Here is a 72,089-nt window from a genome sequence, read left to right on the forward strand (position 1 = left end):
GTAGAACAGCATGGGCCATACTGAAAGGAAAACAAACAACTGACAGCCCATCTATCATGTGTATGGCTTGTCCAGGAGCCATGCATATTATGGACATCAACATACACAGAAATGCTGTCTCTCTCTCTCCCCACCCCACCCCACTGCCACCCCCATTGCCACTCACTTCTGCTCCACAAATGGTGTGAACAGAAAGCCTGTGTTTGTGAATTAAAATGTCTGATTTGTCTCTCCTAGTTGTTATTTGTGTGAAAACATACCTTGTAGGCTATAAAACACAAAAACACAGTGCGAAAAATGCAACACAGTGGTTTCAGTCCAGAAGAAAACAAATAGGCATATCCTGGACTTGTTCAAATCAATTGAATGTGCACCCTGATTTTATTCATAGTTACAGGGGAGTTAGACTAGACAGGAAACTAATTGTCTGAATCAAATTTTTTGTTTGTTTTTCTTAATGTAAATAGCAGTTTCTAGAGCAAGCTCTTGCCACGACCTGTAGCAGGAGGGATGGAGAGATTAATCTTCACCACTATAGTTTTATTTAAAGGAAGTGTTGTTTTGCACATATCAATTACAGGGGGTTATTGTGATGTTTTATTGTGTTTTTCAATTATGTGTGTTTATATATTTTTGGAAATTGATTCTATCCTTGTAAACTGCTTAGAAACCACAATTAAGCAGTGAGTAATGTGACTTCCCTGTGCCACCCACCCACCTCTTGATGGATGGGACTGGGTATTCTGTATCCAGTCTACCAGTCATACAGTCTGGAGGGGCTTGCCTTTGAATGCACCTCCAAGGTGCCTATGAGGGTTCAGCTGTTCATCTTACAACCCTTCCATCTCCCACACCTACTTGCTTGCAGAAACCAATTTGCAGACACTTCCTATTCAGTCCTGCACAACTGACATCAGGACTGCATTGCAACCCAGTGACAACGGGGTGGTGGCCAGAACTTAAAAGGAATGGAGATGGTCATGGGCTTAACTAGCCCACCAACCTATGCTGCTTTGGTGACCAGAGCATGCAGTTGCATGCAAAATCTGTATTAGCTTCTGGGAATAATATGCTCTACTGAAGCTGTAACCCTTCAAGTAATATGACAGAGACCCTCAGGTTTGTAAGATTTTTAATGCCATTGAAAATACATAGTTTTGCACAGATGTCCATTGCCATTTGATTGTTGTTTGTACAATCTCATGTTGATAACACATTTCAAGATGATTCTGTGATTAAATTGCTATGAGATACACCTGTAATCAGGAAAGTCTGTGATTAGGAGCAAATCTGTGCAGGTATAATCAGCACGAGTTGTCATAAGGCATCGTAAAAATGTGAAGTAATAATCTTCAACCTTTACCCTCATTGACTAAGGACAGTTCAGAGGCTTCACAGAATTAGTGACAGAGGGTGTGCAAGGGATGTGTACTTTAATTATTTAAGATATTTATATATTTTAAATCTTCATTGCAGAATCAATGGCTTCATAAAAGTAAAGGTAAAGGTACCCCTGACTGTTAGGTCCAGTCGCGGACAACTCTGGGGTTGCACACTCATCTTGCTTTACTGGCCGAGGGAGCCAGCGTTTGTCTGCAGACTGCTTCCGGGTCATGTGGCCAGCATGACTAAGCCGCTTCTGCCAAACCAGAGCAGTGCACGGAAACGCCGTTCCCACCGGAGTGGTACCTATTTATCTACTTGCACTTTGACGTGCTTTCGAATTGCTAGGTGGGCAGGAGCTGGGACCGAACAACGGGAGCTCACCCCGTCATGGGGATTCGAACCGCCAACCTTCTGATCAACAAGCCCTAGTCTCTGTGGTTTAGACCACAGTGCCACCAGCGTCCCACAGCGGCTTCACAGAGATGCTAAATAATAGCACTGGAGACACAATGCCATGGGGCTGAGGTACAAGTGTCCCAATTTTACTGTCTTGAAACAACACTTTAGGTAGCAATAGGACTGACCTTCAAAGATGACCAATCTAGATAGCATGTTCAATGGTATCGAAAGCCACAAACATACAAAGGAGAATTGACTGTTTGACACTCCCCTTGACTCTTTCACAATAAAGGAATGAGTGAAAATGACCTCTCACTTTTGCACTCCCATTAATAGGTTGCAAAAAATGGTGGTTCTTTTGGAGTATTTTGATAGACACAGGTGCATGGTTTCTGTTGTGTTGAATTATCAAAACTCCCTCACAGTTCCAATGGGATGGTTGTCTCTATCACACACACAAACCCCTTCTGATAGACATTCTGATGGACATAGCGTACCACAGAAAAAAGATTGGTCCTACTAGAAACCATCACTCTCCCTCCCTAAGAAGACTGGAATAGGATCCATGGTATTTTGGAGACAATAAATGATGTATATTAGCCCAATGGAGCTGTGAGGGACCCAACAGAAGCTTGCAGGTCCTCCACCCCCACAAAATAGGAGTGGGGATTTTTTTCAATGACTTATTGGCAAGACATAGTCTGAGTGCAACAAAGTATGATTTGTTCAGATCATAGTATGCCTCCAAACTAGAATGAAAATTTAGCTATTTCTCCTAAGGCCCTGTGGGTAGAACAGCAATACAGCTGGTAGTGAAACACAAGTATCGTAAAAATTTGATCTTTTTTTATCAGATTACCTTTTCCCTCTCCCAACTATCCTGCAAGATAAGTGTTGAGTTGCTTTTCACAGTGTTTACATCCAATCTTCAAGCACCTCCACATGTTCCTTAACACTACTGGGCTTTGAGTCACCCCATGGTGATCAAACATATATAATTTCTGCAAAACAGTTAAGGATTGAAATGCGGGTTGAGAATAGTATTTAGCCTTAGACACAGAGATATGATCCTGCTGCGGCTTCTGGTGGTCCAATACTCCCAGCCACTTACAGAGTCCCCACCCCCACCCCTCTGATTTTAATAGTGATTGGCTTTTTTATTAGCAAACTTCTGAGAAGGAACAAGCATACTGAGCAGATGTAATTGTATTTGTGCTTAAAGTCAGCCATAAACATGGATGTGGGAAAGAAAATGTCCTTTTGCGACCTTGTGGAAGAATGCCTAAGGCACCCCACAGTGGCAACTGACATCATTAACAATGACTGGGAAGCCTGGGCTCCCAGAATAATCAGCCGTCGGAGGAACGTTTCGCAGGGGGCACATTACGGATGTCAATCTTTCATACACTCATTATGATGCCCGGTGTGTTTGATTATGTGCGAACAAGTGCGATCTACCTTGAGGCATATCAGGAACTCCAGCCGGAGGTATTAGCAATCTTGACAGAGTAAAGCAGCGTATTAAGAGCTTGCTGCAGAGAATCCTCTTAGAAACCAAGACTCCGGGTCTCATTTTACTTAGAATGTTTCATCTAAGACATCAAATATCATGTATCCTTAGCCTTCTGACTGATGAATTATTAATTCCTTGTTTGAACTAGGAAACACAATTATGATTCATTTTTAAGAGACCAAATGGAATTCATTGAGCCTTGTGCAACATATTATTTTTTTTGTCCCTGCTTGTGAAATTTTACTATAAAATGATCTGAAATAAATTTGGAACAAAAGTCACCCATACAAAAGAAACTCTGGTTCACCTCCGATAAGCAAGCGTTGTTACATTCACACCAGACATTTAAGGCACTTTCATACCACTTTAACACTTGTGTCTTTCTTCAAATAATCCTGGGAACTGTGGTTTGTTAAGGATGCTGGGAACTGTGGCTCTACAAGGGGTGCTTCTGATCATGTAGTTGATGTTTTATGTTGTGATTTTGTTCTGTGAATTGCCCTGAGACCTGCGGGTATAAGGCGGTATATAAATTTAATAAATAATAATAATAATAATACTAGTAGCAGCTCTCAGCATCCTTAAGAAATTACAGTTTGCAGGATTATTTGAAGGAAGACATGAGTGTTAAAGTGGCATTAAAGGGCTTTAAATGTATGGTGCAAATGTAACCCAAATTATTTTATTTGCATCAGCGCAGAGTTAAAGCTACAATCGGAAATATTCTTCCTGGAATTAGGAGCACTCAAGAATTAGGTTTAGTCTGCATTTTAAAGTGAACCAGCCTATTTTGTGCATTGGAACAGTTATAAGCAGCTCCCTCGGGCCTTTTCTTTCTCAGCTCTCAGCTGTGGGCAGCCATTCTACCAGTAATGGAGATGGGAAGCAGGACACAGTCTATCAGCTTTCCTGAAAGCCCAGTTCCATCAGGGACCTCCTACCCCTGAACTTTGCCACATTTGGTTAAGATCATCTGTTTAAGAATTGAGGCCTGAGATTGATTCCCCCACCCTCTTCCCTCCCTGCCCCTTTCGCCTCATGTGTCTTCTTCTTCTTCTTCTTCTTCTTCTTCTTCTTCTTCTTCTTCTTCTTCTTCTTCTTCTTCTTCTTCTTCTTGTAGGTCTGTGGGCAGGAACTGTCTTCTTTTAATTGATTGCATGTAAAAACAAAGTCTTTACAATACTGCAAATTTTCATTGTTAAAATGAAATTTATATTTAATATAAAGAAAGGTTACTTAGTTTATCGACTTTTTATTTATGAACACAACACCATTGAAAAGAAGGTTGGAGTCTTAGCTTCAACCCATAATAACTGGATACAATATTTAATTTTCTAATTACCAATTACAGCTTTCATTTTTAATTAATGTGCTCCTCCCCCCTTAAATTCACAGATGGATGCAGAAAAGGCACAAACTTGTTGAAGGATACATGCCAAACTGGAACAGAAGCACATCGATCTGTCAATTCCTATTGATGTTGTCTATTTCTGGGGTGAGGAGTCTCCAATCCATGGCTGAAGGCTGCATTCACTAGTGAGAAAGACCAGAAGCAAAAGTGAGTGGGGGCAGAGGCAAATGAGAGTGGAGCAAAAGATGTAACTCTTGTCCTTTTATGATTGGTTACATTCCAATCATAGGAGCCAACTCCTAGGGGCTGAGGTCCTTTTGCCCCCCCAAAAAAAAAAATTTGAGGGGGCTGGGCCCCCCCCAAAGTTGATGGGCATTGCCACTCAAATGGTGTGTGTGTGTGCCGTCTTGTGATCGATTTTGTGGGACAGAGTTTACCTGCGCCCCTCCCCCCATTTTATTCAAGTTGGCACCCGGATTCCAATCACACAAAAGTCACTTGTTTATAGACACACACTCAGACATTCCTCTCTATCCAGGCAAGTATGAAACATTATCATGGTTCAAGGACACATTCCACTAGGCAGAAACACATGAAAAGGCATGGAGCAGGGCTGGTGAGAGCCATGTCCTGGCAAGAACTCTGAGGCCCAGAGAGAGACGGGGGAAGGAGGGCTGCATTTGGCTTGAAGGTCAGAGGTTCTCTGTCCTTGAGAGAAACAAACTGTCTGACCTGGAAATAAGGTAGCTTTCCTGTGGAAAGGTGTCTGGGGAAAAAACACACATGTATTGCTGTTGGCTGACTGAAGCTTCCTCTTTCTTTCTTTACACACACTGTAGCTTCTTGAATAGGGGACAGTGGAACTAATTGACTTTAGCCAGCAGGACATGTTCTTGGGGACAACAGTTCCCTTGCATTTTGTCCCAAATGCACAATAGAAACTCTGTCATGTTATTCAAGAGCAATTATTATAAGCACATTTCATTTTTGTCTAGTCATTTGATTTCCTTTCTTGTTGCAAGGAAGCCATATAAGTTAAGGTTAATGACACAATTAACTTTACTCATGATACCAATCACATACCATTTCCTACTGTAATTAACCATGGTAGCTCCCTCAAATGGTTCTTACTATACATAAACATGATCTGCAAAAACTGTAAGTTTTCATAAACATTGACAGGGTTTTTTTAATGCAGTGTTAGAAGGGTCACATAAATCAAGGTGTATTTGGTGTGACCCTTTGATACTTTCTAGTCCTCTGCAGTTTGTGCACTAGATATTTAGTGTTTGCATTGGAGGACCAAGCTACGTAGCACATAGTGCTACTTGCATCATTTCCTCTGACCTTTTCTTTCTTAATCATAGAGCAGCCTTTAGATGAGTGACAGCTGAAGACCTCCTGCTCAGCATGGGAAAGTCAGAGATGGAGTTGGTGCTGATGGGGACATTGGGCCAGGATCATGTAGACTTGTGTTCCCTTCACATTTTCTACCCACCTGTAGATGCCCAAATAAGGATTAAGAAACCTGCTGAAAAGGGGAGCCAGAAACCAATTTTGAAATACCGTATTTTTCGCTCTATAAGACGCACCAGACCATAAGACGCACCTAGTTTTTGGAGGAGGAAAACAACAACAACAAAAATCTGAATCTCAGAAGCCAGAACAACAAGAGGGATCGCTGTGCAGCGAAAGCAGTGATCCCTCTTGCTGTTCTGGCTTCTGGGATAGCTGCGCAGCCTGTATTCGCTCCATAAGACGCACACACATTTCCCCTAACTTTTTAGGAGGGAAAAAGTGAGTCTTATAGAGCAAAAAACATGGTATGTTAAAAGTTGTTAAGCTCTCTTGGGCAGGGGGAGGGCAAGGCCAGTGGATGCTATGGGGGATGAGTGACTTATTTTTCTGAGTTTCAAATACAGTATGATTTTATTCTGTATATTTTTGTGTTTGTTCTGAAACTAAATGAAATTATATTTAAAAAACAACACAAGGGGAGTCAGCTATGTTGGATTAGGTTATTAGTTCCATTTTTTCTTTTTCTGTATCAAGTGACCACGTACTTTTTCCAGTTGCTATGTCCTGCAAATCTTTATATTTACTTATCTGCATTCCTGATGTTTTCTGGTCCTGGTGGGTTTTAAGGTAATATATCTCACTCCAAATTCTGGCCTTTCTTCACACCAGCCTTCCCCCAACCTGTTGTCCTCCAGATTGTTTGGCCTAGCATCTCAGACCATTGATCAGTCTGTCTGGGGCTGATAGGAGCGATAGGCCAAAATTTCTGAAGGGTGCCAAATCATAGCTGTCAACGTTTCCCCTTTTTAAAGGGAAATTCCCTTATTCCGAATAGGATTCCTTGCAAGAAAAGGGAAAAGTTGACAGCTATGTGCCAAATTGGGGAAGGATGATTTACACAATTCAGAATATAATAGTCCTATTGTCATGCTTGATGTGGCCCAGTAGAAAGTAGCAGACGTTTATTTTAGGTTAGGTTAGGGGAAGTGTGGACTTAGTGTGCAGACTGGCAGACTTACCCAGTCACCTCTAGAGGACAGTGGCATATCCTCCAACAGTTCTCTGATGAAGATGGGGCATCCTATTCCGTAATAATAGAAAAACATTTTTACCATTTCTACCCCACCCATTTGACTGGGTTGCCCCAGCCACTCTGGACAGCTTCCAACATATATAAAAGCATTAAAAAAAATTCCCTACACGGGGCTGCCTTCAGTTGGCTTGGGATTTACATAACTCCATACCCTCCTACATTTCTCTTATGAAAATAGGAACGTCCTAAGGAAAAGCAGGATATTCTGGGATCAAATCAGAAACTGGGACAGCTTCTGTAAATCTGGGGCTGTCGCTGGAAAATAGGGACACCTGGAGGGTGTGCACCACAGACCCTCTCGATTCCAGAGGGAGAGTACAAGCAAGTGAAGAGGGGAGGAGAGAAAGAGCAGCAGGCTTCATGCCTTCATGCTTTCCTGACCTTTCGCTCTGGGCTGGAGGTGACAAGGGACAATTCTGGTATAACAAAGAGGGAGAGCAAGTGGATTACAGCAGCAAAGGCCGAGTAGGATATGTGCACCGAGGACTTCTTGCTCAAGGGCCTCCCAAAACATAGAGCTGGCACTGTAAACAGCAGAGAGAAGAGGAAAGGGAGAGATGTAAATCAACTGGCAAAGTGTCAGTTGCAGCAAACACGTGCATGATCTATTGTGGGATTGCTTTCAGAGCTACTCCCAGTTCAAGTAGAATTCAGGACTAATGGAATGCTCGGCATGGCAAACCCACGCAGGACAATAAAAAGATGGGTTGAAGGAATTCTGCTCATAGTATTTTAACCCCATATGTGCAATTTCAATTCATCTTCCATGAAGAACATCATAAATTGAAATACCAAGGCAGTTTATTAAGATTTTATTCCTGTCCCAATATTCTTTCTGTAATCGGATTTGTTACAGGGTGAAGATTAAATTGTTACTCTTCAACATATAACAGCAGAATCCTTAGTCACATTGTGTCAGGCAAAATGTAATTTAAATCTCAACTTTGTACGTTACCATGGACCACTGGCCTTTGTGCAGGCATACAAATTTATTGCTGGATACAGCTTTATTAGACTCGAGACATAAAAAAAGGGGGGTAGAGGAACTACCAGTGTAGCAGGAGATAACCCTTTACAATATTAATAAAGACCTCCTATATTTACTATATTTCTCTGACCTATAATGTCAGAAATATAGATTATGTCATTAAATCATGAGGCTACCTTGGAAGGTTATTCGCTGTGCCCCGCAATGAATATGTCCAGCTTTTTTACAACATCTGGCACGTTTCTGGCAATTAGTTGTGGACAGACTTTAGTGCTGTCATTCTTGATTGTGATGTCCAAGAACGTACACAAATTATGATTACTAATGATTTATGCAATGACTAAGTAATTCATCTTAGTCATTTAGGCTTTAAAGCTATCAAAGCTGACAGCTCTGACTGTTGCACAAATGTTTTCTTTGATAACGTTAAAGCTTTCTTTAATAAATGTTAAACTTTGAGAATGAATAAAGGCAGGAGACAGTCAGTGTAAATATTATGCCATAAAGCTGGTATTGTTCAATGACTGGGATTCCTTTAAATGGAGAGGTATACCAAGATAAAGAAGTTCTGCTTTTATTTCCTTGTCTTGTCACAGCAGGCAAGTAAAATTGCTTAAGCTATCATTTTCATATTGCAGTGACATTTGATAAGGAAGACTCATTGGAAGTTATTTATTAATTTATTAATATTTGATTTCTTACCTGCCCTTCACCATCATGTTCCAGAGCAGGCTACAACAATTTTAAAATACAAATAAGTCAAAATAATAGTGTGGACCCTCTAACACACACACACACACACACACACATATGGTGTCAAAGGCCAGGGTCGAGAGGTGTGTCTTCAGAAAATGACAAAAACTAAATAATGAAGATTCCAGACCTTCAAAAATGGAAGACCAGCCACCAGAATTTTCAACACAATAAACTTTCCATTTGGTTGGAGACAATTAAGTTCTGCATAGACCCATTGAAATTAATAAACCTAAGTTAGTCATGCCCATTAATTTCAACTAGTTTGCTCGGATCTCCTCTATCACGTACACAGCCCAACAAGGTAACGACAAAACTCTGCCAACAGCATGCAAACCAATCTGGCTAACCTGGTTTTTAAAAAATAAATAAATACACACTCACACACCAATCACATCCTAAGCCACCATCTACCTCTCTCATCACCAAGGAAACACAACAAGTGAATAGTAAGAAAACCCAGACAAGTAACGCTGACACACAATCCCACACATACACTAAATAGAAGAATAGAAACATAACCACCTGACCCCACTCCACCCACCACTCCTCCTCTTTCCCCCTCTTTTCTTCCTAACCTAACATTGTATGTATCATTAATGTCTCATAACAAATGCAACTGAATTGTAGAAATCTTTGGATGGGAAATTATATCCAAACTTGGATTCAAAATTCTTACAGCCATTCTGACATTCTTTAATAATGGGCCAGTTTCCCCAAACTCAGAGTAGATTGCTTTGGATTAAGCTAAACTACCCCCACCCTCCCCCCCCCAAATGAAATGGCCTAGCTTAATCTAAACCAGTCAGAACTGATATGCAACCTATCATGTCATCAAGTACCATCCAGTAACACTTTCTAGAACTGTGTGTCCCAAAGCTAAAGGCATCCAGCATATTGCATAAGGGTGGAAATTCCCCTATCCTTCTTCCAACCCACTTGCACTACTAAAGCAGCAGCATAGTCACCTAAGTGGGTGAATAGATGGGAGAAAGGAGTTTAAGGACTGGGGGTTGGTGGAATGAATGGCTGTGTGGGCTGGCTGGCCTCAATTAGGGATTCCTTTCTGCTTTACCTTACATTTGAATTATTCTCCAACTAAAATTATCCTGCAGCCACAGAAGAATTTTGCTCATAATGCTTGTCTTGTCCTGGCTATATTTTTGTTATCTACTGTGCCATCAGCAAATTCATTCATTCATTCATTCATTCATTCATTCAATTTCTATACCACCTTTCACCCAAGGATCGCAGGGAAGTTTACAACACCTGCTTGCAAGTAATGAACACATGTAAAATCAAAATATATTGCCTCCACATGCCAAGCCCTGCCTGGTTTTACTAGTAAAATGTGTGTGCAAATCCATGTCATTAATATTTAACTCCTTCACACTTTTGTTGTGAGCAAAACATAAGGATGATTATTTGGTTATGCAACTTTAAATAGGTAGATTCTCTATAGAAATGTACTGCTTGGGGAAGCAGAGCAGGCAGCTAGAATTCATCAGAAGATTTATGCTGCTTGTTTAAAATAAAATCATATCATGAGCAGTCCAGTACAACACAGGTGCAAGCAAATCTAATCTTGTAAGTGTCCATTGTATTCCTGTTTCTGCTATTCCAAATCTGTTAAGCTTGGTAGTTCCTCAAATACCAACTGCCTATCCCTGAAGATCAGTAGTGGAACTCTTTTTGAGGTTCTGTTATTGCTACTGCTGAACAGCAAACTTTAATGTAATACGTGCATTTCTGTTATGTACTGAGTTGAATAGGATCCAAACTGCAGCAGTCTGATTGGTCCTAGAACAATAGGATCCAAAATGCAGCAGTCTCATTGGTCCTAAAACAATAGGATTCAGAATGCAGCAGTCTGATTGGTCCTAGAACAATGCAGCAGTATGATTGGTTGGCAGGAACCACCCAATCATGCTCCAGATAGAGGTGAATCCACAACCTGATTGGCTTACAGTAGAATTCCGGAATTAGCCAATCATGGGCAGCCCATTGTGTAAATAATGTATATAAAGCAGATACTTTGGGGGGACATTCATTCATTCTTCCTCACCACTATGAGCTGAATAAAGAGCATGAAATCACTTTGCGACTCTGAATACATTTCAATTTCCTTAGAGAATCTGCGAGTTCAAATGTGTGCAGTTCATTCAATAATTTCCAGCTCTCAAGCCCCCATCGCCATGTCTTCTGAGTATATGCATTTTTGGACACATTATTTGGCTGGAAAACTGCATTGTAAAACTTGGAGAAGTGCAAATTTCAAAGGATGACTATATGACTATTTCTGGTGCTGTATTGATTTGGAACATGTGAATTTGGTGAGTTCTCCTGTCAGTTCAAACCAAATTGAATTTCTCACCCACCTCTACTCACTTTTCAATGGTTTTGTCATCAACACAGTTCAATCAACTTCTATAATTTCAAAAGTAGTTTGGCCCCACATTAGTTTGATTCTCTGATAGATATGAAATTGTTCTTCAAAACAAACAGAAGAGCCTCAATAAACCAGACAAATCATCCTGGTTCTCTAACTGTCCAATCAGATGCCTCTGGGAAGTCCTGAAGCAGAAACTCTCTCTCTCTCTCTCTCTCTCTCTCTCTCTCTCTCTCTCTCTCTCTCTCTCTCTCTCTCACGCACACACACACACACACCTCATTGCTCCCCAACAACTGGCATTCACAGACAATTCAAAACTGTGCTGTTGAAATGTCATTATATATTTGTATTATGGATTTTTTGCTTTTTTTGCAAGCCACTTCAGGGGACATTGCTGGTAAGCAGGATAAAAACAAATCAATTAAACAAAGAAACAAATGAAGGGATTTGAGCACAAAACTGCAGCACTGTCAGTTTAGGGGTAAACCAGAAAGTTCAGTCAGCTTCCTTTTTTCCTCTTGAATACCCTGCTGTCTACAGGGCCTGATACTGACAACTGAAGACTTGCCATTGTTAAGCAAAGCGTGCTTGACACCTTCTCTCCTCCATTCCCTAGGTAAAGGCAATCATTATTGTATGACCTCTTCAATATTTTTTTTCCCATTGTCAAAAGCCTACAGAGAGATTTGTGCATTTGCAATTGCCTACATTGCTTCCCTATATGTTGTGCTGTGGCTCAGAGGCCTTGCCATTCCACGCACTTGCCCATAGGGCAGCCAGGGCAGCTTTGAAAATCAAAGGGAATCATTGTGCAGTGCATTAAAGACACAATTTAATTGCTCAGGGTTCAGAGAAAAATATATATAAAAGGCGTGAAAAATGTCACTCTTTTTTTTTTTTAAAAAAGGAAAGGAAAATGCATAAGATTTCAAAATTTAGGATCTGCTGGGACAAGCAGATCTCTGGATCAGCTAGCTGAAGTCTCTCATATAAGCGCTACTGGGGATCAATTGTGGTTTAGGCAGGGCTTAGCTGACTCAGTTGAGGCCACGGTAAATCTTTGTAGGGTTGCCATACGTCTGGAATTTCCCGGATATAGCCGGAATACTGCAGTCAGAAGCAGTGTCTGGGTGGAAATGGGGGGTGTCATTTTGGGCTATTTTCTTTAAAAATAGCTCAACAACTTTTGTGTCTGGATTTTCACTTTTTGAAATATGGCAATCCTACAAAAGGGACATTCCAGGGGCGGGGACTGGATGGCACAGAGGGAGATTATCCTCTAGTCCAAACTTTGTTCAGCTCCATCACATGATGTCAGGGGCTGGACTGAGGAGGTATGGTGCCCCCCCCTTCTCCTGAACCTTCCCAAGAACAGGAGGACAGTATAGATTTAGAACAGTGGTTTGCAGAAGGACATAGTTCAGAGACTGCAGAGGGGGAAAGCTGGGAAATATTGAGAGAGAAACAACAGGAAGAAGAAACACTGGGGGAGAGACAGCTGACAGACTCAGTGTCTTTCGAGAGCATCCTGAGCCCTCTCTCCCAGGACTAGGCATGCATTGAGATTAGAAGTACAGAAAGTGCAAAGACAGAAAGCCCAGATTAACCAGCACAGGAATGACATAGGATAAGAGAGGGGATTGGGCTTTACTCGGAGCAATGCCATTATAGAATAAGGACTACATTCCTTTCTCTCTGTGAGTGTGTTAATACTGTGTATGAATACTGAATAAATTTCATGGTAAGGACTCTTCGTGTTTATCTGCTTTTTGGCCACACCCAGGGGAGGGATAGGAATCTCTGAACCTTGACAGATGACTTAGCAACCCAAGGGAAGCAAGCCAAGCCATATTTTCAGTGTTGGTTTTCTCTCCACCAGGGTCAAGCTGACTCAGCCAGCAGTAGCCCCATTCCTGAATGGAGTTTGTAACAGGGGTAGGTTACACTGGCATAATTTATCCCAACATTTGTTACATTGCCTTCCTAAGCTATTGATATATGCACCTGAAATGACATGTTGCCTGCATTTGGCCTTGTGAATGATTACCTAGAACTAGGAATCACTAGATCATATGCAGTTAAAATAAAGCAGAGTGCCTCTGAGCAGATACCTTTTCTTCACACAGAACCAGTGCAAGACACAGCATAATTTGAGGAATGGGAATCACAGTGTGCTACTTCCCCCAACTGCCACTACCTGCTGCTGTTGTCTGCTCACTTCTGAGCACTGGTGAAGACACTGTCTGCATTGCTATAAGGAAGGGTTCCTCTTTTAGTGGGGGTCACTTTCGGTGATCTCACCTAGATAGCATAGGTACCACTTCTGCTTTGCCATGAGTGTGGGAAATTCCAGTTTTTAAATTAGCTCCATCATGGCAATGTGGCAACTCTCTCAGCAACGTTGCCCACAATGCTTCACCCTAAGGAAGTGCCTCTTTCTCACAGCAAGGCAGAGAGTGCCCATATATCCACCAACTTTGTCACCAACAGGAAGGCAGGCAACCAGTAGGGGGTGTTAGGTTAGCACTGGCAGCTGGTCAATCATCTAGCCAGCTGAAGTCATGTAGATGTTGGGTGTAGGAGGAGGGTGTAACTTGTTAGGATTCTTGCCCCACGCTTGCAGTCATGGGATTGCTTTATCACATGACGGTGTATGTTTTCATTCCACATTGTGGGAAGTGATGGAGACAGGATGTTTTTATTACTGTGTTCCATGATGTGGGACTGTTATCTTTTGTTTTTTCTCTTTGTTGTCTGATGAGAAAGAGGAAGGAACTACTGTAAGTCAAAATACTCTGAGTGCATTACGTGTAAATAAAGTAGTTTAGCCAATATTGCTGTGCTGCTGAGTATGTCATGCGAACTGCTAACACTCTGCTGATCCTAAAGTGTACTGATGCTTCTTGGTATCAGTCGCTGTGATGTTCGGGCTGGAGAAAGCTTTTGAAGCTCCCAAACCACCCACCAGGAGTGTGAGAACATGCCAGCCAGGCATGTGTCTCTATCGGATTCCTACTTGCGTGTACTGCCCCCTCTCCCATAGTAAGCAGCCTTTCGCCGAGTCAGACCATTGTTCCATCTAACTCAGTATCATCCACACTGTCTGTCAGTGGCTCTCCGCAATTTTAGACAGGAGTCTGTTCCAGCTTTAAGTAAAGATATGGGGGATTGAACCTGGGACATTCCTTGTGCAAAGCAGATGCTCTACCGCTAAGCTGGCTGCCCTTCCCCCATCAGTGTGTCTCATGATGTGTTCAGAGTGTATGAGGGGAGAATCTGAGCAGTCCTGCTAGCCCCATAATATATGAAAAGTTGTGCTTTCAGCATCCATTCACACATTGTTTTAGATGGTGCAAGTTAGGTAAGTAAATGTGAACCAAATCAAATTTGTCCCCCATTGGTAATGATTGTCAGTGAGACTGATGTGAAGCGGGCTTAGCTGTTCAGTCCATCCAAAATGCAAAATGCAAATTTCATTTATTAGTGATATCATGATGCTGGAAATGGATGTGTATAGAATCCTTCTTTCCTACCATGCATGAGCCACACATAGTTCCAATTAATAGTTGGAGAGGATGCCTGCAATGTCAAATATGGTGATTAGTCGCACTTAAATATAAGAGAGGTTTCTGGGAAGCCCCAATCTCTCTTTGACGGAAGAGAAATCCACCATATGGAAATGTCTGTATAGTACCACACACAGCCGCTGCTGAAATGAACCTTTTTAGCTATCCAGACCTGCAAGACGATAAAAGGAGGAATGATGAAAAAGGAATGGCACCTTGCAGCTGACCATAAAAAAAGCATAGACTCCTCCTGAGACTGCTGTATAGAAAAGATAGGCTTCAGTACTTTCCCAAGAACACAGTATCGTATTAACTTATTCAAATAAGGGGCTAGGTCTCTGTGTTTAGGCTTACAGCTGTCCCACAAATTCCTCGATAAGGGGAAATTGACAAATCACACTTTTGAATAAACTCATTTTAATCCTTTCTCTTTCTTTTGATGTCATAAAAATCCCCTTGTCATGCAGTTACCATTGCATTTAGCGGTTGTCATTTAACAAAATTGTTGGGGGAGCCTACTGATAGCACACATAATGCCTTCAAATATGGTTAATAGCATTTCACGTGAGGGGGGAAATGTCTTTTTTGAACAAAAATAAATGCGGCTGCTCTGTGATTATGAAGAAAAATGCAGCTGCCTCTCCTATTACAATAGAGTGATAAGAAAGGTTAGCTCTTTTCTGTCCTTTCTATAAATGCAGAGTAATGCATTAAGCAATCTATACTATGATGCTCTTGTTAAGGGGTGGGTACGTAGAGAAGGATATTTCCATGTGCTTTCCTTTGCATAAAGGGCCTATCTTCATCAGATGGATTTTTTGAACACCCTTCATCAGGCAGTTTGGAGAATAAAAATATCCAACAACCCATTGTTGTGGATTGATTTACCGCTGTGTAAGAAGCAGTTACATTGTACAGCTGATGTACTGCAGTAGCTAAAACATGATTGCATGCATTGCTCACAGACTAAAGCAGGTTGGTTCAGCCTTGTCTCTTAGGAAACCCCAGTCTATTGCTGTTGATAATGGCATATGCACCTTTGAACCAGGATATCCACTTTTATGGTCCTAAATACTATATGTGGTAATGCAGATGTAGTTCAGTGCCATCCTGCCCTGCCAGCCCCTGGTCACTGGCAGGGGTCAGTGGTCCCCTGGTCACTGGCATCAGGCTCAGAGTCCAGAACATGGTCTTTCACCTTACTGGGTGACACTGGCCTCCAATATGGAGTCAAGATTACTGCTGGACAACAACATAGGCAATGATGTTTCCATTTTCAACATGTTCATGAAGTCAGCCATGCTTGGAAAGCCTATTTTCAACATCAGATTTGGGGCAGTGCAGATGCCCCCCCCCCCGAACACCAAACCAGGGGTTAATGATGATGATGACACCTATAATTATATGGGAACCTACTGAGAAAATCCAGAAAAAGCAACTGCTCCAAAAGGTGCAGAAGTTTTTTTTTTTCACAAATTGTGAAAAATTGTGTATTTTACATGCTCTGGTTTTCTTTTTATAAAATACATAAATATTGTAATGGTAGGCCTCATTTAAATGTGAAGTTTTGTGCAAGTTTTTTTTTTTTAAATGCAGATTGAAATGTTAATGCAGCTTAGGAAATAGCATATGCAAAAGCTGCCATGGATTTGAAGACTGATCTGTCCATCCTTCTTAAGGAACTATGGGGCATAACACCTAGATCTGGAGGCGAACATTGCAACTCGCCAATATTCATATGCTGAACCAACAAAATATGAACTTTCTCAATTTTCCTGTCAAAAATAACATATGCTTCTTTATGGTGTGCTGTTTAGAAACATACACACATAATAAGCAGTTTTCTATGGAGTCAGACCATTGGTCCATCTTGCTAAGTATGGTCTACACTGACTGGCAGCTTCTCTCCAGGGTTTCAGGCAGGAGTTCTTACCTGGAGATACCAGGGATTGACCATGGGATCTCCTGAATGCTACCAAGTCCTTCCCTTGTACAAAATTTATCTGGTGATATACAAGAGCATATAATGTTACTTACACCCAATGTACAACTTCATACTTTTAGCTATATCTCTGTTATTTATTCATTTTTACATTAATATTGTCAGGGACTGGAATGAACATGAGGAATGGGAAATGAGCCCTTAGTTTGATCAGCTCCTCTCAGAAGAGGAGGATTGGGAATAATAATAATAATAATAATAATAATAATAATAATAATAATAATTTATTTATACCCACTGGAGAAGACTCCCTGGAAAAGACTCTGATGTTGGGAAAGATTAAAGGCACAAGAAGAAGGGGATGACAGAGGATAAGATGGTTGGACAGTGTTCTCGAAGCTACCAACATGAGTTTGACCAAACTGCAGGAGGCAGTGGAAGACAGGAGTGCCTGGTGCTCTGGTCCATGGGGTCACAAAGAGTTGGACACGACTAAACGACTAAACAACAACAACATTTATACCCAGCCCTTCTGGCTGGGTTTCCTCAGCCACTCTGGGCAGCTCCCAACTGAATATTAAAAACGCGATACAGCATTAAACAATAAAAACTTCTTTAAACAGGAAGTCCCCGCCCCATCTCCAACAGTTTCAGGAGAAGAGGGAGACAGGGATGATGTACAGCTGAATGAGGAAATGCCTAGTTACGAGATAGTAGGAAGGTGGGAGAAGGTAGAGAGCAGACAGCAGAGACCTCCCTGGAGAGTATGGGAGACCCTCCTAGTCCAAGGGCTCGCTGATCCCTCCGCATTCAAAAACAGAGAATGTGGTGGGATATGACTCCTGTGACTTCCCATAGGTTTCCGGGATGTTGTAGGAGATGGAAGAGGAGGGACTCAGAGTAGCCAATGTCTCCTATGTGTGCAGACATGGATCTTTTGACTTACAACCAGATGACTGAATAAAAATACGAACTGTATGTTCTTCTTGCCTCTGAGGCTACCAGGGGAGGAGAGGATACTCCACGCCTGACAAGTATCATAATAGGCAAAGGGAAACTAGGCATTCTGAGCCCTTGGTAGCAAAAAATATGTCTGTCCTGTATCAGTCTGTACAGGCACAGCAGGCAGTGCAACTTTCCAACAGTTTGGCCTCAGCACAAAGACGCTGCCCTTCATTGTCTCCTGAGACAGACGGATGGCAACAAAACTGTCATAACAAACCTGAAGCCACAATGCTGTTTTATAGTACAATGTATAACTATTTTCACTGCAAGTAAGGGATAAAAGGATTTGCTTTTCATCATAGACAAAATTAAAATTTAATTGCCTGTTAAAACATAAATGTCAAATGCAAATCTTCCAGCCATGGTGGTGATCCTCTCACATAGTGTGTTTCATCTCCATTTCATTCATACACACAAAAGAAAAAGAAGAGAAAAGAAAAGAAAAACATCCCAGCATATATTAAAGTGCTGTTTTGAAACATTTGCTTGTGCTACACCTAGGAAAGTGGGGGAACACACAACCAACTAACCATTTGACAGCTTGGAAAGATCAGGTTTCCGTTAAAAAAAATGTTTATTGTTGAAATAAAAGTTTTCTATTTTAACGTTTTCCATATTTGGTGAGAATACTGCTTGTCATTCAGATTGCAAAAGAGCAAATGAAAATGAGCAATAAACAGTGCAGAGAATAAGTATTGACCCTGAAGAACCTGAACATTAAATTATGTTTTGGAAATGTCAGCACACTGATTTATGGCCAGTACTGCAGTTTTGAGGAGGAATTACGCTTAACAGGAAAATTAAGCACTTGGGTATGTTCTTTATGTTTGCAACCTTCCTATTCTGCCTCAGTCCCATTGACTGCCTAAATACTCTTAGCAGGCCATGCTTTAGATTATTCTGAGTTTCTGAAAACAAAAATGGTGACACCCAGTACCAAAGCATGGCAACTGACATAGGTCAGACAAATTCATGGAGGAGAGGGCTATTGAAGGCAATGCCTTCACAGCTGAAGGCAGAAATGCTTCTGAAAAACGGTTGCTAGGAACCCAGGAGGAAAGACTACTCTTGTGTTCACATCTCACCTGCATGTGTCCCACAGGCATCTGGTTGGCCACTGTGAAAACAGGATGCTGGATTAGATGGGCCATTAGCCTGATCCAGTAGACTTTCTGGTTTTTTTTTTCCTGGCAGCCTCTCCATAAATGAGACCAGGAAGTGACTACAAATACTCTCCCACCTTGACCTTTTTAAGGCTATATGGAGGTGTGAATCCGATGCAGAGAAAACCAAGGTTCTTTCCTCAGTCTTCTAATATGCTTAATTGATATGGATCACCTTTAAGTAGCTGTATAATCTGAGACTTTTTTTGCATTAAGTGGACACCTGACAATTGCTTTTCATTAAATTGTTGGTCACATACTTGTTTTTCCTCATTTGTTCTGCTTATTAAAACATTCACTGTTAGAGGTGAAGAGAAGGTCTACATTACACATTGATGTGCCTATGTGGTATGTAACTAAAACATAAAAACCCTCCTTAGACCTTTGAAGGAATGCAGACATAAATATAATTATTTAGCCTCATTCAATTATCATTCAAATATGGCATGTAATTGTAGAACTTATGGAACTATAAAAGTGGAAATTTATAATGATGCCATCTTAATTTCATTAATTTAATGCATAAAGTAGATATTACACCAAGACAGACATCAAATTAAAAACTCTAAGACTCTAATTAGCTTTAGAAGTCTCATGTCTAATTGATATGGCTGTCATAATTAATTTAAAGACCAATTTCAACCTAGTCATAATACTGAAACCCTGTGAAGTTTTGGAAGTAATGGGGTACTTTCCAAAATTATGTTTTATTTGCAATGCAAGCACTTTTGGGGTTTGCTAATTTTGGGTTGGTTCTGTTTATTCAGAATTTTATCCATCCTATGTAAAACAACAATATTTTGTGATTAGGATTAATCTAGATTACAGATGGAGGGTACATACCATAGCAAATAAGTTCTTGATTATTATTTTTCAAAGACCACTTGAAAATTACTGGTCAGGGAAAACCAAAACAATACATGGTGATACATTGGGTAGGAGTCATATAGCACTCCCCCCCCCCCCCTGTTTTACAATATTTTGTTGTTTCATCTTGAAAATTGGAATCCAAATCACTTGGGTGGGTGCAGGGAGGAAAAACAATAGTGCAGCACCATGTGAAAAGACCTATTTTCTGCTTGATAGGTGTAATAAAGAGTTTGCATATGAATAGTCATTTATCATGCAAATGTTTGGAGTCATTTGTTAAAAAATGAACACTGCACAGGAATGAAACACTACGCTCTCGCTCTCTCTCTGCCACACACACACACACAAAATAAAATTATCTTAATTCAAATGGTCACGAGAGTCCTTCAATATTTTTTTATCTAAACATTCCATTGGTTTTTGAAAGTGGTTGGGAGGATGGTATATTCACACCATGAAACTGCCTATGTACTAAGCTGAACCAAACTGTGGTATGTTGGTTCATGGAGGATAAAGCTATGAGTAGCTGCTTGCCTTAATAGCTTTGCTGAGAGTGAATCTGCATTTCTCCTCAATCTGTGGAATTCCATATTGCTTTAGGCATATTTGGGTGTTCTTAAAAACTGTTTAATATCTTTGGGAGTTGGCGGTGGTTGTGGCTCAGTGCAGGGCTGCCAGAGAGCCTGGGGAGAAGTTGCCTGTGTGGCCACCTAGCATCAATAATGGCTTCGACCAGCTGCAGTGGTCTGGTCTATCAAAAATTCTAAATTTAAGTGGGCCAATCAGCATCCCGGGGGGAAGGGGACTGTGCCCTAGCAGCAGACCTGACAGTCCCAGTCTTTTGTTTGGTCTGCTGACGAGGCATAAAAAGTGACTGCATAGTCAGAATTGGTTGCTCTACTTGTCCCCGCTATAAGTGTGGCACAGTCTAGAGGTAAGCAGGCAGAGAGTGTATTTGGCCTCACTTTGAAATTACCGTATTTTTCGTCCCATAGGATGCACCTGCCTATAGGACGCACCTAGTTTTTTAGGGGGTAAATAAAGGAATTTTTTTTCTTTATTTCCCCCCCAAAACCAGGTCGGGGAACAGCGGGATGACGGCGCTGCACCTCCCCGCTGTCCCCCTAGCTTGTGGGGCTGCCCGATGCCTTCCCGAAGCGCGGGGCGCTCTGCTTTCAGCGCGCCCCACACTCCGGGAAGCAGGCTGCTACCCGCAGCCTAGAGAGCCCTGCGGGAACTCCCCAGCAGATATCTGCCCGGCGGTGAGGCGCTCTGCTTCCGGGCGCCCCGCGCGCCCGGCAGCAGGCTGCAGTCCGCAGCCGAGGGAGCCCTGCAGGACCTCCCGCGGGCTCTCCAGGCTTGCTGATAGCTTGCTGAAGCCTGGAGAGCGAGAGGGGTCGGTGCGCACCGACCCCTCTCGCTCTCAAAGCTTCAGCGAAAGCCTGCATTCACCCCATAGGACGCACCCAGATTTCCCCTTCATTTTTGGAGGGGAAAAGGTGCGTCCTATAGGGCAAAAAATACGGTACTCAGTCGCCATATTTGGGGCTAGAGAGGAATTTGCCTACAGACAAATTGTGCCTGTCTGGGGGTTTGGTCGTCCTCATAGCAATTGTCACAGCTTATGTCAGAAAAAGGCATTGGGTTGGGTCCTTAGTCAAAAGGAGGTGGGGGGGTTGGTGCTCTACCCCCAGATCCATAACCAAAATTCAGGGTGCACCAGTAAAGCAATCCTGGGGTAAGTTTCTGTCTGAAAACCCAGACAGGTGGAAACGGGCCATGGAACATCTCAAATAGTGACCTGGTGGTCTCACCCTACTTGATTTGTGTCATGGGACGATCTTTAACTCCAGGATCAATCCTGATGGAGTTATCAGCCAGCAATTGAGTTGGCTGATTCAGGATACATACCCAATGCCTATGCCAATGCCATTTTAAATCTGTAATCAATAAAGTTGTGGCCATTTCAATCTCAAGCCTGTGTCTTGTCTGTCTTTACTTCTCTGATACTTCCAACCCAGTCTCCCCTGGTGGCCTCTGGCCTGCTGTGCATGAGTCCATAAATTGTAAACATGGAGAGGGTGTGAGGACTATCTTCCACCCTCTCTTTCCTATCCCTTCCAGTAGTAGTTGTAGTAGTAGTAATCTCAGTTTCAATTTTATATCCCGTCCTCCTTCCCAAAGGAACATTCATTCTGATTTGTATATTTATCATTTATTTTGGTTTGTTTAGGGGGCATTTATATGACAATGGCCGGTCATCCTGGTTTTCTGGTGGATTGTTTACACATTCTGTTAAGCATTTGTCAATTTCATATTAATCAATGCATTTCCTCATCATTTTCCTAACCCAGAAAAGAAAAGAAACATTGGATTTGTTGTACTAGGGTGACATAGCACTACAGTATAATCTACTTTATTAGTGCAAAGCTAAATTTCTGGCCAAAATTTCTCTTGCAAAATAGTGGCCATCTGGATGCCTGTTAAATTTCAAAGTAGGAAAAGGTTGATCCTAGAATGTCTTCCTACAAAGAAGGAAAATTGTTCAGTCTTGATTTCTTTCCCCCTCTGCAATAGGAAATTAGTATCTCAATCCTTATTTTCCCCAAGATGAGAATTCAAGCTTTCTGTATGCCGGTCACAATGTATAACAAAACCCATAGCTCATTCTTTGTGCCACTAATGTGACCTCTCTCTCAGGTCTCTCAACATTTCAGAGTTGGGCAATATTTCAATCACACAATAAAATACTGTGGGTAGGTAGTACTTATCAAAATTCCTATGGTGTTCTGCTGTGTCTTTTTGACTGCAGCAAAATTGACAGGCTGCATTGTTACAGCCATCATGATATACATGACTAATGCACTGTGTGGGGCCATGGGGGGCCATGGCATTTGTAATATATGGACTAGAGAAAGCATGAAAGAAAATCTCCTACCCAATATGGTGTAACTTCTGAAGGCAAAGGGTACATGAGCTCCTAAAAAGAGGCAGAAAGTGAAGCCATTAAATTAGTAGCTAAGATCATATTGTAAATGCAAGTCAGCAGTGCTCAGAATAAGAGAAGTAAAATTGAATATATGAATACATTATGCTCAGAATCTAGATGTGGCTGTGAATATGATCAACATGCTTTTGAATTTTTTTGGGGGGGTGTACATTGAAGTGTTCTTCAATTCAAGCAAACACACATATCTAAATATTTCAGAGTTTTAGAATAATGTTTTATTATCAGTTTGAGGAGAGAGGTAAATATTAGACCATCTCAACATACAAATGCACTGAATAAAAATGGCTTGGATGGAGACAGGAAGAACCCCTGGACTTGGAATATGAAGATATTTGAAATGTGCTAAAAGAAAACACATTTTAATTCTTGGTTGCTTAGAACACAGATGGATGATTATATAATGCTTCTTCAAAGAGAACTGGGGCATATTTCATTACAAATCCTTCTTTGCCAGTATACCCTTAAAGAAGACATAATAAATCTAGGCTGGCGAGGCCCCCTAGATTTAGAGGCCCGAGTTGCCCTGCCCTTGCATGAAGGCTTGGGTTTGCAATTTTGGGAGAGGGGAGGTTGCCTGCTGGGGAGCAGGTGGGCTATTAGCCTTTACATAAATCTGGCACTGCATAGAGGATCTGCAAATAAACACATTTAGCTAAATCAAAATATAGTTTAGGCAGGCAAGTTCCCTAAGTTGGGAAGGACTAAGTCTCTTCATACTATTAAGCATGGTTACAGGTTTCGCCTGTTGTCCTGCAGCGAAGAATTGAAATAAGAAAATTATTTCCTGTTGCTACATGAACCTTAGGTACGTGAACCTTGGATATGTGAACCATTGTCCTGCCAGGTCAGCATTCCCTCTGATGCACCGTCTAAGTCTAAAGGATACACCAAAGGACCCAGCACCAAGGTGGCTTGGTGCTGGATACAGTATTTACTAATGCTTTAGATATTTACCCCACCAGATCTGAACTAGTCTTTCCTGCCTGGATTGAAAGCCAATTTAAACAATCAAAAACACCATTCCAATAACAGGACTCACAATAATTTGGAGTAAGTGAAAAAGGGCCAATCGGGCTCTCCACAAAATTCCTACACAGCCCACAACAGGAAACTAGCAGCGCTCATACTGCATAGCCTGAAATGTTGTGGGGAGGGGAGCCAGCTTATAAAGTCTGGCTTTTTCCTCATCTTGATTGGCCCCAACTCCCCACAACAAAACCATTTTTAGTGGGGAGCTGGGGCGCAGCAAATGCCCCCACTAGAGGGTGGGAGAAGCACCCCAATTTTGACAGGTGACTTTATAGCAAGGGTGTTGTTCAGGACAGCTGGACAGCTCTACTCAGCATCATCTGAAGAATGAGGATAAAAGCATCTCTTGCTCTTTTAAAATTGCATCTTCTTCAGAGGATTCCTCAGATGATTTTTCTTTTTTCTTATCTTATCCCTGATTGCACTTTGCTTTGGGGAGTGTTCACAGGCCCAAAGATTTGCCTTGAATATGATTTTGTGCTTTAAAGGAATAAACTGAACTGTTTCTGAGTTTATCTGTGCTCTGTCTGCTTCAATCTATGATTCAGGTCTGATAAAATGTAGCTCTGAGTTCCTCTTTCAGTCTTATTGGGAATGTAAAAATGGCTATAACTTTTCCTCCCCTTGAGGTAAAAGCAGATGAGTTTTGCCAGCATAGGAGATTCAGGGTCTTTTTGGGGGTGGGGAAGAATTCATTTCCCCTCATAATCCATATTAGGATAATGCCTTCATCAGGTCAACTAAAACTCCAAAATCCTAATTAGTTTAACATGTTTGATGGATAGGCAGGGGGTTCTCCCTTTCTTTTTTTTTACCTTGAACTAATTCCAAGTGGTGGCTGTCTGGCGTGTATTATTGTTTGAATCTCTTTACATAGGTGTGTATGAGGTGTTAGGAGAGGGGTAGTACCTCTGGTAGGCGACATGTTGTGCTCCTTTTGGGGTAGATTGTCCACCTTTGGTTCTACGCTGCACTCAACTTTCACCTGTGTCTCATAGAAGCTGTTAGAATGCAACAGCAGCCATACCATGGGAACAGCTTCAATTGGCCAGCTAAACCAAGTGAGGCTAGCTGAAGAGTTTCAAACCCTCGGTGAGTTAGAGACTCCCCCTGAATGTTCCAATGGACTGAGTGAATGAGACCAATAGTGGATCCAAAGGTCAAGAATGTGGTTTCTGCATGTGCTGTAGAAGGAAGTGAGGGGTAGATTGGGCTCGCAAACCTAGGAAAAGGAAAAAAAACTCTGATCGTAAACTTCCACTGGCTTGTGGAGTAAACCCTACACAAATCCAGAGTGGAGTCACGGTTGGATGGTACCTTCTAAGCCTCCTTCTGGCAAGTCCTGCAGTCAAGCTGGTGCCAAATGTATTGCTCTGCTTTCCTTTGGACCACATCAATCATGCCAAGGAGAGGCCTTGTCACCTGTGCAGCCTAGGACCTCCATACACACTGCTCAGGCTTGTGCTCTGGGGAGGGCACTTAAGCGTTGCTAATGCAGCAGTTTGACTTACGTCTATTCTCTCTCAAGACAGATGGACACCAAAAACAATATGTTTATAAATGTTAGCGTCTATGCACTTGTCTCCCAGTGTTTGTTTGTGCTGGGAAGAGGCATCCTCCAATAAGCAGTTCATGGTGAAGCTTTTAACTTTATTTAAAAAATATCCAGATGCTCTGCTTTAAACAATAGATTATCCAGAGCTCTTCAGTGTTCCACAGGCAGCATTTAGAAAGTCTCTGCTAGCAAAGCTTCTAAATTTAGAGTAGAGAAACAGAGATATAACTTTCACAAACGTAGAGGCTACAACTCATCCTGCTCAAGCTACTTTGTTGACACTGTGGTCCAACATGGGGGTGAGGGTCAAATCACCTTGATTCAGCTCATCATTCAGCCCCAGCACACATCCTTAATAACTATTAGCAATAACTTGTATTCAAAGCCTGCATAAGAACTTAAGAAGAGCTTCCTGGATCGGGCCATTGGCCTCTCTGGTCCAGCATCCTGTTTTCACAAGGGCCACTCAAACGCCTTGCAGGACCCAAGCACAAAAGCACTGTCCCTTCTGGTGGTTTTCAATAACTGGTATAACAGTACTTCTACAGTAGTTAAGTATGTGAGAATGACATGTTGTGTAAATAACCTCAGAGTATACTTCAGAACAGGTGTTACTGTCCTTCAAAAATGAATGTAAAAGATAAATGGGAACTAATTCCACCATATTCTTTTATGCCTTTGAGTTTTCATATAATCACATTGTACGGTTCTACATTTGGTCTCTCTTGGATGGTGTTCTTTTTGTTCAATTGCTCCTTCAGTATCACAAGCAAGCTTGTTTGGGAATGTAGAGATAGATCCAGTACAATTGGAGTGGATGCTTATGCAAATTATGCTGTCATTTTGACTCTCCCACAAACACATTCCTCAAGTTCTTTGCAGTACTCTACTGCATCAAGATTCACCTAGAGCAATACTTTGCTATTAGAAACCTTAACATTGCACTGACTGAAGCACTTCTTCTCTGTATAGTTCCTGGTAGAAAATTGTAAGAGGAGGATACAAAGCCGACAAATTGCCCCCCTTTTATTATAGATTTTATTCTTGTTTTTCTTATACTGTATTGGCCTGAATATAAGGCGCATGCACAAATAAGCCACACCTTTAAAATTCAAGGGCGGAAAACAAAAAAGTCAATACCCAAATATAAGCCACTCCCTTAAAATTCCACAGGAACTCACACCTGTTAAAAGTCAAATTTTCTTTAGTAAGGTTACGAATTTAGCTTTTCAAAGTCGGAATTTGAAGGGGGGGGGGAAAGTGTGGCTTATATTTGGGCCAATACAGTACTTAAAAAGAATATCTTGAACAGTTCAAGAAAAGAATTGCAGCCAACAGTTCACAAGTTAACAAAAAAATACTCTGTGATACTCTATCAACTAATATTTAAATATTCTAATTTGCATAGGATCACCATTGATTTTATTATATTATACCAACCACCATTGATTTTATTATATTCAGTATTGTATGACATGAGAAGAGCTGTGGTTGATCGGACCAAAGGCCCATCTAGTTTAGCATCCTTTTGTCACAGTAGCCAACCAGATGCTGATGCTAAGTCTGTAAGAAGGACCTGAGTGAAACGTCTCTCTCCACACTTGAGACACCCAGCAACTGCCTCCAACAGTGAAGAAAGAACATAGCTGTCATGGCTAATAGCCATTGATGGCCTTATCCTCCATGTTTTTGTCTAATCCAATTTTAATTCCATCCAAGTCAGTGATCATTACAACATCTTTTGGGAGCAAATTCCAAAATTCCTTTCAACATTTAGCTTCATTGGATGGCCCTAAATGAGTGAGTGACTGAGCAAAACTTTTCTCTATCAACTTTCTCCATGCATAATTTTATACACAGTACATTTATCCTGGATGTGCCCTTTACTCACCTTTTCTCTAAAAGGCACAATTGGAAATAAAGCATTCTGGGTACAAAATTGTATTATAGTTTCCACTTCTTCACAAATAAGCCTATAATCGGAGTGTTTTACACAGCTTTACATAGCTCAACAATGGAGTTATTGCAGCATACTCCCACATTTTAATAACAATATTCTATCTTTGGTATTTTTTCTTGCTTCTAATACTTACACATAATAACTAGAGATCTGTTACCACATAATTGGCCACTTCTGAATGTTCCTTTTTATTGCATCTTTTACATAAGTTTGTAAAAATAAAAGAGTCATGCTTATAGGATCTCCCTGTATCCCCCCCCATAATTGTCCATATTTTATTTTAAAACTGCTTTGCTAGTAGCCATTCAAATAAAACTGTTTCAATCCTTCTGTTTGCTTCAAAAAGAAGTTGTGCAGAACCTCACATTTTATAGGTTTCTGCGGCCTTTTAAGGTTAATATTCATATGTTCATTTTTAAAGGATTTGCTAATCAACTATAATTTTATAATTCTATAAAGACTTTTAGTGAAATGTTCAAGGTGACATATGTTACAGATATCCAAAGGAAACAATCCAGCCAGAATTAGGCACTTCTAAATTCCCTGGGCTTCATTTGCTTAACTTTCTCATTTAAATCAGTGAATATTAAAAGTAGTGATGCTGCCAAAACTCATAGTCAGGCTATCCTGCAAATCTAGCCTATCTGTATGTACATAATCAGCCTTGACTCTGATACACCAAAACTGTAATTTGTTTCTAATTAGAGCATAGATTTATCATATGCAACGTTGCTTTTCCCATGCCTGCTACTAGTTCCATCACGTAAGTGCCGACTCCACTGGCGGCGCCAATCAGTTTGTCAAGAAACGGCACACAACAGTCAGAACCAGCTCTACCATTAGGCAGAGTGAGGCAATCACCTCAGACTGGAAATATTGGAATCATCATTATCACACCCCATTATCACATCTCATTATCACATGTGTACCACAAGGCTTGTCATGCACTCTCTAAATTGCCTGCTGCTCTCAGGTTCAGTGGAGGATGTTGTGGGCGTGCCCTTTTCCTCTGGCAGCACAAATGTTTTATGCTAGCCCTGGCAGCAATGTCCAGTAGGAGAACAAAGTATCATGGCAGCAAAAGAACATGCCTCACCCTCCAAAGGGTGGAAAGCAATTGCACACTAGCACATTGTATTTCCAAAGTTTGCTTCTATGATGTGCATATCCTAAAATAATAACCATGAATCCAAAGTTTGCAATATATAAACTTTCACCCAGGCTTCAGAAGCTGAAGTAGACTAGATAGTCTAGTACATGATGCATGGATTCTGTAAAAAGATAACTATGTTTTTGGTTATTACAGAAAGGGCCCCTGACCTACAACAATCACTGAGGTGAGCAGGAGTGGGGTTGTACTTAGGGTGAGAATAGATGACTGCTCCCCCCATGCTGTGACCCTAGAGCAGCATACAAACCCTTGCAGTGATGGGAAAGCCTCATGTCATCACAATAACTTGCATCAAGACAATATTTCTGTTTCTCATTAGATTGGGAGGATGTATATAGGCCCTCTTAGTTGAGAGAGCATGACCCACCCACTTCCCCTGTACCCCAAGTTACAACTGATCATTCTTTCGAGGGCAATGATTTTTTTTTAATGCTATGAGGATTGGTTGAGGAGAAGGGTGTTTTTTCCATCCTTGTTGGGCTATATCAGGTTCTAGCCAAACCTATTCCTTCTAAGAGTATATCCGCTGAAAGTGATGGATAAACTGAGTAATTTCAATGTGCCTTTTCTGAGTAGAACTCATTTGGTTACAACCCACCAACTTCAGTAGTATACATACCGCCTTGTGCTGTGCTTGAATAATCTTTCACACCTTTTATGCTTGGTGGAATAATGTGCGTGTGTGTGTGTGTGTGTGTGTGTTTTGGAGTCTCACGTTGGGTTAAGTGAGATGCCTATTGTTAAATGCTAGACATAGGACAGAAATCCACCAAAGGTCAGGGAAGTGCCTTTAAACAAAGTTACCAAGGATGAACTAGGAACCCTCACATAGATTTTAGTTTGGGGCAACTGCAGGGTTAGAATCTGTCTTTGTTGAACCAAAGCCTCTCTCCCCTTGTGAATCGACCATCCAAACACCATTCCAGCACTGAAGTCAATACTTTAGGTGGATAAGAACATAGACACCAAGGCATCTCTCACAGACATTTTACTCCATATCATATAATTGACATGATTGCAGATGCAAAAAGTAGTGGCCATTATGCCTCAAGACTGGTGTCTGTCACCACAAGCCTCCCATCCCCCAAATCTGAAGTGGCAACACAATTTTTCACAGCCCACCACTCTGTTTATTGTATAGCACTATGCAAAAGTTTTGCCCCAAGCTTTGACTATTACATAGAAATAAGTCTGCTGTCCTCTAATGATGAGAGTGTCCTGAACTATCTTTCTTCAAAATTTCAACTTTCTGGGTAGTTTGAAAATAATTTAACCACCTGCAAAGTGAGGTGATATCCTTCACGCCCCACTTTCAAGGAAGAAAACTCTCTTTCTGGGTCTTTAAGCAACCAACCTTGCTTGGGCTACATGTGCTCCAAATTTCATCTTTTTAGGTAGCCTGAGTTTATCTTATCCATTTGAGGGTGCATGCTGAGTACTCTGTTTTGAGTAAGAGAGGTACAAATGCCCAGTTTCCTGATTTATTCAGTAGGCAGAGTGCCCTGAACTTATGCATGTAACAATATTTGGCTCATTAGTACTCTAGCAATGCCAATAGTTAGAACCACTGTTTTCCCTTAAAATGAGCAGAGAGAAATCTCTGAGCAACAGTGATCTGTCAGAATAAGCCAGGCACTAGGTGGCACCGTAATATTGTTGTTAGTATGTCCGAAAATCTGTGCTGTTCAGTTAATGCAGGGTATAGCAGAACATACAGGACTGCTAATTGAACAGTTTATATATTTATCTATGTCTTTATTTGTGTGTGTGTGTGTGTGTACACACATCTGTATATACAATCATTTTTAATAAACAGAGCAATAAATTTACAAAAAATGCCATTATTTGCAATAACAGAAGAAATGAAATAAAAAAGTTTAGGGTGCCTCTAGTGTGGCTGCAACATCAGAAGAGGGAGTAGTGGAGAGCAGAACTTCATACTAAAAAGAATGAGAAGCAGGGGGGTAGGATTTCAGACACTTTTGTTAACAGTCAAGCCAATTTTGTTAACAAACTGAATAAAAGGATATCAAATTGATATAAATTGATCAGTTTTGATTGAGGGCCTCTCCCCCTCCCACCCATGCCTTTCTCTTCTCCTAGATTCACTTTTCATCCAAGGCTAGTTGGTAAACTCTATTGCACCAAGTTTTAAGAGAGAGATGTTTTGCTCCTCTCCCATTCCATGGCAATTACTAGCTGTGCTGCTGCAATGAACTTTGTGACCAGAGGTTTATAGTAAGTAGGAACATCCACACCTTCCCTAAATATAGAGAGGAGAGCTAAGGTTGGTTCAGGAACACTCATTTGGCCATTTCAACACAATACAAAACAATAATTAAGGATTTGTAAGGATAAACAATAAATAAGGATTTGTAAAATAAAGATTTTTTTAAAAAAAAAAAATTGCAGGGGGAACCAGAAAACCCTCCCCTACCTTGTAAAGTTAAGTAAAGTATGCAGCAACCCCCAGCCTAAAGTTTTAGAGATATTCATCACCCTCAAATGATAATTCAGGAGAGCTTCATTTTAACTCACTCACCAAATGGTCAAGTAAGACATTTCCTGTACATTGCTAGTATTTATACAAATCACTCAACTTCCACTTCTCTTTCCCTCTTTCTCGTTCTCTCTTACCTCCCCACCCTTTAAAGCACTAAATGGCCTCGGCCCAGTATACCTGAAGGAGTGTCTCCATCCCCATCGTTCAACCCGGACCCGGAGGTCCAGCGCCAAGGGCCTTCTGGAGGTTCCCTCACTGTGAGAAGCGAAGTTACAGGGAACCAGGCAGAGGGCCTTCTCGGTAGTGGCGCCCATCCCATCAGATGTCAAGGAAATAAACAACTATCTGACTTTTAGAAGACACCTGAAGGCAGCCCTGTTTAGGGAAGTTTTCAATGTTTGAAGTTTTATTCTGTTTTTAATCTTTTGTTGGAAGCAGCCCAGAGTGGCTGGGGAAACCCAACCAGATGGGCGGGGTAGAAATAATAAATTAGTAGTAGTAGTAATAGTAGTAGTAGTAGTACATTAACTGATCATTTGAGGGTATAATGCAGGGTATAATGCAGCCTTTCCCAACCCAGTGGCACCTTGGGTTACATATGCTTCAGGTTACATACGCTTCAGGTTACAGACTCCGCTAACCCAGAAATAGTGCTTCAGGTTAAGAACTTTGCTTCAGGATAAGAAGAGATATCGGGCTCCAGTGGCGTGGCGGCAGCAGGAGACCCCTTTAGCTAAAGTGGTGCTTCAGGTTAAGAGCAGTTTCAGGTTAAGAATGGACCTCTGGAATGAATTAAGTACTTAACTCGAGGTACCACTGTACTTCCAAGTGGGCCACACTGGCTGGGGTTAAAGGGAGTGATAGACCAAAATATCAGGAGGGCACCAGGTTGGGAAAGGCTGGTGCAATGGGAAGAGAGCCTATAGTTGTGGTGTCCAGTAGCTATGATTATATAAATTAAAATGGCATGTTAATAATTTAAATGTAAAAGTCTGTAATTTTTGGTAAGAGTCAAGTATTTAATCTCCAGCTTTCGCCTAATAATAATAATAATAATAATAATAATAATAATAATAATAATAATTCCGTCCTTTGACAATGAAACAAAGCCTCATGAACCACTTTAGCTGCACTGGAGTCTGAAGAGGATTCTAAATGGCTGACCAAGTACTCGTTAACATGATGTGAAATCTCAGCCCTGCTACTTAATTGATGAAAAGACCTATGAGGACTCAAAAAGCTTGTATGCATTACTGAGTTCACAATTTACCCAGCAAGATTTTTAGTGGCAGAAGGTTTTAACATGGATGGGTGGTTTGTAGACAAGTGACACAGATTTAAGTTTCTGTAGTGCCCTTCAATGGTATTTTCGACATACAGGATAAAATTTGGGTCTCCAATGAAATAAATCGTTTTGTCGTTGTTGTCCTTTGCACTGCAGACCGTAGGCATTGTTGTTACTTTTATAATCTCCAAACTGCTCCCAAGAAAAGTCATGCAGCAATTACACACCAAGTACATTGCATAGGGAGAGCGCAGCTCATTATAACCTCATATCATCATCTAAACCACTCATGCTGGGGCACATTACGGCACTACAAAATGTGCCTTGTGGTCTTGCGCGAGAAATAAATTAAAGCTCATGAAATCATATTTGAATGTTTAAATATTCATTTCAGGGAGGAGGGAACCCTCTCAGTGCTTTCCATAAGCAGTATTTTAAACCTGTATGATTGTTATTATATGGGCATTAATTAAATTTATTGTTCTCATACAAATAGGAAACTCCTGCACAGAATTGTCATGGGCCAGTTTAAAGTGACAATAGCAGGGAAACTGTTGGGAAGTCATAGTTAAATGTCTACAATCAAAACCTTGCCTGGGGCTTTCATGATGTTCCTGCAGCCACCCATACATGCACTCAACATATTACCACCCTGGGCAGGATATAAATTCAATAAATAAAAGTTTAGGAGAAGGTGCGCATCGACCCCTCTCGCTCTCCAGGCTTCAGCGAAAGCCTGCATTCGCCCCATAGGACGCACACACATTTCCCCTTCATTTTTGGAGGGGAAAAGATGCGTCCTATAGGGCAAAAAATACAGTAATTTATTTGTCTAATGCACAGCCTGTTCTGAATCTGGTCCTTCCCAGAATCCTATACTCACTATGATGGGAATTAGCCTGCAATCCTAATCTGATACATCTCAGAGAAAACCCAACTGAATTCCATAGGACATTCAAATGGGTCCTGACAATGCGCCTAAAAAGGCTCACAGTTGAAACTGGAAGACTGTCCTACTTGTAGTGTTCCCACTGACATCTGGTTAGTACCTGTAAGAACAGGATACTGGACTAGGAGAGCCTTTGATCTGATTCAGCAGGGTTATTCTTGTGCTGCTATGATTTACCTGCACCTTCATGGAAAGAGAATTCCATAGCTCCATTGTAGCAACAGATAATGTCTCTCAGCATTCGCTTGGAGTTGATATACAGATGGAATAATCAAAAGGGAGCCTTTGGTTTATTTGAATGGTTGCATTGAGGCAGAGGTGACCTATTTTGTATTTGATGGACATGATCAAAGCCTCTAAAGTTAGGACAGATGGAGAGAGATAGTATATAAATGCAGAGGAAAATCCAACCCTTTTATCACTGGCAGAGAAGGCTAAATGGCCTTAATATAAAGAGAGAGAGAAATGTTTGTGCTAGGTATAGAAAATGCAATGCATTCAGAGTAACCTTGTCAGGAACATCTACTTCAGAATGAAGGGGTACACTTTGCATAATCTAAGAATATGCTTTAGTGGCAAACATCTACATCTAATAGCAGTGCAGTTAATATGGAATAAAGAAAAAACAATGCTTTCTTGTGAGCGCAAGCATTTATTTAGTAGCAGGGACAAACTTGCCTGATCCACATGATGCATATGAAGGGGTCACCATATGTAGTCTGTGGGTGGTATCCAGTGCTAGTCCTACTCAGTATAAACCTATTGGATTTAATTGAGATGACTAATTCAGGATCTTAATTTTAAGTGGGTCTGCTCTGAATAGGACTTATGATATTATACTGCATCATAGTTGGATACAGCGTTATGTGCTGGGGTCTTATGTAGTTTGTATTCTCATTTTGCATTTTTCTGCTGCATTTTTCTGCTGCAGAATGCCCTGGGAGCATCAGATGAACGGCAGCATACAAACAAACAACAAACAGCATACAAACAAACAAACAATAAATAAATAAATAAAACATGGATAATATTTTTACTGGGATCGCAGGTTATTGAAAAAAGCCACTTTCTTTATATACTCCAGACACTCACAACCATTTCCTCTGGCCCATGGACTGATTGGACTGATGGAGATAGCTACCATCTAGAGTGATTTAAAGAAGCCCCTTTTTCGTGGTTTTGATATACTTTCTTGCTCTCAGATGAACCAAAACAAGCACAATGTTTCACAGATGTGGGATTGCCAATTTCATTATCTGCCACTAACTTTCAGGACATGAAATAACAAAAAAAATTCCTTCCAGTAGCACCTTAAAGACCAACTAAGTTAGTTCTTGGTATGAGCTTTCGTGTGCATGCACACTTCTTCAGATACACTGAAACAGAAGTTGCCAGATCCTTCTATATAGTGAGAAGGTGGGGAGGGGTATTACTCAGAAGGGTGGTGGGAATGGGTGATTGGCAGATAGCTGTGATGAGCCTGTTGACGACTCTTAACAACTGCAATAGGTCTTACAGGAAAAAGCAATGGGTGAGAATGTGAAAAATGGCTTTGTCCGAATAAACGGACATAAATCTGACATCAAGAATCACAAGACAGAGAAACCAGTAGGAGAACACTTCAATCTCCCAGGACATTTTATACAAGATCTCAAAGTAGCTGTTTTACTACAAAGGAATTTCAGAAATAGACTGGAAAGAGAAGCTGCTGAATTGCAACTTATTACCAAACTTAAAACCATGGAGAGACCTGGTCTGAACAAAGACATTGGATCCTTATCTCATTATACATGACAAAGCCATTTTTCACATTCTCACCCCTTGCTTTTTCCTGTAAGACCTATTGCAGTTGTTAAGAGTCGTCAACAGGCTCATCACAGCTATCTGCCAATCACCCATTCCCACCACCCTTCTGAGTAATACCCCTCCCCACCTTCTCACTATATAGAAGGATCTGGCAACTTCTGTTTCAGTGTATCTGAAGAAGTGTGCATGCACACGAAAGCTCATACCAAGAACTAACTTAGTTGGTCTTTAAGGTGCTACTGGAAGGAATTTTTTTTGTTTTGACTATGGCAGACCAACACGGCTACCTATCTGTAACTAGGACATGAAATGTTATCCTGCCAGCCAAAGCTGTTCAGCTGATATGAAACTCAAGACATAAGAGCAAAGAAATTATTAAGGCCAGGATGGGATACCTATCACTTTCCAGATGTTGTTGAACTTCAAACTGCTATCAGCACTATCCAGAATAGTCAATGATCAGGCATGATGGGAGTTATAGTCCAAGAACACTATTTTAGGGAAAGCCCTCAAAATATGCCTTTGCAATAAAAACATTAAAATGAACCTTTGACTTCTTTTTTTTAAGCAAATGGTTTGGCAGAAAGAAAATTACAGGTGCACTTAAAGGTCATCACTAGAGTTCTTTGAAGAGGGAACTCCACAATTGGAATGGCTCTTTCTCTGATACAAATGAATCTGATAAACCTTTGTGGTGGGCTTGACAGCAGGACCTCTGAGAGGTTCATATAAATATGGGACTTTGTTGTAGACCTACCATGTAGACAAGTGCTGGGGTTGATTTCCCAAGTCTGTTGCCTTCCATATGTTTTGGAATCCATGTCCCAGCATCCCAGAAAATGTGGCCAAGGATCAGGAATGATGGGCATGTGAATTCTCCAACAACATCTGGAGGGCCACAGATTTTCCAGCCCTGCTCTAAGGTATCCACTACACAAGTTTTACACAACTACGGCAACCAGTGTTGATGAACAGGATCCAGAAACCAGCCAACCTTTTATATTAGTGCAAAATTTCAGAATGGTTTTCAAAATTGGGCCACTAGGTTATGATAATCCAATTTGGAGGCAACATTTGATATCATCACTTTAATGCTAATGTATAAACCTGGTACAATTAATATTGAAGTGCATTATTTTGGAGATATGTATTAAAGTGAATTATAATGCCTGTGTGCCTTTGCATTCAATTGTAGGGGGTTGGCAACTGTCCACTCTCACCTTTGTCATACTTTTGTTTCCAACAAAATAAGGAAAGAAAATTTGGTGACATCATCTGCAAACAAGGCAACTGTGATGTGATGATATAACCTAATTAAGAGGGACATTTCCCAGTCCTATTCTGGAGATGCAAGCAGAGGCTTTAACCTTTGGGGCAGTTAAAATCTAGAATAAAATGGTTACCCATCCCCTAAAGGAAGATTTCATCCCATGCAATTTGTCCCTTCAGTTCATAGAAGCCCATGTTTCCCCCCCCCCCCAATGAAATAAAGTTTATTCAATGTTAATGTTATCTTTAACATGAAAACTAAAGTTGCATTCCTTTTCATACCAGGTTTTATATAATTAGATAGTAAGATTATAATTCAGGACACATAATGCTTTTTGAAATCTATTTTATCAAATTTACATTACTTACTTTATCATTTTTAATATCCACATCCCCCATGCCAGTAGGCATAAGAAGACAGGGGGAAATGATAAAATTTGATGTGTCTAAATTAATTCAGAATTGCCTTAACGCAAAACAACTTCAGAAAGGATTTGTGCCTATGTTTTGTTCAGAGCACTGCAAGACAAGACTCCTGGGGTCAGTTTTAGATCGCTCATTAACTTTCGTTGTTTCAGCTCATAATAATTTTTGTTGGTATCAGCATGATGATGTATGGGAGAAGATGATACAGGGGTGAATAACTGTCCTGGGTGTTCAAACATTAGGGGTGCAACTTTAGCCATGCAAAGACTTAGCAGAGTGGTAGGGCCACCACTATATCCACAGCCCTGCTACGTATGACAGTTGGGGTAGAAATGGGGGGCAGTGGCAGACTTTGGGCTCTCACATTTCAGTGGTGCCCCTGTGTGGTGCTAAAATTTACCACTCCACATGTCACACACTGTTCTACAGCATTCCTTTGGCACCCCCTGCAGTGCGGTGCCCAATGTGAGCACATCAGTCAAGCCACTCTAAAACCACTGGGGGGGGGGGGTTGAACAAATCATTGTGTACAGAGATTGAACCTGGGTGGCAGTGGGTCTCACACATGATCCAGTGAACCCTGGGTTGTCTCAGGGTTCCACCTCAGAATTGGGATGGAGAGAGAAATTCAGTTAAGTTCACATTTAAAGACAACCAACCAAATTTGAACTTTACAAAACAATAGACCAAAGTAAAACATAGCCAACTTTTGAAATTCACACTTCTCCAAATTTTGCAATACAGTTCTCCAGTCGAAACAAATATGTTCCTGGACAAGCATGGGGATGTAACTTTGTATTAAGGCTGTTTCCCATGTTCCTCTTCATGTGTTACTTGCACTCAGGGCACTCATAGTCTGAAAAAGGATTAAGTCTGTGTTTCTAACCCTGCATCCAAAATTATGTCCCCATGCTTGTCCAGCAACATCCATGTGCTGAGCACATTTGTCTTCTAAGCATGAGCAGACACTTATCTGTAAAAGCTCCAAGCTCTTAGGATTCTGATACAGTGGCTTGTATGTAGGAGATCCTTTGCAAACAACTGGATTCTGGGCATGGAAAGTGAAGTCTAGCACAAGGATGAAATGTTGGTAGCAGAACAAAATCTGTGGAACCGGCCCCGCATTAAATCAAGAGTGCCCTAAACATGAGTAATGGGTTTCAGTGTGTAGCCTTCTCCTTTATTATTGGCTTGTTATAGATGGAATACAAGGATTGGGATAATAAAATAAATACAAAGAGATGATTCTTTGATGGTGCATTAGAGCAGATTACTTCATACGCCAACAGTCAAGCAATCAGCCAGCTCACAGGAAATGCATTGTTTAATTTCACCTCATGATTTCACTTCAAAAGAAAGCCCTTAATCTGGAAACTTTTTTATTTTATGTTATGAATTGCCAATCTAAAACAACAAAGCTGCCATTTAGCGTCCATGACATAGCAAGCAAGAATACTCCCTGCAGTGAACAGGGGAGGTCTATGGTTTAATAAATATAATCTCATAATTCACTCAAATAATATGCAGTTAAATAATACTTTAGCATTACCTTTCGTCCTGAGCAATCCTTAAAGTGCTTTAGAAGCCTTATCGTTAAAACTACAAATAATTGCATATGACTTCATCTACCTCTGAAACATGACCACCTCTTGAGTTAAATACAGAATCTGCTTATATGTGGACATTTAATCCATTGTTTTTAAAATATATAAACCACTTCCACAGCTCCCCACCCACCCACGGGCTCCACCTCCCTCCCCTGGAAAGGTGAGAGGACAAAAGAAAAAGAATTTGGGTTAAATGTAGGTCACAACATAATTAATGAATTTTGATGTGGAAGTTAACTTTGTTAACTAAACTATAACTTGCACTGTTGGCTGTAAGAAGGCTCAGACCTAAGGAAGAGCAGAGGTAAAACACATCTGTTCCCGACAAGTACTATATGGCACATGTAATAGTGCCAGTCAGGGTCGTCTTAACCATAGGTGCCAGGGGTGCGGGGCACCTGGGCAGCGGGCTCTCAGGGGCACCAGGCCAAGAGTCTGGGGCCCGAAAGTTGGAGTCTGGGGAAGAGCCCGTTTGTCAGTCAGAGTGCCATGGCGGGCTCTTCTGCTGCAGGCGATTTCAGGGGTGAGTGAGCCAGTGAGGCACTGAGGCAGCTGGCTGGCTCCACCCTCCTGCATGGCTGGGATTGGCGTAGGGCCATGGAGAGGCTCGCCCAGCACACATTGCTTACACCATGAGGTGCCTGGCTTTGCTCAGTTGGGCTGGTTTGTTGCGCTGGGCATGGAGTCAGCTCCATAAAAAAAGGTTGACAGCTCTTGGCAACGTGTGTGTGTGTGTGTGTGTGTGTGCGCGCGCGCCAGACCCCTCTTTAGGGAGTTCAGGTCAAAGTTGTCGAACATTTTTTTGTGAAGGAAAGGCCTGTTTTTAGGGGTTCAGGTCAAAGTTGTTGAGATATTTTTAGGGAGAAGGAAAACCCTGTTTTTAGGGGTGCAGGGGAAAGTTGTTGAGCTTCTTTGGGGGGGGGGGGAGCCAGTGATCTACTGATGATCTACCACAGACGTCCAGTGATCTACCAATAGATCACAATCTACCTATTGGACATGCCTGCTATAAATGTATCTTCAGTTGGTTTTGCTATTGTTCTTCAAACTATTTTTAGTTCTTTTTGGTATGTTTGTAAATTGCCTTGAGGTGTATGTTAAACCCAATTTGTTGGAAATCAAGCCTTTATCAAGAGAAACCGGCAACTTTCCCAGGCACCCGGCTTGATTCCCTGTTGACCTCCCTGGCTGCATTCCCCAGCAAGATCCAGGCTAGGTCTCGATAAGCGATTCTTCTCAAACGTGAGAAGAACACACCCCCTCTTTCCTGCCTCCCCTGGCAGGGGAAAGAGATAGACAGAAACGTATTTACATGCCTTTATTTCTGTCTTTGCAGCATTACAAAAAAAGTGACTGCTCTCTTCAAACTCCAGCAGTCTAGAGGCAAACACTTCCTGCACTTCCAGGACAGGAACAAACAGAAGAGCTCATATTACACTCTGAGCTAATTCCGGTGATTCACACTGTGAATTGACTGTCCCTCTGTTTCCCACGGACAGTCCCAACATTCCCATTATATTTTGCTTTCAGGCTAGCAGTTTGCAGCTGCATTGCTTCTATATTGTAATATATTTATAGCAACTGAATATCCCTCAAGCCACCTTGGGCACACAACTGAAGAAAGATGGGGTAAAAGAGAGAGAGTAGTAAAATAAATGAATGAATGACGATGCATTTAACAAAATTAGGTCATCATTGCTATTATTTTTCATTATATCTACAAACTTTTGTAAAGTTTGCCAGCATATTCAATACCTTGGAATAAGAGGGTGGCTTTAAATATAACCATAAACCATGACTTTTTATGAATTTATATTTTATTAACCATTTAATAAAAGTTTAATTTATATTTGAGCACTGGGAAACCCCCTGTGGAGTCATGTTCTTGAGATCACCACAGAAATACAGAATTGATCTAAGACATGGAAATTCAGCAGATCTGGGGGGAATCAATCAACTCCCCCAGTGTGGCAAAACTTAAAATTCCCAAGTATATTTTCCACCTAGAGAAACTTAATGATTTCTTTAACTAGGTGAGGAATGCAAATTCCCTGCAAGGATAACATTAATTGTAAATCAGGATCTAACTAGACCTTACAGAGTTGCAGAGCTCTGTCCCAACTTCGTATCTCTTTGTGTCTGCATCCTTATAATATATCATTGAATATTAAGCAAGTCATTATCAAAATCCAGAAATAATTCAAAAATCTGAATCTAATTCTGGATACAGAAAAGATTAAATTCAGTTCAGCAAACTGGGCAACCAAATAGGGTTTTAGTTTATTTTAGTGTTTGTTTGTTTGTTTGAAAAAATACTTTTTATTAATTCTTTTTAAAAATATATATATACAAAATTCTGCAAAATACAATGTTAGCAAACAGGACCTAAAGAAAATATACATAGTCCACATATAATTATGTAAAATTGTCCATATACAATTATAGAGCACTGTCAAACAGAAACAGAAACAAAACCAAAATAAAGAAACCACAGGTATGTGAATTCATGGACGATAGCTACTGGGACTATATATAGCATAGGCATAGTGGCTAAACAAGACAGGGTTACAAAACATGGACCCTATTATACGAAAAGAAAGTAATTAAAGTACATTCAAATGCCCTGAGTCACTGTATCAGGTTTTGAATATGGGCTGTATTAAACTTGTGTGGAGAGGCCCCGGGCCCCGCAGTTCCCTCCAAAATAAACACACAAAGACAAGTATATTGAGTTAATGGGATGAATTAGGCCACAACTTTATTGGTTACAGATGTGAGCGGTTTGGCTTAGGAAATTGGGTGAAGCAAGACTATATTCCGGCTTCTGCCCATCTGCAGAAAGTCTCATAAGGGTCATTAAGGGGATCACTATGATAAGGGGATCCCTATGATATACATAGGAACACGAGTGACGCTGTGGGTTAAACCTCAGAGCCTAGGACTTGCCGTTCAGAAGGTCAGCGGTTCGAATCCCCACGACGGGGTGAGCTCCTGTTGCTCGGTCCCTGCTTCTGCCAACCTAGCAGTTTGAAAGCACTCAAAGTGCAAGTAGATAAATAGGTACCGCTCTGGCGGGAAGCTAAACAGCATTTCCGTGCACTGCTCTGGTTTGCCAGAAGTGGCTTAGTCATGCTGGCCACATGACCTGGAAGCTGTACGCCGGCTCCCTCGGCCAATAAAGCGAGATGAGCGCCGCAACCCCAGAGTCGGCCACGACTGGACCTAATGATCAGGGGTCCCTTTACCTTTTATGATATACATAAATTAAGAGGTCCCCCAGGGTCACTGATGGGGCCATGGCATGGCCCTAGCCCATGCCCAGGCTTCAAACAGGAACCACAACCCCGGATCCCTTTAACGGGATATCCTTAACAAGGAGAGGCAGGCAGAGGCTACGACCTCCTCCCATAATAAGGCTTACCCAATGCATAACCTTACAAAGTTGTGGTGATTGCTACTAGGTAGGTGAAAACCAAATGGCTGGTGCCAATTTGCCAAGTGGAAAAATTCCTACATGGCCTTAACAACCAGGAAACCGGCATTAGTCATAGCAAGGGGAGGAACAGCCATCTTCAAGTGACTGTAGACCAATGAATTGAACTAATCTGTACAGAAGCAGGCATTACCAAAAATTATGACTTTCTCTCCCCACATCCCATTTATTCAAACAGCTCCAGATTCTATTAACTGTATAATTAAAATGTTGTTTGATTGAATATACGGACGTGTTCAGAACTTTGGAGAACATGTTCAGAACTAAGTACAGCTTGTCACAAACCCACATCAGTTTTCATTTATTTTTATTTTTTAAAAGAAATTATGGCTCAAACTCATTAGCATTTCAGTGCATCGTTTTTGTCATGTCATTTTGTGTAATGTACATATTTTTCAAGCAATTCCTCCTAATATAATGCACTTCCTTTGTTATTGTCACTAATATAGGTATTCTCACACAGACTCCCCCCTAATATACACAGTCTTGGGTTTGCAAACTGCATTGCAAAATTTCCCCACATCTTCATTTAGACTGTAATTCAAATGTAACTTCCATTTAACTTGGACGTGCCAGCCTTTGATAGGAGGGAGGGGGGAAATCCTCCATTGTTAGTATTATTATTTTTTTATTGTTTGCTTTTAAGGGGTTTCAGGCCCAACTTATAGAGAAGTGGCATGAATAATTCATATGACTAGACGTTATGTGACTTAGGAACCAAGCTTTTATTCCTATTTTACTTTTCACTTTGTATACGCGTTTGGCAAAGAGATGTCAGCAATAACTGGAAGGTTCTCTTTTTATTTTCATACAATAAAAGTTGAAAATGCAGAGCTTTGCCTCCATGTAGGAAATCGCTTGGGTAATTTTGTGTCAGATTGAATGGACGGGCATTTTTCTTTGCTCACATTTACTATAAAAGTCAGTTAGGTTTCAGTCATAAGGATAGCTTAATATCTGTAATCCACGAGAATGATGCAGGGAAGCTGAACCAGCGAGTGCATTTGAGGAACCCCTCCAATGCAATTTATGAGTGCCCTGGCAAGCACAATTTTCGCTGATAAGCTCCAATCAAAAGGTAAAATTTCATTTCTCCCATGTTCTCCTCCCCTCTTGGGGGAAGGATTTGCTAGCCTCCCAAATTTCCATTGTGTGTCTTACTGTCTCTCGATCCATGCCAACAACTCTTTCCATTCCAGGCCTTGCGCAGCTTTCCCAGGGCTGTGCTTGGCCCCATGCTGCTCCCAGCAGTCACCTGGCCTTGTGCAACATCCCTGGGGCTGCTTAGCCTCCTATCGTGAGCAGGAGGCTGAAGACAGGAAAGGTAAGAGACAAGCGGGAAGAAGGAGGGAGCAGGCGGTTGGGGAAGGGGTTAGTGGTGGGGGTGAGCGAGGAAGATGTGGGATGGTGGGAGGGGCTCCCCAATGGTAGGGGGGTGTCCGGGGTTTTAATCCCCAGAATATGGCAACCCTAGTGCAGGAGATTTCCCAGCCCAACCTGGAGACATCAGAGATGGAGCTTGGAACCTTGGGAATGCAAAGCCTGTGCTCCACCACTGATATATGATTCTTCCCTTAAGGCCAGTGCTCCTAAATGATTTTCAGTCAAAGTGATCATGGAGAAATATGGCTCAGATTTGGAAGGGAGGGAGGGAGGGAGACAGAGCAAACCACCTTGAATTCACTGACAGGATAATGGAATATAAATGCAGCAAAATTAATAATAATAATAATAATAATAATAAATAATAATAATAATAATAATGTGGAGACCTATATAAGAAGCTTCCATCAGAGAGTACATTCTCTTTCTCTTCCATCACAAGTACATCCTATCTCCATCTCCTTTTTCCTCTCTCTCCCTCTCTCTGAGAGATACACAATTCAGTAACCAATGGAAGCTTGTATCTATTCAATTATTCAATTGATTTTTTTAAAATAGTGTACACACAGTGTCATATTCATCAATATTCCATTCTATATATTTTTTTTCTCCACAATTAATCCAGATTCACCATTTCTGCAGGGTTTATTTCCCAGATTTTCTCCAAAAATGGTAGACCTGAATTAAATGAGAAAATCATGTGGTGCAGAATTTTGAACAGGACGACACTTTATGTGAACGTTGTGCAAATCGTACATGCATGAGCAGCAGTGAATTCACAATGAAATGTTGTGTTGAAGTACCCCAAATTGCCTATTAACTTTTTTAAAAAGCATTTTCCTGTGATAAGCAAACCCACACGCTCAAGCCTAGAGCTCAGTTTGAAATGATTACTAAATAAAAGGCTGTGCTGAGCACTTAACATGGGTATACATATTTCATATGTTGCTCTTGTTTTTGTAATTTCAAATGATACCGATAGAGCAGATGGATCTGCATGCAGTTGGAAATGGTCCAGCCTTTACACTGTCCTCTCAGCAGAACTCTGCTGAAAGTAGTTTCTTTCATTGGATCAACAGAAGTGCCATACCATGTTTCTGAAAACGGATTCAGTCAGGTTGCGGGGAGAAGGGAAAGAAACAGCAGAAACTAATTAGTAAGCTCCCAAAATAATTCCCAATAATCTTCCAGCTATCAACAAGGCTTAGTCCAACATGATAAGCCATTACACAAATGACATAAAGCAGTTCACCCACCTCACAGAGGAGTGAGCAGGAGAAGTGGGGAAGCAAGCTACCTCCGGCTGTTCTATGTTTTCCTTATCAATTGAGGAGATGCAGAAGCTCCTATTTCATTGGTTTTTTCCTACACTGCTTTCATAGAATCACAGTATAGTGGTACCTCTGGTTACGAACTTAATTTGTTCTGGAGGTCCGTTCTTTACCTGAAACCGTTCTTAACCTGAGGTACCACTTTAGCTAATGGGGCCTCTCGCTGTTGCCACATGATTTCTGTTCTCATCCTGAGGTAAAGTTCTTAACTTCTGGATTAGCGGAGACTGTAACCCGAAGTGTTTGTAGCCCAAGGCCATCTAGTCCAATCCATTGCAGTGGAAGAATCACAGCTAAGCAGGGCTGTAGGACTGCTTGTTGGCGCCTGGGGCGGGTATGCGGGTGTACACCAGGCATTGGCAGAACATGCCAGGTGGGGGCAGAACGTGCCTATCCCAGCCCTTGCTGCCACCAGGCAGGAACAGGGCATGGAAGTTGCTCTTCACCCTCCGCTCTCACCAACCTCCTGCCGCCGGAGCCAGGGAGGGCTCAGGGATCTCTGCAGGGGCAGGAGCTACCTGGTTTGCTCACGCCCCCCCCCCCCGATTCTGCACATCCCCCCTGCCCTCCCCCCCTGCTATGCCCCTGCTGGTAAAGACTTCCTGGAGAGATAAGCATCCAAACTCTGTTTAAAAACCTGCAATGGAGAGTCCACTACCACCCAAGGTGGTCCTTTTCACTGTTGAATATCTCTTACCATCAGAAAGTTCTTCCTAAAGTTTGGTCAGAATATTTTTTTCTTGTAATTTGAATCCATTTAAAATGCATCCTTCCCCCTTGCTTACCACAAGGGGTGGGGTGGAGACCAAAGCAATGATTACAAAATAGTAAGTACATGGTTATGTCTTACTGTAGTTATGTATAACACTAGCAAGATCTACATACCTCATCCCCTAATCTGAAAAGGACTATAAACATCTCAGAAGGAAAAGATTCATAGAAAGCAGGCAAATTCTTAAAACTCCATTCATTGTACTTTTTATTTAGAATATTGTCTTTGGCAAAACCTGCACAGCTGTATTTGCATACGTAATTCAATTCTTGTTATGGAATGTGCCAAATCCATCTATAAAACACATCCGCTTTAAATTATATACTACTCTTGGCTTAGGGTCCCTTTTATTTCTTGAGCTGAAAGGAAGCACATTACCACACAAACCTGTCAGTCTAGAATTTAGGGGCCAAATACATTTTTTGAAAACAAAAAACAGCTTAGGCACTGTGTGAGTTTTCTGAAGACCTTTTTAGCATGAAGACTTTGTGTGCTAAATGAATGATTCATGAAGAAAAAATAAAGAGTGACTTACACAGGTACATGTCAGGATGTGAACAGAATCCCAATGAGTTTGTGCTTGAAAGCTGTTGACGTTGCTATTATATTTCCTCTTGTTACATCTTCTGAATACCTTGGTTATTATATATATATATGAAAAAGTCAACATTTAAACTTAATTATGAGAGAATTAATTCATTGGAACCACCCTATCTACATCCAACCAACATTTGTGACTCAGGGTCAATTTATATAAACCTTTATTAAGCGAAGGATGTGCACCCCCCAAAAAAACCACACACACACAAATGATACCACTAGAATTTCCAAAACTCTTTTGGCTTTTCCCTTGAAATCTCTGGTGCTTTGGCTGAGAAAGGGTCTTCACATTCACTCTGATTTTTGCTTTCCATCAAAACATAAGAAAAACAAAGAGGTGAAAAATCCCTCAGAGAAATTTCACTTGGTTTATTGAAACTGTCTTGATTTTCCAAGATATTTTGCCTCATCATGAACTCTTAACATTCCCTTTAAAATCTGCCCCAGAAATTGCAGCAGCAACTTAAATTATGTATGCCCCCCCGCCCCTCAGTTATGGAATGCCATGACCAGGAAAACTACTTTTTATCCACCCAGGCATTCTGAAAGTCTGGTTGCTTTGAGATGTTCCATTTATTGAGCGTGTTCCCCCCCCTCCTTTTTTTTTTCAGGAAGGTTAGATGATGTCACATTTATTATTATTATTATTATTATTATTATTGATTATATAATACAAATGTTTTTAACACAAAAACCCAGAACACTCATACATGCAAAAACAAACAAATTAAAAATACTATCAGTTAATAAAGACATTACAGAAGAAAACAAATTAGAAACACTTAGAAAACCATAACAATATCACTACACTACAATTAACAAAAGACTTTACATATTTCTTTGACTTCCAATTAACCTCCCTGTGTATCTTACACATCATTTAATATTTCGCACTTTCTAATATGTCCATTCCTATGATTTTCTACATTTCTCAATTTCTCTTTTTTTCCTGTGAGATTCAGTCAAATCCTGTCAAAAGGTTCAAATTTCCACAGTCCTCTTTTATATATTCTTTAAATACCATCCATTCTTTATTTACTCTTTGGTTTGAATTTCATCTTATTATTCCCATCATTTTAGCTAGTCCTAAAAACTCTATTATCTTTACCTGCCAGTCAAATTTTGTAGGAATCAATTCTCCCTTCCAGATTTTTGCAATAAGAATTCTAACTGCCGTTGTTGCATACATACACATTCTTCTGCAATTCTTTGGAATTTCATTAGACATAATACCTAACAGGAAGATCTCTGCTTTTTTTTTTTTTTTGAAAGAGAGTTTAAAGATTTTTTAAAGTCCTTTATATATTGTCTCCCAAAAATCTCATATCTTCTCGCAGCCCCACCACATGTGCATTATTGTGCCTTCAGTTTTCTTACATCTCCAGCAAGTACTTGAATTTTTTTTATACATCTTAGCAGATGATGTCGCATCTAGCAACTCTTGCCCCACACATTCCAGTGCATTTTCCTTTAACTTTCCGTCTTATAAAATGTCCAGTCTTCTGGGAAAATGGGTCTAATTTGGAAGACCTCCAAATCAACTTGAATTGTGCAACTTGAATTTGCTGAGTTACTGAATCCCACCCCAAAATAGCAACCATTAGAATGGTCTTTTGTGACCAATGTGGTTTAGCATTGATCTAGATTTCTTATTTGCTGCTTTGAGTCCATCAGTGTATTGCACTGTGTTACTTTTATTTTATGTCATTGTGAACCTGCCTGGAATTTAGCTAAAGAGCAGCTGTACTGGAATATTTTAAATAAATAAAAATAAATAAAAACAGGAAGATGTATAAGCAAATATAGTGCTCACTAGAGCACATGTAACTTCCTGCTCCCTGTGAAAACTCATTGTTTAGATGAAATATCTTCCACAGTCACTGTAAATCAGCTCACATTGATACTATAAGCACCACTACTCTTGACTACAGAACTGATAATAATGGGTCATTTTCACAAAATCACTGTAATAATGGAGTGGAGAATCAGACTCAAGACTGCTTCCCTCCTTCCATGTATGTCTTCATCTGAATGTCTGAACAGAGCCAGTGCATGGGCAGGTTGTACATACATAAATCTCTCTCCCCAAGTTCAGCTACCTTGACGAAGATAGATCAGGTGTGCAGGGACTATGCAAGTGCATTTGCAGCCTCTGTTCAGATAATCAGATTAACTGGAGCAAGGCAGAAGAGGAGACAGCAAGCATGATCCAGGGCCTCCTGACCTTGCACCTTTGCATGTGCTGTTGAAGCTCACACGTTTGGGCTGCCTTGGAGTTGTTGGCAATCTGTGCATGTTGTGTGGGTGTGATATTGGACTGGACAAAGCCTCAAACTGGCCACTGTGGGCTAGCTCCCTCTATTTCTGAACCTAAGAAAATGACCTAACAACATTGTTAGCATGTTGTAGTGGAGAGAGAGAGAGAGAGAGAGAGAGAGAGAGAGAGAGAGAGAGAGTTCATGAACTAGATTTGCTTGTACCTTGAGTTGACAGATAGCCCTATGAACCTTGATTAAAATGTGGTTTGATTACAGAATAGAATGTGGGACTTGATGAAAACTCTTTTGCTTGACATAATGAAATAAGAGGTTGGCAAAAGGTGTAGGCCAATGGATTACAGTGTGCAAGTTGGCAGGTAAAATATGTGGCAGATAAAAAAGAACACAACTTCATCAACACATTGCAGAGGTCTATATTGCCATCAATATTTAAGTTATTATAAAAGAGGAAATAGATTTTGGGGGTTGATCTGCCAACTGAAAAAACCCCAATTTGAAATATTTCTTTTGTAAAAATGTAAATGTTTTCATTTACAAACCAATTTAAAACAAAAACAGTTCCCTTCCCTTAGCATTTCCATTATCTCACCCATCTATGCCTCCTATCTGGCCTTCTTGCCTTGTTGGATTTATGCTAATTGTATATAGCAATAACACTGTTTGCCCAGGGAGGTGCATTATGTGACTCATGAGAGAAGCAACATAACCAGATTGTACAATGGTGATGGGGTCAAATCAGGCCAAATCTTTATTGGCAGCAGCAAGCAGGGCAAGGGTTGGCATGGCATTGGGCCCCAGGATCAGTTTGTCATTCCACAAGCCCCATGTTGATGGAATGAATCTGGTGGGTTTGGATTGCGCCAAACCTGGAGCATGGGAGTGTTGAACCTTGCCATGGTGCAAGCCAAGCAAGCAAGCACGGTCTCACTGGGGCACCAGGGTGCAGATTCCAACCAGGCAGATACCGAACCCACGCTTGGGTTTGCCGTTTTCAATCCTCCCCTCAGGCCCCTTATGGGGGGCCACCTGTACTATGTTGATCCTGACCAATGCCATTTCTGCCCTCATACAATGTTCTTCTGCCTAATAAAGGAAAGTCATACTTTCACTGAGGGAAAGGTGGGGGGGAAACACCCAACCAAGTGTGAATCAGTTTTTTTTTTTGGGGGGGGGGAATTGCCTTATTACTGGCTCTGTCAACCAGCGACTCAAAATTGCTCAGTGAATGCTCTAACCCAAGGATGGGTATACGAGATGTTCTCAAAAAGCAAAATGGCTATGAGTTCGAAGGGAAGAAGTCTTAAATAGACTTTCCCCTCCCCTCTTCAACAATGTTTCTTGTTGCAGGATTAATGGGTGTTCCTAGCATACATCCAGTGTGATTGGTATTTTGTGGCTTTACTGTTTTATATTGCTTTGATTCACTTATTATTGTACTTTCATTGAATATCTTTTTTATGTTAGAAAGTGCTTTCATTTGTTAATGCTTTTGTTATGGTTGTGAGTCACTGAGCTCAACTTTGCTGTTGGAAAAGCAGCATGCAAATATTAAAGCAAATCAAATATAATTAGTCAGGCTTTTAAAACAAAAAGAAAATGGCAATAAAGTAAGAAGTAAATATGGACTTCCTGATTGGAAGAAATACGCAAAATGAATGTATAAAGTCTTCCTTATCCATTTATTTATTGTGCACCTCTCTCCATTGACTTTCCAAGTTGCTCTTGTTTGTACTTTGTTGTTATCTGCAAAAGAATGGGAACAAGAAAACACTGTTATTGTGAAATACAATAAGAGGAAAGAAAAGAAAACTCCAATGCATAAGTGTATTGTACATAAATGAGCACTCGTTACAAGAGGAGGTGTGGTGGGAAAACACACCCAGAACAACCGAATTCCATGTAAAAAGCCATTTAAAATGCATTCTTCCTCTACCCCCATATAAAACATGAAAACAATAACCACTAGAGGAATGATCCGAGATATGATATTATCATTATTTTTCCTTTAAAGGAAGAAGCAAGCTCCTTAGGCCAACAACATGAGATACGATGAGATGACTACCAGATAACTGGGCTGTTAAATAATTGTATGAATTTGCACTTAGAAAAGATAGGTTGTTCTTGAAAGCGATTCACCCCACAGATGCTTCCCAGCCTCAGCTATACATTTCTGGTTGTACAAGCCTCATGTCTCAGTAAAGGCTTTTCTCTCTTTGAAAATATTCCCCAGTGAATAACAGAATTAAGCTCATATTAAAACCATATGTTGATACAATATACTTAAACTATAAATCAAAGCATATAGACAGATCCGTATTAATTTGCTATGTTGTTAATTAACGGCATTCTCTGATCCATAGAAACCTCCACTCTCCTAATTAGTTTGAAGCAATTATCACTAAATTGCAAGGAAATTATATTTTTAATAAAGTGGTACAGCAGAGAGGAGAACATTAATTTACACACTCCACCCCCTCTTTTTTGAGTTTCCTGAATTGGCAATACAAACATTCACGCCTATGACGGAAGACATGCAAAAAAAGTTCAACAATAAAAGCACAATTTGAGCTGCTTGGAGATGCTCTTTGATTATATTCAATTAGGTGTTATAACTCACTAGCCACTAGACGCTGAACCTGGAAGTTGAGTTCTGCATGCCATGCATTAACCCTATTCCTTTGTTTAGGGTGAGCATGCATGGCCTTAAAGTGAGTAAGGTGTGTGACCGCACATGTATACCCTGTCTCCAAAGTATTGTTGATTTACATTTGCTTCAGCATAAGCTAAGTATTTCTAATTTCTAAGCATTATCTAATTCTAACTAGTAACTTCAATTTCTAGAGCAGCCCTTCCAATTCTGGAGGTCTCCGTATGTTGTTGGACTCCACCTCCCATCATCTGCGACCATTGACCATGTTGGCTGAGGTTGATGCCATTTTGAGGGCACCAGGTTGAAGAAGGTAGATTTAGAGAAAAATGTGACTGTCGTAGCAGTGTGTCAATTCCTAAGCACAGGAATGTTCATATACTACACTTCCAAAAATGTATATATAACAAAGAGGCAGATTATACATAATTTGTAGGTTGAAAGTAGAGCCCATAGATCTGGCATTGCACTGAAAAAAGCATAATCTGTGTCATGAACCTAAACATCCATTTGCTTTTTGGCTTGTACTTTCTTATCTTATATAGGAAAGGCTTAAGTTGAACATTTGCCCAGAACCTCCAGTCCTATGGCTCTAGGTTGCTCTGACACTAAATCTGCAAACTGCAGACAGCTTTCCTGGGGTATGCTGCCAGCAGAAACAGTTGGGGGAATGAACAGTTCCTTTTCAGCAAAGGGGGAAAGGAAAATGGGCCAGTTAACATTTCTAATGTCCATTCAATAGAAATGAGGTGACAATGGAGCCACAGGTAGCACCCTCCAGCTCTATTTATTTATTCATTTGATTCCATTTATTGATTGCTTCACAGTAAAAACATCAACAATAAAAGAATTCCGAACCATTTCATATTAAGACAACAAAAGCCCAATGTTTGCATGAGAGTCTGCACATTTATCAACCTGGATTTGACATTGGGGGTGGGGGGTTCTTATCAAGCTGGAAAGATTTCTTTGTGTATCAAATGTGATCCCCAAACTGCTTCTCTGGAATACACGAATTTGGAATATAGTGTAAGGCTGTGAAGTCATTTCAGTGAATGAATGGAAGGAAAAAGAAGAATTATTTTTGTTCTTCTTTCTATAAATAAGATACTCAACTATAATACAGTGTATCAAATAAATAATGAATATAAATAAATGTCTATTTTCTGTGCAATCAAAACAGTAAGTCCTACTGAGCTCAATGGAACTTACTCCCTAGTAAGTTTGGTTGGCGTTGCATCCTAAATGTTTGTAATGGTACATTATTCAACAACAATAAAACACATAAAAACAGCAAACATAAAATAACAATAAGATATAAGAATGACAGCAACATGATTTAAAACTAATTCTAAGCCCCTTGACTACATTTGCAGCAGAAGCAAAAAAGCAGGCCATGCTTCATGATTCTCCCAAGGTGAAAATCATATTTTCCTGAACAGTATTTTGAAGATGCTTTTATTTCCATATGCTTTTTTGGGAGGGGGTACAGGACAGACAGACTCCTACACGCTCACAAAAGAGACATTGAATTGGCGTTGTTGCCTCAAGCAAGAATTAAGGCTCAGCTAGCTCAGATATACAATAAGAAAATGCAAAGCAAGTTGCTGAAGACATAATTTCATCGTCTAAGTTTAGAGCATGCTGATGTGTCCCTGCTATCTTCTTCAGAAAATAGATGAAGTTTGCTTCATGGAATGAAAACATCTGGTTGACTGGACTCTTCAGTTGAGCAAGTGACCAAGTCTTGATTGTGGGAAGAACTGTAGAAAAGGATGAACTAGAGCAGGGGTAGAGAACCTTTTCCAACCTGAAGGGCATGTTCCCTCATGAAGAACCCCCTGGAGGCCACATTCCAGTAGTGGACAGGGCTCAAGGTAATGGAAGTGACTCTTACCTCTGTAACTTTAAGTCAAATTAAAATCAGAGACTTTACATGCACACTTCTCTCCTTTCTTCATCCAGACAAACCCGGTGCATTATCACAGTTGAATAACATGTTTCTTTGAGGCAAAAGCACTTGAGGAGCAGGCTGCTTAGGGGTGTGGCCCTGGGGAGAATCCAGAGGGCCAGACAAAAGGCTCTGAAGGGCTGCATTTGGGCCCTAGGCTAGAGTTTCTCCACCCAGGACTAGAGGAAAGCCCTCCTCTCTGCCTGAGGTTTGCATTGGCAGGGGCCAGGGGTGGGGGCACACTTGAGGGGGGAATGGGGCAGCCATAACCAATGCTACAGTGTATCTGAAGAAGTGTGCATGCACACGAAAGCTCATACCAAGAACTAACTTAGTTGGTCTTTAAGGTGCTACTGGAAGGAATTTTTTTTTGTTTTGACAATGCTACAAAGAAAACCTTGGTGATTTATATATTTATACTAATTTCTAGTGCTTTTTTGTTCATTTTCATGATATAAAAAGATGCTTGAATCTTAATGCTGCTGCTAGTTTAAACCACTTGTTAACTGACTGCCTTGAATATAATTTAAACTTATTAACAGGAAAATTGCTGTGTGTGTGTGCATGTGTGTATCCTGGCACACTTTGAATCCAGGCGCACTTGGTCAGGGATGATTCCCTCCTCTGATTTGCTCATAAATAGTAAATTGAAGAGATTAAAATCCAGATTTTGGAGCATCTGAAGACAACAACTTCCAGAGTATTTTACAATGAAACAGGCGTCGGGAGCCTTGGCTCCAGGGACCAAATACTGCTCTTCAGGCATCTCTTTCCCACCCTTGGGTCTGTGCCCTTCTGCGGTGCTTTTGCCTGGCTGGGATGTGTTACTGAACTGTGATAATACCACTTGTTGCCTTAGATTGAGAGAAAAAACCACCAGCGGCACGTAGCACCCCAGAAGGTTGCCCATGAGGCAATGTGTTCCCAGGTTCAAAATAACCCCCCTCTCCTTTAATAAGCTATACATTTATAAAAACTAAATATGAAGCAGTACTGGTGTTTTTGTTTTTGTTTCAAAACCCAGCAACAATATATACCACAAGAAGTTGTAAGGTGAAAAATAAAAATAAAGTCAGAGCACAATGCTACACAACCTGAAGAAAGAGACAATGCATTTGTTTTTGTAAATGAGAAAAATCTTTAATAAAAATTATTATTTTAAAAAATGGAAGAAAGACCCAGTAGTTTTCCCCATTGCCATGAAAAGCTGGGGCCATGATAAAGCTTGATATGGGAAATCTGCAATGTTTCAAATGTTGGTCACGACAACGGTTACAAACTATCGGAATGAGAACAATACAGGTGAGAAGTGAAATCAACAACAAAAAACGGGGAGCTGCAGAAAAGCCAAAAGAAAAAGGTATCAAGGGGCAAATGGGAACTTAGGGAAAGGTAAAGGGACCCCTGACCATTAGGTCCAGTCGTGACCGACTCTGGGGTTGCGGCGTTCATCTCGCTTTATTTGCTGAGGGAGCCGGCGTACAGCTTCCAGGTCATGTGGCCAGCATGACCAAGCAGCTTCTGGCGAACCAGAGCAGCGCACGGAAACGCCGTTTACCTTCCTGCCGGAGTGGTACCTATTTATCTACTTGCACTTTGACGTGCTTCAAACTGCTAGGTTGGCAGGAGCAGGGACCGAGCAACGGGAGCTCGCAGGGATTCGACCCGCCAACCTCCTGATCGGCAAGCCCAAGAGGCTCAGTGGTTTAGACCACAATGCCACCCGTGTCCCAATGGGAACTTAACCTGTTGCAAATGTTCAAGAGCAATCTTCCTAAAAGGCAGAAGTCAGTGAGGGTGGAAGCAGCAGAGGTCAACAAGAGAATAAGGGAGGTCAAAACAGGCAATGTTGAATTATACAAAGTAACATATGAGGAAGTGAAGAAAGGTAGGAAATGAAATGGAAAGAAGCTGCTAATCCACCACGGATTTGCTCCTGAGTAGGCCCACTGAAGCAAGAGCCAGTATAAAATTTAGTGTAGTGTGCATATTTGTACACACATGTGCAGCTTCCTAAATAGAATCCATGCTGGAGTTGCTACTTTCTGTTTTCCCTCTGTGTCCCATTGTGAATACATTTTGCAGAGGTTCAGCTCCAGATTATGAAAGGCTTTGGGTAGGCTGTCCTAGATATATACATTTGTGCAAGCATTTTCCCCCTAACATAACGCACGTTTGTACATTTTATTCCTTCTCCTTTTTTAAGCATTTCATTCACACATACTGCTAAAAATGCAATTTGGTACACATTATTTGGCTGGAGAATTGCATTGCAAAATTTGGTGTAATTTCAAAACATAATTGTGTTTAGTTCTACCTATTGGTTCATGAAGTATGAATTGGGTAGTTTTTATTTAAATCTGAACAACCAAACCATTTTTTCTCCCATCCCTATGTGTGAACAGGCTTACATGCAAGCACAAGTGACCATTGGCAAGGCATGACCTCAGCAGGACCAGCCAGAGTATGTAGCAATGGTCTTAGTGTGCTGGGACACCAGACATGCCTGATATACTCCTTCATCCACCTGACCACACTCTAGTAGTAAAGCATCAATCATTTCTAGGAGTATCAAAGCATCTATTTGATAAACCTGTTTTTTAAGGAGCCTGGAACTCAGGGGAGCTGATAGTTGCCACACTGTGGGGTGGATATTAAACCCATTATGAATTTGATATTTTTTCCTCTCACTTGAATGACTAAGGAACGAACCTATTTTGAAGCACATTAACTCTGCAAATTTTTGTACTTTGATGGCAGTTCTATTGCAAGGGATCCTATTTTCACCTTCATAAATTAAATGCTTGCATGTACCATATAATTAAATTTAGCCACACCAGAGACTCCCGTCTACATATTCATTGACTCTTGGCTGCAGCTTTATTTAACAGCTCTACAGAAGTTTTCTAGAACAGGTTCCCTATGGTGTTGATCAAAGTCTACCCATCAGTTGGAAAGAGTTAGAAATAGGAAAAGTAATACTGCAAACTCTGTAGAAACAGAGTGAACACTGTTTTACCTGCCAAGTATGTTCTAGACAGAAAATGAAGAGCAAACTTAGGTTTAGGCAAGCTCTGCATTTCTTCAGATGGTAATAAGTTCTAGAATTGCAATATCTGGGTTTGGTTTTCCTTGGATAAGAAAATGCTTATAGTGGCTTTGTAAATGGGAGCAAATAGGTCCTTATCCAGGTTAGCAGATCCATTGCCCAACATCAGATCTAAATAGAGAGGTTCTGGACCTTCGTGATGACCTCAGCCCTCCATGCCTGTCTGTTCCTGACTGTTTTTGCTTCTCACACATGTTTTCATGGCAGATATTCACACATTACATTCAATGAGTCTGCCTTCTGTAGACACAAACAATTGAGCTGTACATTCGTACAGTTATCCACATGAAAGGTTCAGTGTCTGTGCACTTGTACACCCTATAGTTGAACAGTACAAATCAACAAATGCAGTCTTTTCATACAAACACTTGTGCATGTGTAGAGACAGCTTATACCTATGTTCAGTGTCACATGTGAACAAGCCTATTGTAACTTCTCCTCAGCTGAAGATAAGGCAACTTCGAAGCACTCAAGGAATCCTAACAATTGGCTTTTGTAGAGGAAAAATCAAGCAGCTATTATAGACCCTTAACCATTGAACAAAGGAAATGGCTGGCCAACCACTGAAACATCAGGAGAGAGAGAGAGAGAGAGAGAGAGAGAGAGAGAGAGAGAGAGAGAGAGAGAGAGAGAGAGAGAATCGTTCCTAGATCAGGAACGTAGGAAACAATGGAAAATTCACATAGATAATTGTGTTTGGGAACACCTTGGTATTTCCTAAAAATAGCTACCTCTGTGGCTTATACAACCTAGATGATTTGTATCAGCTGTGTGCACTATGGATTGAGGATTATGCACAGGCTGAAACCATCTAACTTGTCAGTACTTATGTGAAGTTATTTGAGATCCCTTACTTTCTTCAAGGCAAGCTCGTAAGCTCCCTTATAAAAGGAGGCAAGAGGTGAACACAGGCAAGCTTGTCACAACTTTTTTTTGTTTCTCACTCTGATTTCTGACAATTGAGTTTCTAGGTGTTCTGCCTATTACCATTAGATTTCATCCCAGTTCAGCTACATCGCTTGTATTCAAGCTTATACAGCTGTGCAATGGAGTTGTGTGGCTGGATTTGCATTCCTAAAACTGGGGGGTAGAATTTGGCAATCTTTTGTAATATGCTGCCCTGTGCAAGGCCAAAATCTTGGTGGCCCCAAATGGATATTCTCAAGTATGGAGAATTCTTAATTCTGCATCCCCCTTTGCTTGGCGCCTTGTGCAGGATAACCACCTGTACTGCCTTAAATCTGACACTACTACAACAGCTAGAATTTAAAAGCTCATTGGCTCTGAACATTGATGTTCCTTCTTTTCTTTTTTAAAATAATTTTTATTAGGTTTTACAGTTTTATATTCATCACAAGTTCCCTCAAGCCTTTGCTCTATTGATCTATTAGTGGGTTAAAATTAGAACCCACCTATTAAGTAATTAATATAACAAAAACTTGAATACTTTGTTCAAAGCAACAACAAAACTGGAGTACTTTTCTAAAAAACAAAACAAAAAAACAGCCTGAAATTACATATATATAGGCTGTTTTTTCGGTTTTGAGCAAAGTACTCCAGTTTTGTTGTTTTATTTGCAATACATCCAAAACGGGCTGGAAAACCTGTGGCCACCTTTCCATTATTGTTGGTCTCCAACTCCCATCAGCCCCTGCCATCTTGGCCCATCATCAGAGAAGATAGGTGTTGTGGTTCACAAGTAAGTAGAGGGCCACATGTTCCCTACCCTTATCTGAGCTACTTGCTATCAAAATACTTTTGAAAATGTTCATTTACAAGCATGCTGTTACAAAAATAACCCGAGAGAGAGAGAGAGAGAGAGAGAGAGAGAGAGAGAGAGAGACTGTAACAGACAATTACAGAACATGCAAGGTCAGAGAATCTGATTCTAGATTTCAAAAACAGCTAGACATTTTGAATTCCTCATGTGCTTGAAAAATAATTCCAGCTTTCAAACTGTGATCCCCTTTGATCATTGCAAAAATGTATGGCATCAGAATAAAGCAAGCAGGATTTTCTGTGTCAAGAACTCTTGCCTTCAGTTTGCTCACTTTGCCTTCTTTGTCATGCACTGCCTTTAATCTTCTAGATAATAACACCAAAAGATTCTTAAACATTAACCAGCCATGTTTGCTGTAGCTTCACTCGTACTCAAGGTCTGCTTCTTCCAATATCATACCTGGTTTTGCCATGAACTTTCAAAGCTACTTATGTCTTCATTATAGTTATATGCACCCCACTCTTGTAACCGCCAGAGAATCTTCTAATACAGTAGAGACTGTCCAGATGTTTGGGGCTCCAATTCCCCTCAGACCCAGTCAGCATGGCCAATGAGAGTTCCCCATCCCTGTTTAACCCACTAGTGGCAGAGCTGGCCCTACCATTAGGCAAGGTGAGGCAGTTGCCATGTGTGCCTCTTACCAGTGCCATGTGGCCCCTTACCAGTGCCTCCTAACCTACCTGTTACTCTCAGTTACAGTGGAGGCTGCTGCCCTACTGCCAATGTCAAAGTAATAATCACTTGCCAGTCTGGTTGACTTCTGTACATTGAATGGAAGGAGCCACCATATTGTGCTTTACCTTAAGCAGAAAAGTGCATTGGAGGTGGGTGACTCAGGTGGGTCTCAAGTGTATTGAGACTTGCACCTAGTCTACCTGTGGCTCACCTCAATAGGGCCAACTATACAGGAATTATTGTATAGGTTGGGACTTTGTCCCATTTTGCTGCTTCTTGCCTCATTCTGACTCCTGATACACACTGAATGGCTGTGCATGTTTGAACTCTGAGACTTTTATGTTATCCTGTTTCCCCAAAATGCAGTTCAAAATGTACGTGAAGACTGCAGACAAAACACATGAGGAATGTTGAAGGAAATCTAAACAGTTTCAGCCACACTGACACATTTTTGAGGGGATATTCTCCTTCTATTCTGAACTGGGTTGCATTTCCTTCAAAGGAACAGGTGCTTACCTTCATAGATTCTTAATGATTCATCATTCTTGCTTGAGGTTCAGGGCGACCTTGGTGGTTAAGAGTACTTATTTCCGGTTCTAGCTGATATACCAGATACAGCCTCTTCCGGGCAGGAATGGTTTGGCAATTGTACTTAATGCTTTAGGAATCAAATTATACTATTGCAAGATGCCTCTATGTATGGCTGCCTTTGAAGATGTCCCAGAAGCTGTGACTTGTGCAGAATGCAGCAGCCTTGATGTTCCTTGAGATATCTGACAGGATGAGCATAACACCTGTCTTGAAACAGCTGCATTGGTTGCCAATTCAAGCCCTAAATAGCTTTGGGTCCCCTATACCTGCAAGATCATTTCCTCCTCTGGGTGCTATGATTCAGAGGAGAGGCTTTTCCTATGATGTCATGTCCCTCAAAAGTGTAGGGGTGATAGCCTGCAACACTGAGGCTTCTGTATGATGGTTCCAAAACTGTGACCCCCACTTCTATTGAGGTGTGTCAGACACTGCCTCTTTAAAGCTTTGCGTGGTTATTGAAAACACAGAACCTCCCTAAAATAACTATTCTTAATGGTGACCCTTTATATATCACCTGCATTTTCTTGATGTGTGTGTTTTTTGGGGGTAGATGTGTTTATTTATTTTATTGTTCATTCTCTATATGCAACCTGACCTGGGCCCTTATAATGGATGGTAGATAACAAATATAAATAACAAATAATAAACTACAAACTCTCAGAAATTACTTGCTGATGTTGTGACCAGTTGGTCAAAATGCAGGTGATTTGCCCTTTTGAGTACCATGCCCATGGCAACTACAGAATCTGACTCCCCCCCCCCCAAGCTCTTTGGTTTACACCCATTGCATTTTCTTCCTGCATTTTTCTTTCTTTCTCACAGTCTTAATTATTACCTACAACTAATTCTTCCTACTGATTTTAATTAAACTCTTTATAACTGCAGCTTTTCAGCAGGCACTTACTGTGTGCTGTACTTTAGTTGTTTCATGTAATCAAGGTTATTTGTGAAGTTTGTCACATGGCCTGACTCCTTTGCTTCATTTTTCAGTATTGCCATGAGAGTTGGTTGTGTGAGCAAGCAAGTGACAGCCCCCATTTTTGTGAAATATTGTTTGTGCCTTAAGCAATAAATTTTTCTTTTGGGTGGGAGTGGGAGTTTGGAAACATGTCAGTTTACCACATATACATATCTTAATTTATAGAGCGATATATTGGCAAAACCTATTTGGTGTTTCACAACTTTCTGATTAGTTGCAGGACCTTAGCCAGACCTAGCAGAGTAAACACAGAATCCACGGAAGCAATTGGTGACTTGGCTGCAGACAGGATGAAGCAGGAACCAGGAACTTGTAGTTAGGTGTTTATTATATACAGTGGACTATTTACAGGAACAGAACATGGATCTTTAGCTAGCTCTCTCATACATGACTCACAACTCCTACACTGATATACAGAACTCTGAACCTCTGAACATTGAACGAACACATTCCAGTTAGTAGGTCACTAATTATCACTCCTTTGACCAATCAGGGAGCTGTCTCCATGCCTCTGTTATAACCAGGCAGACTTACTCCTACACATGACCTTCTGGCTGTCTGCCAAACCTTAATTGCCTCTGTGTGAGTAGCTGCACGTACACAGTTTCCCAACAAGATATTTTTCTGGGTCAGACCAATGGCCCATCTAGTCGAGCATCCTGTTCTCCCAGTGCCAACCTAGGAAGCCCTCAAGCATGATCTGAGCACTTTCTCCCCTTCCATGTGCTCAAACAACTGATATTCAGAAGCATTGCTATTTCTGGCCATAGAGGCAGAACATAGCCATCATGGCTAGTTGTTCTCTCAATTTGTCAAATCCCCTTTTAAAGCCACCCAAGTTGGTGGTCATTGCTGCCTCTTATGGAGCAAATTCCATAGTTTAACTAAGTGCTGCATGAAGGAGTATATTTATAAATCAGTCCTGAATCTTCCATGTTAGGGAAGGCTCATGTAAGGTTCACAACAACAACAACCAACAACAACAAATGAAGCCAAAACACTTGGACATCACTTCAGTATCATAAGCAATTGCAGTAGTGTGATTATGTAGAAGTGGAGTGTCATAATATGTTTGTGCATGATACGTCAATCCTATTTTCTGAAATGGAAGAGTATGCTAATGATTTCATTATCTACTTGGGATTTCATAACTAAAGCATAAAGTTTCACTGTGATCAAACAGCAGCATTTTATAGCTTTGGATATTTTCCATTTTGGACTTAAGATGTCAACAATGGTATGCGATTTTTTATTATAAAACTGGGGAGGGGTGTACAACTGCCTAGGCATTCTAAATGTCTTCAGTAATGCTCTTTTTTCATAAAATTGGTTGTATGATGACAAAACCCAGTTTTACATACCAATAAACCGCTGAGTTTCCCCAAGGGAAATGTTTTAGTGTAGAACAAATGCACATCCATAATAGTTTTGCCATCTGCTCCAGACATTTGGAGATTCTCTGTGCTCAGACAATTATCCTGATGAGATTTTGCTCAATTTCAAGGTCGAATATGCATATAACTATTTTCTTTGATGTGATTTATACACCAAATCCTACATTTTCTGAAGGATGATGTCACACGTCCACTAGTGGGGATATTTTATGAATTTTGAACTATGTGAATTCTAATATGAACTGAAATGATGGTAAGTGTAGAATGAAAATTATCCACTGGCTTTCACGTGCATCTAATAACTCTGGATACAGAGATGGCTCCTTCAGGACAGGCTACACAATTCTTAAAAAGATTAGACAATTTCATGAAGGATAAGGCTATCAATATCTACTAGTCATGACTGATACGTTCTCTATACACTGTTGGACACAGCATGCCTTCAAATACCAACTGCTGATACTTGCAGGTTAGAAGAGTGCTGTTGTGATTAGACACTGTTGTGCTTAGACATCTGGTGGCCACTGTGAGAACAGAGTGCTGGACTAGATTGGCCTTTGACCTGATCCAGCTGAACTATTATTATGCTCTTATGCCCTTGTTGCTTCATTCAAAGCAGCTGGTACCACTCCCTCTTGAAAGAAAACATTTACCACACAGTCAATCCTTCTTCACTAACTCACACAAAGGCATGGGTTTAGAGAAGGGTTGCCATGTTTTAAAAAGTAAAATTCCTGACAAACCCAAATTGCTGAGCTTATATGAGGAAACCTCCCCCCAAAATAGTACAGCTGTAATCCAGAAATATCTGGAAGGCACAGGTTTCCCTGGACTAAGAAGTCCAACCAGCAGATATGGGAGTCAAGGCATTTTCCTCCTGCTCTGCAGCTGATAGCATTCGTGCTGGTAGGGATCTCTAAGGAATGTGCTGCAGAAAGGATGCTCCTTTAGCTGACTAAAGTTAGAGACCTGGGGAGACCAGGTCCTGTCCACATCTCAACAGTCACAGGTACCCTGTCTATCACCAATGTTGCTAGGTCCACTGGGGGTACATTAAAGAGCAAAGGCCAGTTATAGCATTGAATCAATGACTGAAACCAGGGTGCTATCAACCCGCATGCTGGTAACATGAATATCATGTAAGAAGGCATTTCTTGCTTAGTTTCTGACAACACCGTCATTCCTCCTGTTCCTTGTATCTTTACCAGGACTTGTGTCTTTACATATTTTTTTATACTGATTATGTAAATACTATTTTCATTTCATTTTGTTTTCTATACTGCCTAGATGATTAATAGCAGGAAAAACTAGATCAAAATATATTTAAATAGAAAAACTATCTATAAGTACCAATAATTCTTATGAACTATAGCATTTGAATTTGATTTTCCCTTTCCCCTTAAGATAATTTTCATTTTGGGGGGGATTTATTGCTTGCAGTTATTGTTGTTATTGGTATTGTTGTTGTTGTTGTTGTTGTTGTTGTTATTATTATTATTATTATTATTATTATTATTATTATTATTATTACCCCACCCATCTGGCTGGATTATCCCAGCCACTCTGGGCAACTTCCAACAAAGATTAAAAATACATTAAAACATTACATTAAAATATATTTTAAAAAGTCATTAAAAAAATACTAAAAACATACACACAAGTTGCACTCTATATAGCTACCTTATTTCTTAACTACATTCTGCAAACCTGCAGCATTCGAACCAGCACTTTGTGTGAAGAAAAACCTAGGTCTGTATCATTTTTACTTTGATTCAATATTGCTTGATTAATTTTAGGGTAGCATGTCATAAATAGAAAGCAAATAGTAGGGGAGAGGTTGACTGTGATCGCTTGTGAACTCACAGTGTGAAAGTGTCATTGACGTTGTCAGTTCCCAAACACAGCCATGCCTACATGTCATCCAGTCGATAAAGCTGACTCATCAGCTTCCACCAGCAACACTGCCTTTGGGTGTCACCAAGTGGTAATAGTTCAATCGATCACCCTGATGAGGCACAGTATTGGCTTCTGGTGACAGCAGCATGAGAAATGAGACTACGGAATGGAACTCCTGGAATTTAGAAGATCAGCACCACAAGTTCATTCACAGAGAAAGTGATAAACGTATTTTTTAAAAAGAAGACACAACTGATCTATGAAACCCTTATTAAATCTGTCTTTTGATTAACTTCAGCCTAAATTTCTTAGCCACCTGTATAGGCAGATTTCAAGAAATGAAGGAGGCAGTGGGGAAATCCATATTGTTGAAACAGGCAAGAAATAGGGAGGATATGAAATATGTTTACGAAACTGTCTTTCAAAAAACACATGTTGCATCCATCTATCTCTCTGCCTCTCTACATATCTAAAAGGTAAAGGTAAAGGTACCCCTGCCCGTACGGGCCAGTCTTGACAGACTCTGGGGTTGTGCGCCCATCTCACTTAAGAGGCCAGGGGCCAGCGCTGTCCGGAGACACTTCCGGGTCACATGGCCAGTGTGACATCGCTGCTCTGGCGAGCCAGAGCTGCACACGGAAACGCCGTTTACCTTCCCGCTGGTAAGCGGTCCCTATTTATCTACTTGCACCCGGAGGTGCTTTCGAACTGCTAGGTTGGCAGGCGCTGGGACCGAGCAGCGGGAGCGCACCCCGCAGCAGGGATTCGAACCGCCGACCTTTCGATCAGCAAGTCCTAGGCGCTGAGGCTTTAACCCACAGCGCCACCTGTGTCCCCTCTACTTATCTACCTACCATCAATCCAGGGCCACTTCTACCCATTGGTGGAGGAAAAGAAGTGCGGGGGAAGTGCACTGCCACCAGCAGTGCGATTCCGGTGGGATGCCATTGCGGCTGCCCCCCTGCCTGTGCTGGGCGCTGTCTGGAATCTTTGGAATGTAAAGAGAGTCTTGTGACTCCAGGAACTGCACAGTGGCACAAACAGAAACCTAACAGGAGCCACGCCCCTGCAGGCGGTGTGCCATGTCCCCAGGACGCACGCCACACCACTGCAGGTGGTGCACATGCCCCGGGACATGTACCAGCCCCGCCCCCGCCTGCTCTTCACCCCCCCCCCCGTGTTCTGGAGCATGAGGTTCCGCCACTGTTTCTACCTTGAGGTTACTTGGGCAATTGCCTCCGGGTGGGCATCCTCTGACCTTTCCTCTTCACTCTCCTGTTGGTGAGACAGCAGCTGAAGAGAAGCCTCTGTCAACACTGTGCAGAACATGTGGGCAGGAAGCACACAGAGAAGTTGGTGGGTGGGTATGTAAAGGATGGTGGAGTGGCGAGAGAGAAGTTGGAAGAAAAACCCTCGTCACTTTGGTCTGAATGGGTCATTCTGATGTAGCCCAAGTTGAAAAGGAGGCTTCTTCCTTTTGTGAATGGTGTTATGTCTCTGGATAAAAAGACAGTCAAGGTGATTTCTAATGCTTTCATATTTAGTTTACCTGTTCCTGGACAAAAAACAAGAAGGATGGATTGACGGGGAGAGCTGCCCTTCTGGCATTTCTGCTTGCCACTCAGACAACATTAGATACCACAAATAAAAGCAAGAGTTTTCTCCTCCTCCTGATCTTGTGGAAGTTCAGAGTTGCTGTCAAGCAGTTTAATTCCCCTTGACTCATACTCATGGTTATTTATTTGCATCTAAAAATTAGACAAATCAGACAATCAGCCTGCATCTTGGCTTTATGCTGTTTCCTAGCATTTATTCTTTGGGGCAGCTGCATTTTTGTTGTTGCTATTATATTTACCCCAGAGACTGGAGATTTTGCATATATAACTCTGCCCTGAATACAGACCCCAGAAGAAAGAGGAATCCTTTGAGCCCTGCTTTCTTACAGGGCTGCATGTATTTTAAAGCTGATGCTGAGATCTAGGCACTTCATCATCATCATCATCATCATCATCATCATTCACATCATTAACAAGATTTATATAGCACTTCTTTACAAGAACACTCTAAGAGGTATACATAAAGTGATACATAATAGTCATTAAAAATAACAATAGAACAGCCAATCACAATAAAATGATCAAAATAGAGATAAAATGTACAGATTTGGAAAATCAGTGCACACAATAAAAGAATATGTCTGGGCAAGCTTTAAATGCATTTTGCAGTGCATGTACATCTTTTCAGACTTGGTATCATCCTGTATTGTGTGTTGGGATTGCTACCATTCTTACAGGCCCTTCTCCTATGCCTGGTATGCAGAAATCATTACGCCCCTGAGAATTTTCCTGCCAGGCAAATGACAGAGCAAAAGTGGGGTGGGGGGCTATTCCCAACACTTTCTTTATTTCCATGTCAGACTACAAACTGATAAACTTCCTTTCCTATGATTCCTAAGGGGGTGGAATTTTCTGTTTCGCATCAGGTGCCAAAATGTGTTGGACTGGCCCAGCATCTATCTATCTATCTATCTATCTATCTATCTATCTATCTGTTCCAAAGTGGCTCAGATAAGATGTCAGTATCTTATCTCGTTTTTGACATTAAATCTGGCCACAGTGATCCAAATTGGTCAAACCTAATCAAAATAAAAAAGAATGCCAATATTTCAAAAGAAAGGCACTGTCCCCATTGTTTCACTCCCTTCCACTTTTCTCTCCCATTGTCTTCCCTTCCCCTTCCTTTTTTCATTCTTTCTTTTTCCCCCTTCCCTGTGAGACACACTGCACTGGATTGCTCTTTAAAAATTACAAAAGAACCTATACAACATGCCCAGTAACTTCCCAACATGGAATGGGTATAAGACCATCAGGCCATGTTTATACCACCATGCAGGGAACAGAAGAAAAGAAAAGAAGTAGAAAGGAAAGAAAGGACAAATCCATTTATGGTGGAAGAAAGAAAACTTCATGCAATCCAAACCCTGTTGTCCACAACTGACATATAATTCTGCATTCCTGATGTATTGGCATATAAAATAAAGTTCAGCCATATGGCATTGAATGTTTTGTGGTTTCTTTTTTCCTTTGTAATAGGTATATATTGTGGATCCCGTCCCCAACACTGCAATAGTCCAAGTATTTCTATAAGAGGCTTGGAAGAGACAAATGATCCAGGTTTTTCCATTTTTGCGTTATTGTTTGACATGCTGCAATCGACAGAAACAATATGCATAGGTTGGACTGAACATTCTTGTTCAGACCTTCAAATAGTAACAATAAAACAACTAGGGCACATAAACCATCTGTTCTTTAGCTAGCATGGTGATTTCCTTCTGGACTATAGTCCAAAAAGACTGAATACTGGAACACCCTCATCAAATTTGCCTTTAATAGCACACCCCTTCCAGCAACTGGGGCTACAAGCAGATGTAATATATACCAGTTGTGTCAAGAGTTCTGTACTAGTGGTGTGATATTTTCATTGGCATTTCATGAATACCTGCTGATATGTATTTAAATGGGTTTTTTTTCCTTGGGGGCAGGGGTTGGTGTTCACTGACTTATCTATAGAGGGTCTACTGTTGTTATATTCAAGTCACCCCCTCAATTTTTATTCAGGTCCAATAAGGGGCCTTTTAAATTTCTATTACAACAGCATAAGTCAGTGACACTTGCTCCCACTATTAATAATGTTTTGTTATTTTAACATTTTTTTGTCAAAGGTCTAGTAACATAGGATTTAACATTGGTGCCCTTGAGAAATTGCATGAGTTGATGTTTATGAAACCAGTTAAGATTAAAATCCCCCAATGCCACATGAAGTTGCTCTGCTTGTGTTCACATAAAAATACTTTAATATAAAATACCCCTTTGCATTGAACTGAGAGCTTTGACTTATTCTTAATTTAATGCTGCTATGCCTTTCAACTTAAAATGACTAGGATGGTCTAGCATGCTTTAAGCCAGGGGTAGGGAAGCTGTGACCCTCCAGATATTGTTGAACTCCAGCTCCTCTCTGTCCAAGCCAGGAGGATATGAAATGTAGTCCAAGAACATTTGGAGAGCCATAAGTTCCCCATGTCTGCTTTTAAAGCTAAGTAGGCTGGAGGATGTTTTATTAGGGAAGGTGTAGTGTGGGTCCTGACAATTCAAAACATGATGTTATTCTTATTCAAGTTGATTAGTCAAGTATTCTCATTCAAATTGCACGGCCATTTTAGCACAATACATTGTGCTAAACAATGTATACAAGTGGGCTAAACTGCCCACTTCTGGCGTTTTCTTCATGTTTTAAGTTCACACTATTATTTCTTTAGTTTTCATGCTATATCAATACACCATTTAATTTATTGCCATTGGAAAAAAAAATAAATGAACATTTGTTACTGCTTCTGTTTTACCCAGTGGGGTACAAATTCAAACCCAGCTTAACAATAGGTAAAGTAAATAGAGGCATTGATCAAAGGAAGCAAACTGTGCATATGCAGAGCTTTTTCTAAGGCAAATTGCTGAAGGCTGGCCTGAAAGTGTTTGTTTCATAGCCAAACTACGCATGACATCAATAACATAAGCAATTTAGGTGAGCATTTCATGCACCGCCACCCAAAATGAAATAGCCAGGGCAGCCCCTGAGCACAATTGGAAATTGGGGAAAGTGGGAGGTCCTTAGCCAAAATCGCCCCTGAAGCTGGAGGCATTGTACCCATGTATTCTGGTACCAATCATGCATGGAAGCCTATGACATTTGTTTTTAAAATGTTCACATATTTAATGATATGTATCACATTTGGTCATATAGATCAGGTCTAATCAAATTTTGTGAGTGGCAGACATTTGAACAGTACAGATACAAAGCAAGAACCGTCCAACCAAAGGAAGATTTATTCTGGAAAATGTAACATAATCTCAGTCACATCAAAACATTGAAAGCTGGAATCAAAGTTCCTGTCTTGAATTTACAGAATCTGTTGTTATCTGGACCAGTTTAGGACTTATTTACATCTCACAATGATAAGGTAAGCTCAACCTGCATATGCAGAAATTGTAAAAGCATTCTGAACTGCCCTGTGAATGAGACAGAGGAATAGAAGCCTCTTTCATGAAAGAGAGAACATTTATGAGAACTGGAGGACAACTAAGAGTGCAGCAGTACCAGGAACTGCATAATGCCATTAACTGGATGTCCCAGAACATGGGCTTCACCACAGTTTCTTGGAGCCTTTAAAATCCCCCTTCAATGGTTTTTGCTTATCCTTTTCTGATGTGTGATGCATATCTGAGCACTGGACCCAGAAACCTTGCTTCCCAAAATAACATCATGTTACAGCAAGGTTGAAGGTCATAATTAATTGGTGAATTCATCTGTGACATTATTAGTGTAAGGAAATGAACACATGCGCACCTGATTTATTTGTACAGTCATACCTCGGGTTGAATGTGCTTCAGGTTGAGCACTTTCAGGCTGCGCTCCGCGGCAACCCGGAAGTAATGGAGCACGTTACTTCCGGGTTTTGCCACTTGCGCATGTGAAGACACTCAAAATGACATGAAGTGCATGCGCAGAAGCAGCAAAATGTGACCCGCGCATGCGCAGACACACTGTCGCATCTTACGTTCCATTCAGGATGGGAACAGGGCTCTGGAACAGCTCCTGTTCACATCCCAAGGTACCACTGTACATAAACATTTTATTGAAAATAAAAATGTGTTTTGAAACACATGGCAGACTTAAGCATATTCTTCACACGTGCCAAATCTTATTTTACATTCTGAACTGTAGAAGAATTTCTAGAGAAATTGGCATTTGATTTGGAATATATATTAAATTTGAGCATGGCAAGTAGGCAAATGCATCATCCAAATTACAAACCTTGGCAACATAACTACTTTCTTCATCAAGGCACTACAAGGCTCAACTGTTTTCTTTCCCTAACAATGAAAACTAACCCGCTGTGCACTTTCTACTATGCAAGGCATTTAAAAAAGTGAGGGAGGAGAGAAAACAAGATGGTATCTTAGAGGGCTTCATTGCTTGCAACATAGCATCAATGTCTAACAAGTAGATGGGTAAGAGAAGAGAGAGATTTAAGACAAAGAACCTTTCACCCTGTTCTATAAAACAGGGAAAGAAGAAATGAACCTGCCATATCTGATTGAAGGGTCTCATTTTCCCCATTTATTCTGCAGCCTACTCGCCTTTAAAGCAGTGCCCAACTGATTGACAGGCCCTATTTGTGAAATCAGCAGGGAAGAGCTGTAAATATTGTAATTGTGGCAGTGCTGTGCATCTGGACTTAATGTGCACTGGCGATTTCATACCATAAGGCGTTTCAGTGAATGCTTGAAGTCAATCACTCCAGCCTATCATGCTCAAGCCATATTGTGCTTTACATTTTTAAAGTGGGGAGAGGCAGAGAAAGAAAATAATTAAACCCATTGTTCCCTTTGAAAAGAAAAGAAAAACAGACACTTCTGAAATCTAGTATATGCCATTGTATTGAGATTCTCCACAGATCTACTTAAACCAAGACCGGGAGGACTGCATCGGGAGGAAAGTTGGACACTGAATGAATGCTTCTTATGCCTCCCCCCCTTCCTTCCATACTCTGCTTTTCAGTAAAGATTGGTTCCTATAGAGCAGTGTTTTCCAAACTTGGGTCTCCAGATGTTTATGAACTACAATTCCCATCATCTCTGACCACTGGTCCTACAAGCTAGGATGGGAGTTGTAGTCCAAAAACATCTGGAGACCCAACTTTAGGAAACAGTGCTATAGCGCAATAGTAGGGAGTAGCATAATAATGGGGAGCTTCTAGCCCAGAGGCCTTATTAGGCCCAGCAGGCCTCCCCATTTGGTCCCTAAAGCCATTTTTGCCAAGCCACACCCACCTGTCCTACACCTGGGCCAAAAGGGGGCCTGCAGGTACTGATGATCAGTTGACTGGTGGTACCTACAAAGCTTGGTTCCTCCTGTAGCGCTCTGTGTGTGTGTGCATGTGTTTAATCTTTCTTATTGTTAATGTGAGCTGCCATTCCCCCCTCCTTTGTTTTATTTGCAATTTTAAGAAGGAAAATAGACAAAGAGTATTTTATCTTTTGTGAGTCTGGCTTACATGCATAGGGTTGGAACAATACTAAGTTAATTAAATTTTGGTGCCATTGAGATCAATGGGACAAGCTTAAGTTAAAATTGCCATTGATTTAAATGGAAGTTAGATATAGCTAACTTAGACAGGATCCAACCTATATGAACTCCAGATTCTCAGTACTGAGGCTTTCCAAATATACGCCTGCCCTATTACTGGCTCTATAAAACATAATGTCACTGTGATTCCCATATCAAAAATACAAACAGCACAACAGAAGTAAAAATCTGCAGACTTTACATTTGCCTTAATTATTTTGACTTTTTTGTCATGGAAAAAAATAATAATCACATATTTTATTTTTTTGAAGTTTTCAATTTTGTCCTGCTATATAAATAACTATATGAAAGTGCTTCAGGGTATGAATTACAATGTAGTAAGTCATATCTAATGTTTCCAAAGGGCTCAGGCTTCAGCCTCATAGCTAATAAAGCTATGAGCCCGAAATAAATTATTAACACCATAATTTGTACCTTGTTGTATCTTATTAATTAAAGAGCAATACGGAAGAAATAAGAGACGCTGTGCGGCATATTGATGTGGCTACAGGGCGATATTTTTTTTTAAAAAAGAAAAACCATTGGATTCGGAATCAAACTTTCTTTTCCACATCAAACACAGGTGATGAAGACTGAATCAATTCACTGTAGCCATTTGAATGTCAAATAATTTGCTTCGAAAACTTTTGTGCAGGCATTAAAAGAAACTTAATATGATTAACTCCCTCCCCCTTAAAATGGAGCTCCATAGGCTGATGCTTCAGTCCCTTTTTACCTTGAAGAATACCATCTCCTGGTGTATGGTTGAGAAATACGGGCCCCACATATCCCCCAGGATGACAAGTACAGATCAGCTGGAGATTTGGGACCAGTATGCCTCTGAATTCCAGTTGCTGGGAATCACAACAGAGTGCTGTTGTGGCTCAGGTCCTGCATTTGGTTTCCCACAGGCATCTGGCTGGTCACTGTGAGAACAGAATGTTGGACTACATGGACATTTGGTCTAATCCAGCAGGGTTCTTCATATGTTCTTATGCTCAGCCTAGCTGCATGTGGAACTACTTGAGAGGAAGGGAAAGCACATGAAAACTTCTCAGTCAGAGCTGCTTCACTCCTGAAGCAACAGTTCTCTTGCCAAAGAATGAAGACTCAAGGCACTATGATTGTATATAACAAATGAGAGGTTCTGCAACCAGCCTATTTCACTACATTAACCAAACCAAATTTGTTCAGGCAAGTGAGCTGTACTAAATGTGCAGCAGTGGGGCAGGGGTTCTATCCATCTCATCTCCTGGACATGTTTACAGCCACACTCTGTGGCCACGTAGCAAGGTCTGGAAAGAATTGTCCCTTCCTGCTGTCTGCATGTTCAGTGTGTGAACCTAATATGCACATTGTGGTCCTGCTGGCTAGTGTTCACCCCAGTGTGCCTGCCAAGTCTAAAAGGCACCCCACAGGACCTCTCTAAGACATAGCCCATGGAAGATAATGAAAGAATTTTTTGAACCCAGTAATGCTTCAGCTATTCAGACAAGCATTTCTTACATCCTCTCACCT

The 72,089-nt window shown here is 40.9% G+C and overlaps 1 long non-coding RNA gene across 1 annotated transcript; it reads left to right on the forward strand.

Annotated features, from left to right (window-relative positions):
- Window positions 1-34,683: 34,683 nt before the first annotated feature.
- LOC309375081 lies at window positions 34,684-35,466 on the forward strand. Its single transcript, XR_014170806.1, has 2 exons — window positions 34,684-34,817; window positions 35,093-35,466. It is a non-coding gene; the product is annotated as an uncharacterized lncRNA (long non-coding RNA).
- Window positions 35,467-72,089: the final 36,623 nt, after the last annotated feature.

Source organism: Podarcis melisellensis (assembly GCF_964234715.1).
Source record: "Podarcis melisellensis genome assembly, chromosome: 8".
NCBI lineage: Eukaryota > Metazoa > Chordata > Lepidosauria > Squamata > Lacertidae > Podarcis > Podarcis melisellensis.